Here is a 72,089-nt window from a genome sequence, read left to right on the forward strand (position 1 = left end):
AGACCAAAAAGATAAAGAAGGCTAAGTAAACAATAGCCCAAACAAGAGTAATTAACAGGACCCAAGGCCATTGCTGAGCCATTTTGAATTTTTATTAGTCCCACTTAGCTTGTGAGGCTGAGGGAGCGAAAGAGGAAGTGAGCTTGTCCATTAAATATTGACTATTAATGATACGGCTCACTATAAAAATTACTTTATTTATGTGATAAATAATAAAGCATTAAAGGTGCAAAAAAATCTTTGTGTGATTGGAGGGTTGATAGGAGTTATGGAATCAAGGTGGTGGTTTGAAGACTCAATAATTTCGAAGCATTGTAATAATTTCTCATATATTTTTTTACCTATGGTGCTCTGTTGTGTTCTGCATATGGAAATAGCAGATAGGTAGGTGACCTTAGGGTTGTGCTCAAACATGGTAGGTCCTCTTTTGTCTTTTTGTTGCATTTGTAGCTTAGCCTTCTCTCCATTATTGTAGTTAATATATCTCAATCAATATTTATTCATTTGAGGCGGCTATGGATTCATTCATTTTAGACTCACAACAAAAGTCTTCTGCATAATTTTTTTCCGTAGGGGCAATAGTATATTTTATAGGTATATATATTAAAATGAAAAAATATATATAATATAATACTAATTAATTCACATCCATAAAATTTTTCTTATGGGACACTTCCTCTTAATTTGTCAACGAGCTTGTGGTCCTTGTTTGCACGAGGTTGGGATCATTAGTGTCAGATGATCTAAAAATCACTCCCATATAGGAGAAATTATTTAGTAATCATCCGGACTAATAATGTGCTAATACATAAGCAAGTGCGTCGATTTTATATTAACATTAACTCATTTTTTATTTATGTGTCACCGTGTAATGAACGGGGACCAATGATCCCCTTTTAGACTTCAAAGAAAAGTCCTTTGCATCACATCAAGCTATTCATACTCCGTTTGTTAGCATTTTTTTCTTTTCAAAAAAGTAAGCAATTCACATCCACATAATTTTTCTTATGGGACCAATTCTCACCTTCTCTTTGTTTGTCATTGGCAGGCATGGACATTGATGAGCTAGCAAGACAGGTTTGAGTCCCCGCCAAATAGAAATAAAATGTAGGGTAGTTGAAACGAATTAGGCCCTCTTTTACCTTTGTCAATATGCATAGTGTAGCTTAATTTCTCTCGATTATTGTAGGTAAGATATATGAAAAAAATAATATCTTAATCATTTACTAAATTAGTTTCTAGTTTTCATTATTATTTTTCTTATTATATACACCATTTGAAATATTCATTTTTAATGTATAACACTACAAAAGATACTCAACGCATCTCACCTTTGTTGCACTAAATTTGTTCATTTTGTTTTTTTTAGCAAGAAAGTTACACACTCATTTATAAAACTTTCTATTGAAGAAGTTATATATATATATATATATATATATATATATAAAAGATAAAGAAGGCTAAGTAAACAATAGCCCAAACAAAAGTAATTGAACCCAACAGGACCCAAGGCCATTGCTGAGCGATTTTGAATTTCTATTAGTCACACTTAGCTTGTGAGGATGAGGGAGCGAAAGTGGAAGTGAGCTTGTCCTTGATATCACAAACTGATTAAATATTGACTATTAATGATAAATAACAAAGCATTAAAGGTGCAAAAAAATCTGTGTGATTGGAGGGTTGATAGGAGTTATGGAATCAAGGTGGTGGGTTTGAAGACTCAATTGATTGAGTGGAGAGGTCCAGGGATAGAGGGCCACTGCTGAGCCATTTATCATGCCAGAAAAAATGTGTTGCTGCCGTTGCCAACTCGATGCTTGATGAAAGTTCTTTAGATTCAGAGACACAAGGCACCTCCCTTGCACCTGGTAATGTCGACACCACAGCCCGTATTCTGTCTGAATGTCCCAAAATGTGCCTTTGGATGGAAGCTCTGTTAAAGACTTGTTGGTCGATGCCACGATGTTTTAAAGCCAAAGTATGAGATTCTAACCACTGAGGAGAAGCAAAATGTGCTAGAAAAATATAAAGTGAAAGACAAACAGGTTTTTATTATTTAAAAAACTTGTCCCTAATTATAATGGTACTGACTATTTAGAAAAAAAAAAGGTACTCATTTGCTTCTTCAGTGAATGCTCACATTTTCACGATGGACATTGGTGCTCGTTTGACCTCAATACGTATTATGATGTAAAATATCCTGATATGGTGCAGTAAATTTTTTAAATAAATTGATCTTACTCGTAAAGAGTAGGGTGAGAGCTTTTTAAGGAAAATAAATTGATCTTCATGAATAATTTTCTTCCGTCTCTGTTGAAGGTGATTGATTATTCTTTTTAATAGATACTTGAAAATTAGAAACTGAAGTTAGGAACAGATCTGTGCTCTCTATAAAATTACAAGTTCAATTGTCGTTTGAACAGCATGAAGTAAATATTTTTTCTCTTTATTTTGAAATGTTCTTCAAGTTCCTAATTTATTTTGGTCATTTGGTGTGATTTTGATTGCCAAGACTAGAGTTGCTAGTTGATTCATAGGATGAGAAATGATTCTGGCAGTCTCTGGATATCCCTTGGAAAGGCAACTTATTTTATCATGTTGTATGTTGCCATTTCAAAAGATCTGTTTTATTCATTTTTATTGGATTTGGAAGTTGAGCCACTTAAGGTCTTTTGCTCCCTTGTATTTCGAATTATAGGTCAAAGCTTTGTGTTCCATGGCTGTGGAAACTAATGGGATGATTTTAATATTTTCATATGTTAAACTTTTAAAATTGAGCCCCATGCATTGAGATTACAGTATTACAAATGTAAAGAAACTTTTTCCACTCTTTCAGTTGAAAGGAAAAGAAGAGTTTTTAGAAAGTTTTTCACGTTATATAGTATTGAAAGATTTGTGTTCCTACTTTTGGTTAATGTAATACTTTGACCAAAGGAAATTCAACCCATATTGAAATGGATCGCATGGGTAATTTGGTATTTTTGTCATTTTTTTGGGCACAAAAGACAAATAATTGCTTGGTAAATGCAATGACACCTAAGGTTGCACTCACCTCTTTAAATTGGGCTCCTTAACAACGTTTGGGGTACAAGTGATTCCTACGATTGGCTCCATTTCAGCTTGGTTAAAAAATTAGTTAAAGAAAAATAAAAGATCATTCCAAGAGTTAATAGTTAGAAACCACTCAGTTCTTGTTACATTAAATTAAACTTTATGAATAAATATTTTCGGTTTCTTCATTGTTTTACTTCGGACATGTTTAAATATAAGAGAGAAAAATGCGAATGTGAACAGCCTTTCACTTTATTCATTTTTTATTTTGTTTTTGGAACTCTTTAGGTTTTGATTGATTTATTGAATATCTTTTAGGCTTCGTTTGGTTAGATGGAATCAACTAGAAAAGAAAGGAAAGAGAAATTTTTTAAATATTTTTAGAGTTTGGATAGATGGAAAAGAATCATAATAGAAAATTTAGTTTCCCGCATTAGGCTACTTTCTCCCAAAACTTTTCTCACACAAAACACGGGGAAATAATTAATTTCTTTATTTTCTAACGGAGTTTCTTTTCTACTAGAGGCAAGTTCTTTAACAATTTATATTTTAGTGGACTTCTAGAAGACAACTTCTCTCTAAACATCTTCTCTTACAATACTATTTGGACGATTTTTTTTTTTTTTTTTTTGGGTTCCAAATATATACATTGTATCATATATATTATACACCTCTATTATATATAGATAGAGAATAATATATATATTTTTCTCTTTTTGTGTTCTCTGGTTGAAAGCCCATGAGTCCATGAGCCCAAATTTTTTTATTTTTATTTTTATTTTTTAAGCTTCCTTATTTCTCTTAAATGAATAGATAGTTCTGTTTCTATGGTTCTACCTAAGATGTCTTAAAGTATTGTTTTAATTTAAACAATATAAATAATTATATTATTAAAATTTAATAATTCATCATTTTATTAAAACTTTAAATAAAATAAATATCATCAAACACAAATTTATTTATTTATTTAGTATTTGAAATCATAAGGGTAATTTTGGTATGCATAATCACTTTCTTTTCATTTTCATGCTATCCAAACTAACAAACTAATATTTTCATACAATTTTCCTGAATAAATTTTCATGCTAACCAAATGCTTCATAGAAAATAACTTTTCTTTTCATTCACTTCACTTTTCTTTCATTTTTCATTTCTTTTGTTTTCTTGCTTATTTCTATCTAACCAAAAGGAGCCTTAAAGTAGTTACGGGAAATTAGCACAGCGACTGCATTAAATGTCTTAAGATTTGAAACTGCTTAGTCCTTTAACAGATGCAACATGTATGCTTCTTTTAAAGAATGATGTTTTCCTAAAAAATTGTCTTCTCGATCATTCTTTATATAATTGACCTAACCATTGGCTGCCATTTTTGTAAAAAAATTTCTCAGCTTCCTTGAATGCTGGAGGATGATGCGATTGCCAGGTGCTATGGACTAGAGAAGGGGAGTGTGGTGAAAGTTACTTCCAATGGTGCTATTACTGATTCACTTGTTACTTACTGCTACATAATGTGATCCCATTTTATGTGGTGAAAACATGCTATAGGAATTTTAGAAGCTTGATACCAGTTTTAAAAATATAAAAGAAAGGAATATGGCGCTCTTACTGATTCACTTGTTACTTATCACTGTGTAATGTGACGGCATTTTATGTGGCGAAAACATGCTAGGAAATTTATAAGTTTGATACCTGTATTAAAATAGAAATGAAACGAAGGTTCAAATGATATTTAAAACTTTTACTTGCTGAAAAAAAGAAGGTTGACAATCATACTTCCAGACTGAAAATTTTCTAAATTATTTCAACTGCATAGTGTATGTTATGGCATATTATGGTTTGTCACTAGTTGTTGTCAGTCTGATTGATTTTGCAGGGGATTTAGGTTTCTAGGTGATGGTCATTTCAGATTATCATCAAAACGCTCATTTATCCTGGTGTTTTTACTGGAGCTTTGTTACTTAACTTGCTAAGTAACACGGTACACTTGCTGAGTTAACTCCAATTAGTGTAATTTTGAGTTTTCTCTTAGAAGTATGCATACTTACAAATGAACTACTAAATCAATTTGCTTTTCTGAGGAGATTGCATCTTTAAACAGACAGAAAAGGGGATCCCTAGGCATTCCATTTTTTGCTTTTAGAATAGCTCAACTCGGTAAAAAAGCTAACTTGACTCAAAGAGTTGAGATACTTTCAGAGGTATTAGACTGATAAGAACCCTGATCCCCTATGGCACAGGTTTTTATTCCTTCTACCCAGCTCCCCGAAAACAACTTGCATGTGTTAAGCATACAGCTAGCGTTTTTTCTAAGCCAAGATCAAACTCTATTTTTGATAAATAAGCAATAATCATGCACTTGTTTGCCTTACTAGGTACTCAACCCTCAACCTTCCATTGGAAAGGAAGAGATATTACTTGAAGTTGAACTAAGCAATTGGTATGGAACACTACTTTCAATTTTATTGCCCTCATATATAAGAGTGACTGTAGTTAGAAGTAGAGGGTCAATAGTACAATGTGAGTAGTATTCAAATCCAAGTTAGGAATAATAGTGCAATAATGATGGATTGAGGGTAAGGTGAATTTATTAAGATCTTAATTAATTCATCTGTTTTTGCTTTGCCAAAAAATGAATTGATAAGTAAAAAACCAGTTTGTCAATCAAATCACAACATTTGAAGTATTCAAAGCCTAGTTGGGAACTATAATCTATAGCAGCAGAGCCAACTTCAAAAAGCATGTTTCAGTGCTTATTTAATTTTAGGCCAGTTGCTTGATGAATTTGGATTATATTATCATTCCAAAGTTCCAATGCAGTTCTTGGGCACAAAAACAATAATGTTGCATTTGGAAGCAACATTACTGTTTGGTGCCATTTCAAATCCTATGTAATGACCCAAACCCATGGGTCCAAATCGCTAACCGGGGCTGTTCCCGAACCCGAGGTCAAACAAGAGTGACGTCGTCTCTCCAAATCCTTGGGTGACAAATTTTACCATTCTCACTGCTCCTGATAGCCAAACACATACACACTGGAAGAAGAGATCATGAAGGCAAATAAAATGAACATGGTCAGTCGGCTGATGATCCATGGTCGGTCGGCTGACAAGGCTGGTTCGGTTGGATGACCTACATGGTCGGCCGGCCGAAATGATTGTCAAGATGGTATACTCTCGGGACTGCTACAGTGTCGGTCGGCTGGTGAGGAAGATCGGTCGGTTGAAGCATTGTTTTCACTACTGAACTCTCTGGAATGCCACAAAATGCACTGTCAGCCGGCCGATGGTTCCTTGTCAACCGGTCGATGGTTCCTTGTCAACCGGCCGACAGCCCTGGGAAGCTGCTATATGCAATCCCAGGCTCCAAAAATGCCTTAAATTCATGTGCCAACCTCTGGGAACACCTGATACTCAAAACAAGTCCGAGTTCACAGCAAAGTAATGGACAACAATTCAAGATTTTTAAACATACATAGCTTGTCCCATTCATCATGAAATGTTTACGTAGTCTCAAATTTACATCAATTACACTCAAGTGTCGTAGTCACAATTACATGTCCATAGTTTGCAAAATAAAATACATGTTACAAAAATATGATACTTTACAAAAATAATGGCAAACACCTAAAAGTTGTCAAAAGTAAACTTCTACTCCTTCTTATGCTTGTGGAGGATTGTCATCTACCACTTCCTTCCTGAGCCCTGAAAATATTAAAATAAGGGGTGAGCATAAAGCTCAGTAGAAGTCGCCTAAGGCGTAGTTTTGGATTCCCTTGAGTCATATGACACATAAGAGAGATGAGATAAGGGGTCATGCTTTGGGGTATGTAGAACACTACAATAAACCAAAATTATTTCTAGCATAAAAACACAACTTCTACTAATGATGTACATGTTAATGAAATGTAAATGCACCTCGTTTTCAACTCGGTCTGAATCGGCCTAACCCATAACTTTGGAAAAAAAACTCACAAGCTGACTTTACTGAGGCGAGATTGATGACTATTCCTGGTTCCAATTCTGGCAATGCCTGGCAACCGTTAAATGGTATAGTATCAACTTTTTCACACCCAAAGTTAAGCCGCGCTCCTTCTAGGTCAAACTAGCCCCGGACTCGCCAAATCCGGTTCATTTCAAGGAAAACTTCACATCTCAAGGAACAATGTTAAAAAAAAAAAAAAAAAAAAAAAAAAAAAAAAAATTCCTTCTCAACTCTTTTCAAAACCTCAATTCCCCTGTCATGTCATGCAATGCGCTATGATCACAATAATATAAACATGGTAATCTCTATTTAATGAACATAGCTAAGCATTCCATATGAACATTTCACAACAATCATAGCATGCTCATCCTAGAATTTTTGATACAACAATTATAATTTTAACATGCTTATCATCAAATCCTTCATATAGAAACAACTCATCATTTATATACACATGCATTGTCAAACAACCACCTAACTAATCATGCTTTTAACATTTAATACGCTATTTTCTTTCACAAAACAACAAATTTATAATATAAGGAAGAAAGGGAGCTAAAATTTACTCAATAAGAGTCAAAACTTAAGCATTAAGAGAACCCCTACCTCAGTTAGAGTGCAAATCCACAAGAAGCCCCAATTTCCTTCCTAAACCCTAGAATTTCGAAATTCCTAGGGTGCACCAAATGGAGATTGGTTCCAATCAAATTGAAGATCTCAACGAGCTCTCCAACTTTTCCTAGAATGATATTATCAAAATCCCAACAACGAATTCTAGATCAAGGCTTGAAAGTTTAAAGAAAAGGAAAAAGAAAATGGGAGAAGAGGAGGAGAGAGTGGCGTGAGATTTAGAGAGAGAAGGTGAGACCAAAATAATGGTCTCTTGACCACTTAAAAGAAGAAAATTGGTGGTGGGTCCCACCATAAAAAAAATATCCCACTAAAACAATATATATATGTGTGTGTGTGTGTGTGTGTATACATATTAATTAAATTTCCCATCACCTAATTTAGCTTACAACAATAAAATTATGCACAAATAATCATGCATGATATGCAATGGACCCGTGACACAGCCCTCGTGCACAACAATTTCAGAAATTGAAAAATGATAAAATTCAAGAACATTACATCCTATTTCAAATCCAATGCGCCAATTTAGTGCTCCCAAACATAGCATAAGGGTTCCTGCTTTACCATGATGAAGGATCATGTTGTGATTACAGAGTTGAAACATTATGCTTGTATAGTTGATTGTTTGGGGATAGCGGGGCTCCTCAAAGAGGCAGAAAGGTTTCTTTATTGAAGAAATGATTGTGGAACCATCATATATATGTATGGATATATCATACATGTATGTATATATTTATGATCTTTGGGTTGGGGAGGGGGGAGGCAGTAAGTGGAGAGGAGGGAGAGAATACCAGAGAGGGAAGAAGAGAGAGACATGGATTAGGTAGAGGAGACTGGAGAGTAAAGTGTTACAGTAATAAATAGTGGGCAAGAAAGACAAATTTTTATTATAAAAAGGGCAAAGTACAGTAAACCCCTGGACTATTCGCATTTTGCAATATATATCTCTCGAATTAATTTCTTGCCAAAAAAATTCCCTCCAACCATTAAGGGGTAACACAGTGGATTGGAGTGGATGAAAATACTTTGAGATAAAAATGCTCTTATCCTTATTATATAAAGAAAATTGCAATAAAAATGCTCTTATCCATATTATTTGCCAAGGCCTCCTGTGGTGTAGTTTGGTCATTCACACAATTAAAGAGCGTGTAATTGGATCCTTCACATTTTCTATAAAATGTTTCCACTTTATTTATACAATCAATGTATTCAGCAAATGCTACATAAATTATTCAACTCTTTACCAAATATTTCATATACATGCTATACAATCTGTTTTCAGTTGTCACTAAGATCACTCAGATCTTGATAAGTACTTTGACACAATCTGGTTTCTTCAGCAGGTCAAATGCTTGATCTATTTCATCCAATGAAATTTCATGAGTCAAAAGCTCATCCAGATTGATCTCCTTATTAGCATATTTGTCCACAACACTGGGTAATTCAGACTTGGTTTTTATCCCTCCAAAAGCATAACCATTCACAGTTCTACCCTGCAAGAGTGTCGAAAACAACACCTCCATAGCCGGCTTAGGCCCTACGCCCATTTGTACCAAAGTGCCTCTTCCCGGTTTAACGGCTTCCTAGGCCTCCGCCACCAATGGTGGAGCTCCGGTGCATTCGAAGCAATAGTTTACACTACTTCCTCCAGTTCCCTCCCTGATTAGTTCCGCAATAGATTTATCATATTTATCCGGATTGATAAGATCATTCGTCAAAATATATTAGATAGTCGTTTTTTTTTTTGGAGAATAGGGAAGAAGATGTTAATGTCGTTGATAGGGGGATGGTACCAGTAGTAGTGCTGGTGTACTGAATGCACTTAATTTATCTAATGATAGTGCAGCACAAATAGGAGCCTTTAGAACTTATCTGACGAATCAAATGTGAGCATCATTCGGAGGCAATGCTAGATAAAGTTACTAATTCTTCAATGCTTTGTCTTGGTTAGCTATTTCTATAATTCTCTAATGTTTTGTTTTGGTTATGTGTCACTAAATTTAATGTTTGTACAACTAAAAGTGCATATGACTTTTGAAGTAATTCATGTAACTCTTTTATTATATTTAAATTTAGTCAAGTTTTAATTAAACTTGATATATTGTATTTGTGCAACTTTATTAAGTTAAAAATACTAGCTAAAATAAATGCACCTCCAACACTTATTTAAAAAAATAAATTTCATTAATAGTTAATATCATAAATACAGGATTCAGGTGTTTGTTTCTTAAAATGCCTTTAGGCCCGACAAACTTAGGCTTAAACGGGCAGTTTTCGAAACTGTAGGTTGGGGTTGGCCTGGCCCAGCCCATTATGCTGTGGGCTTAGAACACCAAACTTGATATATATATATTTTTTTAATCTAATTTTATTCTTGTGGGCTTCTAGTAACTATTCTAGGAACTAAATATGATTTTTTTTCTTTTTTTTTGTTCTTTTTCTCCTCTCTAAAGTTCAAGAAAACAAACACCCATACTTCTAAAGACTCAAACACCTGAATCCTGTATGAGGAGGAACTCAAGGAAGGCTTGTACCAGCTGAATTATGAACCCGAATTAACACCCAATCTCCTATTGGGATGAAGGCTTGCACCAGCATAATGAACTGATTGTATTGATTGCATTCAATCAAGGACCTCACTCCTGTGTTACCTGTACTCGTCGTTTCCGGCGAGGGTGTCCGTGTCGACACGATACGACACCGACACGGACTCGGGATATGCGTCCGACCTTGTACGGTCAAGATCGGACACGGCCGTTGAAGAAAACCCTTGTTTCAGTGGTCGGAAATTATGGTCGGAAATTTTTGGTTTCATCGCGTTTTCAGGAAGAGGTTTTGGAGAAGACGAGGGTTCTTCACGCGTTGGTTTTGTATAGAAACCTACCCTATTTGGAGCGTCCCACTCACGCGTAAACTTGACAGCCTGTCATTGTCGAGAAACGTACTAGAGTGTGTGTATATATATATATATGGTAGTGTATATATATATGTATATATATATGATTGTAGCATAAATATCTATATACATATAATCATTTAGTGGGTTACCAGTTGTAACCCACTAACCATGTACATGTTGACCATGTATATGTTGACCGACATAAAAAAAAACAGGTGTAATTTTACATTTTTGACCTTATAATTTATGATGGAAAAATTAGAAAAGATTGGGTAGGATTCAGTTACGGTATTTCTGTTCTTTCTTCCTCTTGTGTATGACTATGTGTATACATATATATGGGTTTTTTTTTTCGGTTTTTTTTTTTTTTTGACAAGAATAACCTAATTTATTACTCTTCTTATATTTGTAAGTTAATACAATTATGTAATTTTGTACTCATGAAAAATCTTTTCCCCAGTTTTATTTTATTTTTTGTTTTTCCCTCTATGTTTTTTTCAGAGTTCATATTGCAGGCCAGCAGTGCAAGAAACACTGTGAGATCACCATCGCCCAGGGAGCATTGTAAGAGGGATTCATTAGATTCGGCCGAACTCAATATTTTAATTCTAACTTCTCACCGGAATCCGTGGATTCCGACTGGAATCATTCTTATTAAACATGGAGTAATAAAATAAACTATGAGAAATTTGAGTTCCATTGATTCCAATTTGAATCCATGATTAATTTAGTTTGATTTTGAAATTATTGAGTTCATAAAATTACAACAATGAAAAAAAAAAATAAAAAAAATAAAAAATAAAAAAACTTTGAAGAGAAAAAAATTATGATTTAATTGACTAAAGGGAAATAGGAATGTAACTTTTTTTTTTTTTAAGAAAAAAGGAAATTATAGGAATTTGAAGAGTAAAAGAAGGGAAAAAAAAAAAGGAAATAAGAAATAATTTTAGTAAATGAAGATTTTAGATATAAAGGACCATAAGTAAAAGATCAAATTATGATTTAATTGACGAAAGGGAAATAGGAATGTAACTTTTTTTTTTAAGAAAAAAGGAAATTATAGGAATTTGAAGAGTAAAAGAAGGGAAAAAACAAAAAAAAAAAAAGAAAAAAAGAAAAAAGAAATAATTTTAGTAAATGAAGATTTTAGATATAAAGGACAATAATTAAAAGATCAAATTATGATTTAATTGACCAAAGGGAAATAGGAATGTAATTTTTTTTTTTTTTTTTTTAAGAAAAAAGGAAATTATAGGAATTTGAAGAGTAAAAGAAGAGGAAAAAAAAAAAAAAAGGAAATAAGAAATAATTTTAGTAAATGAAGATTTTAGATATAAAGGACAATAATTAAAAGAACAAATTATGATTTAATTGACAAAAGGGAAATAGGAATGTGACCCTTTATAGGGATTTGAAGAGTAAAAGAAGGGGCAAAAAAAAAAAAAAAAAAAAGGAAATAAGAAATAATTTTAGTAAATGAAGATTTTAGATATAAAGGACAATAATTAAAAGATCAGACTTATTTGCTTTGACATTTCAAAATGGATGACTAATATAGGAAATCTAAAAATAATATTGTCTAAAATAATAAAAGGTTTTTCCCATAATTAAATCTCATAAATCCATTAAAGAGGGTAAATAAATACTTATGCATTTTTTATATAACTTTCATATAAAAATATTGAAAGTAAACTAATTTCACATTAATTACTAATCATGTTTGAGGTTTATAAATATTCTAAAAAATATTATATACATTATATTTAAATTAATTAACTTTTTATCCCATATTTAAACCTCGTATCTTACACACTCACTTATTGCTAAGAAAATTATATAATTTTCTTATTACTCATTAATCATGTTTAAGGGTATAAATATCCTACAAAAAAATTTAAATTTATATTACTTAAGTTTCTTTCCTATTTAAATCTCACATACCCATTTATTAGTAAGATAATTATATAAATAATTACACATTAAATTATTTATTTTGTTTACAAAAATATTAGAATAAAATTAAGTATTTAACTAAAAAAAAAGCTTATATTTAAGTATTTAACTATATAATTCACATTGAATTATATTTGTCCTAATTAAACACATTGAATTAAGGAAGCTTTGGAAAAAAAATAAAAAAATTAAGGAGGTTATATAATTAAGGATAGTGATAGATGGGCCGATAATTTTGGCAGAATCTACATGGCAATCCAGGTAAGCAACTTTAACAATTAAAAAAAGGAAAGAAAATAAAAGGGGAAACAATATATGCATCCACACATTCATCTTTCCCAGGCTGTCAAATTCTAGGCTAAGTATCTGATAGTTATCAAATCTCTTCCTCTTTGTTTCTTCTCTTCAAACAATATTTCTTACCTTTTGAAATTAAGAAGGCTACACTAATATAGTGATCCTATTACCTATATAACTCTATAATTTAACACATGTAATTAAAAATCTCACACTAATATAGTGATCTATATATAACTATATAATTAAACGCATTGAATTATGGAGGCTATATATACTAGTATAGTGATTCTATATAATTATATAATTTAACACATGTAATTATACGATTTATATCTATATAATCAAACACATTGAATTAAGGAGGCTATACTATTAGTATAGTGATCCTGTATAACTATATAATTAAACACATTGAATTAAGGAGGCTATATATATATATATATATATATATATATATATATATATATATATATATATATATATAATGATCGATCCTATATAACTATGTAATTAAATAAGGCTTAATTTAATTACTAATTAATTATAATTTAAGTTGTTAATTACATGAATGTAGTCACTTTCATAAGAACTAGTAATTCAATACGAACTAGTAGTTCCATAGCAACTAATTACAACCTTGGGTAGTCACATCATCAAATTGGAGGCTGAGAAGATTTTTTTGCATACAATGATACAAGTTATGTACAAGTGTACAACTGACAAGGTTTTATATATTGCAAAAAATAACATATTGGAGGCGGGAGTTTCTTTTGCATTTAATGCATACAAGACAAGGGTTTGAAAAGTTGAAATCCAATGTATATGTGGCTGTGGCCCGTGGGTTTGGTGGAGTGCATGGAGATTGGAGACGATGGAGTGTTAGACTCATTATACTCTACCAAACTCTTATTTCTCGGACACCACATCTCTCTCATTTGCCGAAAGTCAGATAGACATTGAGCTTCAACAATAATCTCATTTGCAAATACAGAAGAAGAACAGGTATATACTCAAATCAAATGGTTGGTTATTTATTCCTCCAAGTATTTTTTGATTTCAACAATAATCTCATCTTCAAATAGGGAACAAAAACACGTTTATACTGAAATCAATTGGCTGGTTTTTATTCCTCAAACTTTGAGCTTCAACAAAAATCTCATCTACAAATAGGGAACAAGAACAGGTATAAACTTAAATCTATTGGCTGGTTTTTATTCCTCAAGTATTTTTTGATTTTAAGTTTCAAAGTAATGGCCGGATTGCCAAGTTGGTGCTGCTAAGTTGTTAACATACATCTTAAGTATTTCGTATTTTCTCATTCTCTTGTTGGTGCTGCTAAGTTGTTGCTCCCTTAATGCATCAGTAATGTACTAACAAATTAAAAATTACATTTAGTGTGTAGAATTATATTTATTGCTTATGTGTACTTTGTTTATTTTTTTTATTACTTTGTATACATTCTTTATTTTCTAGATGTCTGCCAAAGGGAAAGGGAAGGTAAACCTAAGACCATCAAAAGCTCAAAGAACTGAATTTGGTGACAAACCACTATGGAATCATGTGACAGTTCTTAGCCTACCAACACGTGGAGGTGGAAATAGAAATTGGTGTTGCAATTATTGCAACAAAAAGGTAATAGGATCATATTCAAAAGTCAAGGGTCATTTATTGAAGATTCCTAATCAAGGGGTTGAAGCTTTCAAGTCTATAAGTAATGATGTATTTGAAGCACTAAAGAAGGAACACGTGCAATCTGAAAGCAAAAGGGCACAACTGGAATTGAATGTGAGAAAGAAGGAAGAGTATTTATCATTGCCTGAAGGATCAGATTTATTGCAATGCAAAAAAAGAAAGTGATTAGCTCTAGGAGCTCTAGAAAATTCATTTAATGTAGCACAACCAGATGAAGCAGATAAACAGGCTGCCCGCATGTTCTACGCATCTGCCTTATCCTTCAACTTCGTAAGGTGCCCTCACTTCAGAAAATATTCACTCACATTAGCCAATAGCAAGTTATCTGACTATACACCTCCAACATTTGACAGATTACGAACAACATTGCTGGCCCAAGAGAAGGCACATATTAATCGAAAGCTCTAACCGATAAAAGATAGCTGGAAAAAGAAAGGCATGTCCCTTTGTTCAGATAGGTGGTTAGATAGACAAAGGAGGCCACTAATAAATGTAATGGCTACATCAGTAGGTGGTGCTATGCTCTTGAAGGCAGTCGATGCAAGTGGCAACATAAAAGATGTTGAGTATGTAGTAAATTTGTTTATACCAGTGATCAAAGATGTGGGAGAACACAATGTTGTTCAGATCATTACTGATAATGGGAGTAACTTTAAGGCTGCTGGGGGTATAATTGAAAGTACATATCCTCACATCTTTTGGACTCCATGTGTTGTGCATTGCCTAAATTTGACACTAAAAAGCATTTGTGAACCATCTGAAACCTCACCTCAATATACTCATTGTAAATGGATTATTGATTTGGTGAGTAGTGTTCAAAATATAAGAAATTTCATTGTTAACCATGGTATGGTACTCTCAATTTTCAATAATTACTCGGAATTGGGTTTACTAAGGGTAGCGGAAACAAGATTTGCATCAAGCATAATCATGGCAAAACGTTTGAAAGAAGTGAAGGATGCACTTGAGAAGATGGTGATGGATCCAACTTGGAGAAGGCTTCTAAAAGGAGATGGAAAGTCAACAATTAAAATCAAGGCTAGGGAAGTTAAAAAATGCATTGTGAGTGACAGTTGGTGGGATGACTTGGAATATCTCTTGGAATTTACTGAACCTATTGTTGATTTTTTGAGGTTAGCAAACACTGATGCCCCTGTTCTCCATTTGATTTATGATATGTGGGACACAATGATTGAGAAAGTTAAATTCAGAATATTTGTTCATGATAAACAAGATATGCTGACTGGCCAATCAAATTTCTTTGATGTCATTCACAATATATTGGAAACAAGATGGAATAAAAGCAACAATCCACTGCATTGTATGGCTCATTCATTGGTTCCTAAATACTACACTGAAGCTTGGATTAGAGGTGGAAGTGATGGAGTTCCACGGCTCTCACCACATGAAGATCAAGAGGTCTCTTCGAATAGAAGTAAATGTTTCAAACAATTATTTAGCAATCAAGATGATCTTCGGAAAGTTTATATTGAATATGGAGCTTTTTCAAGTGGATCCGGTTACTTCAATGAGTCTCATGTTATTGATGCAAAATTATATGAGGAACCAATTTCATGGTGGGCAAATCATGGTTCTTCAACACCAATGTTACAAGCTTTAGCATTCAAGCTTCTTTCACAGCCTGCATCATCATCTTGTTGTGAAAGAAATTGGAGTACATATTCTCTTATTCAAAGCATTAAAAGAAATAGATTGACTACAAGTAGAGCTGAGGATTTGGTCTTTGTATATTGCAACCTCCGTCTCATGTCAAGAAAGAAGAACGAATACAAAGAAGGGCCGACAAAGTATTGGGACTTATGTAAGTTCACTAACTAACTACTTTTAAATTTTAATATCTTCAATAAACTTCTAAAAATATTCTTCTTCTGCTTAATGTTTTTTTTTACATCAATGTTAATTTATTTTGTTTAATAGGTGGTGATAAGTTTGATATTGATGGTAATACTCTTGGGGAACTTGCTGAACTTTCCATCAATGAGCCAGAGTTAGAGCTTATAACATTTGATGATGCATTTGAAGAAGGGCAAGAGGCTGCCTTAGGGGCTGAAGTTGAACCACTTGAAGAATTCTAACAAGGAATGATGGATTGAAGAAAAAGAAATGAAGCAGTTCAAAGATAAAAGAACCATACCTTGGCTTTTGAGTTTTGATTTTTGCTTTTCTATTTTAATTTTTTGAGTTGTTGAACTTAAATGTTGTCTTGTTTCCAAGTTGCCAACTTGTCTGTTACTCTGTTAGTAACTTAGTACTTGGTTCAGTGCTTGGTAATGCTGTAATAGTATACTTTGAATGTGTCTATGACTTTATGATATAAATTATATAATTGTAGTTTAAACTTTGAACTTTTAAAGTCTTCAATTTACTCTTAACTTAAGTTCTTAACTTCTCAAGTCTTTAACAGGTGAAAGTGAATGATATACTCATTTAGGCATTTAGGCTATTTAGCAACCAGCAAGTATGCTTCTTTATCCTTATGCTTAACAATTTAGCATCTGTTTATTTTTTTTAATAAGTTCACAACATAAGATAAATTTCAATTTAATATTTCAGGTGCAAACTTGCAAAGTGCGGATTGTGCAAGTGTGATCAGTGGTGATATACTGATATGTAATTGAAGGCTAAAGTCACTAAAGTATTATGGTGCAGTGCAACTGTACAAGTGCAAGTGTGGGAATTCAGTATTCACAGAATCACAATAAAGTGATAAACCAATAAGGTACTTATAAGTTATAATTATATAATTTATATCATACTAAATTACTAATATACTGTCATGTATCATGCATTCATGTATGGTTGTATGCCTAACTGCCTATATATATGTCTTTAGACTCTTTAATACTCCAATATACTATTTTCTATGCCGTGTCCAAGTACCCGTGTCCGAGTTTTGGACACTTTTATTCTGTGTCCCCGTGTCCTATAATTTAATAGATAGATGAATCCAACCTCTAGACACGTACCCGAGTCCGGGTAACATAGCCTCACTCTCTATGAACGCACCCAATAAATATAACCCCAAATGAGAGAAAGAAGAAAGGCCAGGAGAAAGAAGTATTCTGAACTGCTTACTTTTCATTGGGGTCTTAAACCCTTATATAAGAGTACAAACCCCAGGTGAGTCCTTCCAAGACTCATTTCTTGCTATAGTTTTTCCAAAATAGAGCTTCCTTCCTCATTTTGCTGAGTTCTTCTGGTTGAACACGGACTGCTGTTGGGCCTGGTGGGCTTCATGTTCTGCCTCTGGCTTTCTTGATCAGTCTGTCTTCCATGTTCCGGCCCAATTACTTCCCCATCTTCGCCTGCTCCATGCGCGGGCAGGTGTCTCGCTCTGATTGGAGTGCTCATGCACATGTGCCATGTTCTGATTGGTAGGAATATTTCCCCCCACATATACCTGAAACAAAATCATCAGGTTATAATAATATCTGGCCGGCACCTTCGAGAATTAATCAATCAAACAAACAAAGAGGGGGACCGGCATTGTTTTTGAGGTTAGGGCTGACAAATTCGATATATTATTAAATTGTTCCATAGCTTTTCCAACTTAGATTTCATCTCCTGAAATGGCCACTAACTCTTGCTCATTTCTCACCTTTCAATAGGGAATATGTATATATTTTCTCTCATCACGGTCCTCAACACTTTATGACAGTCCAAATGCAAGAAAACAAACACAAGTTTAGGCCAACAAAGAAAAGAATAATAATCCGACACTTGTGTTGGCCGGAGTAGATAGAAATTATTAAAAAAATTAGACGTAAAGTCTAATCTAATGTTGTTCATGGTCAATATATTATTGTTTTGATGATAAAATCAACGGAAATGCCGTCCAAGCACTGCGTCCTTTCCTCTATGTAGGAGAAGTTGTCCACCGCATCTTCTCATCTACGCAAGAGAAGTTATTAGACAGTGATGGACAATAAGTAACTTGGTGGTCAAGTTCAATTAAAACTCATTTTCAGTAGGAGAAATTAGGGCTAGTAAGCAAAAAAATAACCACATGTACGGCACATGATGAGGATGAAATGATGTACACCATAAGGCCCTCCGTCCAAATATATATATGTCCCATTTTGGGAATCTAAAGATGATTATTTTCGTATTTTTTTATGTAAAAGATTTAGAGGGATGTGATGTGGGTTTACTTTTTTATAAGTTCAATGCAAGAAGGTAAAATTTATAATTTATAAAAAAATACTCTCACCCTTTCTTAATTGGAATGTTTTAATTGAACAGGACTATTTATCTAATAATTTACACTGTTTTTTGTGGTAGTCGTGACAATCAAATTGATGGGTGAGTCCTAAATTTAAAGACTTTGTCTAATCAATCTACCCAAAACTTTCATTCATTTGATGTTCATGATAAGTCTTCATTTAAACAAATAAGTTAGTAGTACAGTCCAATAGGTGCAACATTTCAACCAACAGTGCATTTGATTAGGTCTAATTGCATCCAAATTGTGATGATATTAACAAACAAATATTTTCGGTTTAAAGTATCTCAAACGGCTAGGCACTTGGACTAACCAGAATACCTACCTGAATAAAGAACAAGTCAATCAACAAGAACGTTTGAAACCTGGCCATTTGACACAATCGACAGCAACATGCTTTGGAAATGGAGAAGCATATAGTTGAGCTACTCTTGTGCCTTCTCAACACCTCCAAACACCTCCATTGACTCTCTCTTTTTCTTGTGGCTAACACCAACCACCATGGTTCTTCTCCCCAACTCGAGATCATTCCATCTTCTTATGTTGTTCTTCCTACTACTGTTGCTAATACTCCACCCCGCAAACTCGGTTTTCTTCAACTTCTCTGGTTTCCATCAAAACGCGCAAGATATATTTTACCAAGGCGATGCGCTCCCGGGCAGCGACGGAGTAATCTCCGTCACCAAGAATCAGCGCGACGTTTCTCTCGCCAGAAGTGTTGGTCGCGCCTCGTATGCACAGCCCGTGCGCCTCTGGGATGCCAGATCGGGCAAAGTAACGGATTTCACCACTCACTTCTCCTTCTCCATCAACGCGCTCAACGCGAGTTTATATGGCGATGGGCTCGCCTTCTTCCTCCTGCCTTTCGATCAGTCTGATATTCCGAGCAATTCGGATGGAGGGTTCCTTGGCCTTTTCAGTAACGCCACTGCTTTCACCCCCTCCGAGAATCAAATCGTGGCAGTTGAGTTCGACAGCCTCAACAATACCTGGGATCCAAGTTCAGACCATGTTGGTATTAATGTCAACTCAATTGTTTCGGAGGCAAATGTTATGTGGAAAAGTAGCATCAAGAACGGATCAAGAGCAAATGCTTGGGTGAGTTACAATTCCACATCCCATAATTTAAGTGTCTTTCTAACTTACGCTGAAAATCCAATTTTTAGTGGCAACTCTAGTGTTTCACATGTAGTCAATTTGAGGGATGTTTTACCGGAGTTTGTCAGAGTCGGATTTTCAGCAGCCACAGGTGACTGGATTGAATTACACACCATTTTTTCTTGGAGTTTCAGTTCAACTTTGGACAGCGGAGTTGACGGAAAGAACGCTATTAACATAGGTCTGGTCGTTGGTCTAGCTGTGGGGATTGGCGCTTTGAGTTGTGGGTTAGGCTTGTTTTGGTTCATCTGGTGGAGAAAGAGAGCTGATAGGACGAAAAGCGAAGTGGCGTTCGATGTTGCCATAGATGATGAATTTGACAAAGGGGCTGGGCCAAAGAGATTCACATTCCGTGAACTCAGTCGCGCAACAAGCAACTTTGCAGAGGAAGGGAAGTTGGGAGAGGGAGGATTTGGAGGGGTTTACAAGGGTCTGTTAAGTGATACCAGTACGGAGGTCGCTGTTAAGCGTTTCTCGAGAGGATCCAAACAAGGGAAAAAAGAGTATGTGTCGGAAGTGAAGATCATAAGCCGATTGAGACACAGGAATTTGGTTCAACTCATTGGTTGGTGTCACGAACAAGGTGAATTCCTTCTAGTCTATGAGTTCATGCCAAATGGTAGCCTCGATTCCCATCTATTTGGCGGGAAAGAAGCTAGCCTAATATGGAACTTGAGGTACAGAATAGCGCTTGGCATAGCGTCCGCGTTGCTCTACCTCCATGAGGAGTGGGAACAGTGTGTGGTACACAGAGACATCAAGTCTAGCAATGTCATGTTAGACTCGAATTACAATGCCAAGCTTGGCGATTTCGGTCTAGCCAGGCTTGTGGACCATGACTTGGGCTCACAAACGACTGTCCTGGCCGGCACTATGGGGTACTTAGCACCGGAATGTGTCACCACAGGCAAGGCAAGTAAGGAATCCGATGTCTACAGTTTCGGTGTTGTGGCTCTTGAAATCACATGTGGAAGAAAGCCAGTCGAAGCAAGAGCAGAGCCAAGTAAGGTGAGGATGGTAGAGTGGGTTTGGGACCTTTACGGCAAAGGGAAACTCCTCGAAGCTTCTGATAAGGCGTTAACTATGGGATTCGACCAGCACCAAATAGAATGCTTAATGATAGTTGGGTTATGGTGTTGTCATCCTGATTACACTCTAAGGCCATCTATAAGGCAAGTGATAAATGTTCTTAATTTTGAAGCACCATTGCCTAACCTTCCATCAAAACTGCCTGTGCCTATGTATTACGCGCCGCCAATGCACATGTGTAAGTTTTCCTATACAACATCTGAAGGTTTTACTGACTCGGGAAGAGATCGGACTCGGTGTTCATGTAGCAGTTGCAGAACTTCTTCAACGTCAGCTGGCTCTACAAAAGCTTTCTTGAAATTGCATGAAGCGAATGTGTAATAGTATGTCTCGGATTGCATGTTTTCATTCTCCAGTTTAAAGGAAGATGGAAAAAAGGCCTCAAGTAGTTATGTGGATTGTATGTTGTTATAAATAGAAAACTTGTAATGGATTCAATATAAAAAAGAGTGAATTTGTATGAAGCCAATTTTTTTTTTTTTCCCAAAGCGTTTACAATTTTCTTCATACTTCTATGAATTACAAGTATTTTAGTTCTCAATGATAGGTGTAGTTTTACATGTACATGTTTGGGAAAACAACAAAAATATGTTTTAGTTCTCAATTTTCTTAATACTTCTACGAATTACAAGTGTTTCATGTGTAGACTTGTTGTTACCACGATATTCTTGTATAATTATTGTTACTAATTGTATTGTGAGTTTTGAATATGTCATTGTTAATTTAGGAATTTAATGAATACCATGTGAGCATGACTAAAATCTCTATGTTGGTTACCTAGTATTTATATTTACTTTGTTTCACTGATTATTTGAAATCACATGATTTAGTTAATGTAACGTTAGTGATTTTATTAAATTATTGTTAATAATTTAATTGTGTAATTAACATTATATCGTTGTTAAATTCACGAATTGGAACTCATTTTAGTATAGCATGAATGAAGTTCTTGCATTGACAACTTCTTGTAGTTTAGTGGAAATTCACATTGTAACCTTGCTATAGATATTGCCATTTAGCTTGAAGACTTTGGACATGACTTGTGTGAATTTATATTGGTTTGTGCATGGAAGGTGGCTTATTACATTTATTGTATATATATACTATATACGTTGTTGCACAATTTGTTGATTTTGAATTCTTGGTGCATCGTTGTTATGACTATGACTAGAGTACGGCTCTAGGGCGAGAGGTAAGAGTTCTCCCCAAATTTAATGCGCACTTAGGGAGGTTACCCATGGGCTAGTAACCCAAAAAAAACCAATTTTGTTGGTTTTAATCCAGCGTGATGTCTAAGTATATCCACCTTTGTTTAATTTCGCATTTCTATTTCAAGTTGATAACATTGATTATAACGTTATAACTTGTTATTTTGTGTTAGCTATTCTAACATTGTTTAAATTAAGTCTTAGTAACCATTTTGTTTTGGCTATGTCCAATGTTGTTTAAATTGCTTCACTTGTAGTGCTTGTGCTTAAAATATTCAAAGGTAACTCTAGGATAATTCCTTAGTACCAATTTGAAAATAGACGTTAGGTGGTATGCACCACATGTAACCATTTGCATTGCGTTATAAGTTGATATAACCTAGGTTTGTAACTTGTTGTGTTTTATGGAATATTGCCATTATGATAGATTGTTTGCCTATTTTGAGTTATTTTTAAATTGCTTCAATGATAGCTTAGGATGATTTCTTAGTTCTTCCATTGAAAATAGACGTTAGGGAGCATGAACCACATGTATTGGTTTATATTACGTTGCAAAAGTTTGTTGAAACTTTAGGGTATACACATATGCATCTTCTTATGAGTAACTTTGGCTGCTCACCCTCATTGTTTGGGATATTTTTCAGGTAAGAAAACTTTATTTTGGGATGCACAATATCCTTAGATTGGCATAGTAGTTGGTTACCCTTTTGTGCAATTTAACATGCATGCAAGTGTTAGCATGCTTTACTTTTTTTGTGAAATTGTAATATAACGCTTGGTTTGACATGTCACTCTTAATTTTGGATATGTAACGTGTGCATAAACACACTCTTTTGGAGATTTTTATATGTATGACCTGAGGCCAAGGACCAAACAATTTTAGTTTACATGTACACTCACTTGGTTCTATGTTTTACTTGAGAACATTTTACGAACTTGAGGTTTGATGTATGATATTTTACAAATGGCATGTATTCAGGCCGTATGCCATTGTAACATGCTTAAATATGCATATTACATTTGCGTGCATGTTCATAATTGCACACAACACCATTCTTGATGAAATGAACACTTAGAGTGGCATTCATTTTCATATTTTTACAAAATCTGATCTTAAAGGTATTTTGGTTACTTTACTTGAAAAATAAGATCTTCTCTTGTCATGGTTACTTGGAAAATATGATTTTTTTTTTTGGGGGGTGGGTTCACTTTACAATTTTTTTTTCCAAAATATGTCATTTAAGCCCTAAAAATTTCATTTTAATCTCACAAATCTGGTGTAAGCCTTTTTGTGTCAAGGTGTTGGCCACGTGCATCAGCTCGCAGCGTGTGCTCGCGGGTGCTATGGTGTCCTCCTTGGCAGCTTCTTAACTGGATTTTGAAACTATCATAACTTATTCGTCCGGACTACAAATCAGACGATTCTTAAGTCTAAATTTGTTGATTTTTCATTGTCTATCCAATGGTGTACTCGGTAGTACCCACTTTTGTTTTTAAAAGACCATTTTACTCTTAGGGTAGTATTTATCCCTTTTTAAAACATCGCTTTCACACTTTGTTTTCTTTAAGTTTTGTGAACTCATGGAACATCACTTTAGCATCCTAGGGATGTGTTATATCTCTAGAGACCTTGGTTTTGTCTTTCGCTTCTACATTCGGGATCCATTATCGGATCAACCTTCGGGTCATCACATGACGCACTGACTTGTTGTAACGACCTAAAACTAAATACCAATTATAAAAAAAATTAAAAAATTCAGCATGACCTATGCCAAAAAGGGGCCTACAACAACCTGCTTAAAAAAAATGCAATGGCCTTTCAAGACTTATCCAACTTGTCCAAACATACAATACAAAAAATATATATATAATACATTCCCCAATACTACAACATCAATAACCTCCTCAAGTTAGGCCCATCATCATCATCCTATTCAACTTAAGCATTTACATAGTCTCAATTTACATTAAAAAAAATAATAATAATCAAGTATCTTAGTTATGTTACATGGCCATGATTTGCAAAAATGAATACTCTTTTTCATAGTTTGAGACTTCACCAAAGATTAACTAGTACACAAAAGGTATTAAAATAGATCTCTAGTCCTTTTCATGCTTGAGAGGGATCGGCATCCACTACATCTTTTCCTGGCCCCAAAAATGTTAAATAATGGGGTGAGCAAAAAGCTCTATAGGTGGTGCCTAAGATGCACCTCTTGTGACTCCGTAAACCCAAATAATGAATAGGACACTAGGGAGAGGGGTCATGCTAAACCGCGGAAAATACAATGTAAATCTGCAAGTTCTAAACAAATGAATGTTATGCATGTCACTTCCCATTTTTAGAAAAACATCAATCACTTTACAAGCTGTTAATATAACCCGTCCTTTGGTGACTCCGCAGCGACACGAGAAAAGGGCTGGCTACTGTCCCTGACCCTTAGTACCCTCGCGGCGTCATTTGGGGCCCAGATAACTCAACCACGCTAGGGCAATCTCTCTAGTTCTCTTTAGGTTACATTAACACACCGGCCCTTTGGTGACTCCACAGCGACCGGGTTTTCTCAAAAACCGTTTCATCAAATTCTCCCCAAAACTCCCCTTTTCATTTGTTCAACATCATTTCCTATCATTCTTGCCACATGATATGTATGTATGTCTCATGTATTCAATGCTAAGGCAATAAGAAATTTCCATAATACTTCCATAATTAAGCAAGCTTTACAATAATTCTTAGAAAATTTCTATGAGCTTCCATGTATCATTTCTAGCAATTTTGTCAACACAATAACATAAAGAAATTACAATAATTCTAAGAAAATTTTCATAAGCTTCCATGTATCATTTCTAGCAATTTTGTCAACATAATGACATAAAGAAATTAATAATGAAGTATGCTTTTTATACAAATCAACAATTACACATATAATCATGAACTTTACACCCACAAAAAAATCATTCTAGAGGTAATTAATTTCAATTAAGCATGTTGGCATCAAATAACAAGAATTGACTCACAAAGGAACAAGAAAATGCAAATTAGAGACCCCTACCTCAATTTTATGCAAAACCCCCAATGTTCACCTCAAACCCTAAGATTTTCGAATTTCCTATAGTGCACCAACCAAGGAATTGTTTCTATCAACTTGTAGGCCTCGCCGTGAGCTTTAATTTGCCGTAAACGACACTTAAAAATATGAAGAATAGAGAGAGAAATAAAGAATGGAAGCTTGAAGTGAAAAAAAAAAAAAACCGAGAGGAAGACAGAGATGGGAGAGAGAGGATGAGAAAACAGAGACCAAATGTGGTCTCATATTCACTTAAACAAGTTGTGGGTCCCACCCACTTTTGAATTTCTTTTCTCTTTTTTTCTTTTGTTTTTAATTCTCACCACACACACACAAATATATACACACCATAATTACATATATATATATATATATATATGTGTGTGTGTGTAAATAAAACACAAACATTACATCTCCCTAACTTTAAAAGATTTCGTTCCCGAAATCAAGACATACCTGAGGAAGAAAACAACACTGGGTACTTGAAGTGAACCTCCTGTTCGAGCTCCTAAGTAGCCTCTTCGACTCCGTGGTGTCTCCAAAGAACTTTCACCAATGGTATCGTCTTGTTCCTCAACACCTTCTGTTGTATGTCAATGATCTGAACTGATCCCTCCTCGTAGGAAACATCCTCATCAATGTCCACATCAACCCAACTCAAAATATGAGATGGATCTGGCTCGTACTTCCGTAGCATCGATACATGAAAGACATTGTGGACTTTGTCCATCTGTGGTGGCAAAGTAATTCTATAGGCAACCTCTTATATACGGTCCAAGATCTCAAAAGGTCTAATGAATCATGACGATAACTTACCACTGTTGATCAAATGCCCTAATTTATTAGTTTTGATGATAACAAATCAGTTAAAGAAGTTTTATACTAATGGTTCAACTGAGTTTAAATGTAAGGAAATGAATGGTTCGTTATAGAAAGAAAGAAAGGAACTTCATGTCATCATTTGGTCACTTAAAGCATCAAGAGGCAGCAAATGTTTTATAAAGTGTTCATGAGCATCTAAAGGCTTCAAGAAGAAGGGTAGCTATGGGAAAGTGTGTCAGTGTAAAAGATGGAATTAATTAAAGCTCTATCTCACTATAAATATGCATACAAAGTGTACTCAACAAAATTCAAAGGGTCAAAAAATGATCTTGTCAATCTACAATAGAAAAGGTCTTAAAACAACAAGATCAAGTAATTTATGTCGACTGGTTTGATGCATATGTTGACTGGTATCTAGGCAGTAACAAATTTCAAATTGAAGCTCATTTACATCAACTGGTTTGATACATATGTCGACCGGTATCTAGGCAGTAGCAAATGTTAAGATGAAACTTATTTTACGTCGACTGATTCAAAGCATATATCAACTGGTTCATGAAGAAAACGTCGACCGTTTTGCAGCATACATCAACCGGTTTGCAGCATACATCAACCGGTTTATACCACATGTCGACCGGTTTGGTCGTAGCTCTGCAGATTCAAATTTCTAACAGCTAAAAATTCATTTAATGCTCCCAACCACCTGCAACATCTCTATTGAACTCGAAATAACAGGGGTTGGTCTGAAGATAAAAAACACTACTTGAGAGAGCATTCAAGAACATCATCCAAGTGCATTCAAATAGCCAAATATTCTGATCTGAGCATTTACTTCTCATTCCTTCTCTCATATCAGTTTAGAGACTTGAGCTTCATTTATTTCATCCACTTACTCTAGTGTGAGATTGATTCTTGTAATATCTTCTAGAGAAAGTGAGAAAGAAACAATATTGTAACTTTCATTTATATCTCTATAATCTTGTAAGGGTTGGTGTGACCCAAAAGGAAAGCCTATGAGAAGGGTGTTCTCCTAGCAAGGAAAAGAAGCAAGGTCTAGCTTCAATTGAAAGTTTGTTCTCCACCATTAATGAGGAGTTCTAGTGATTTTGGAAAGTCTCAAGGGAGGACCTTGAGCCGAGGAGTAGAAGCTTCCGAACCTCGCTAAATTGCCGAGTCACTGTTTGCAATTTCCTATCTCTATCTCTTTTTACTTGTGCTTATATTGCTTGAATATTTTAATTGTATATTGCATAATAATTAGTTGGAAATAAATTTTATAAATTAAAAAATTGGCCATTGACTTTATTCACCCCCCTCTAGAGTCAATTAGTGACTAACAACCACTCTTTCCGAACCTCAACAATCCTTTCTGTGGAGAAACCTATAAAAAAACATGGTCTCCCACCTCAAAAAATAGCGGTTGTCTCCGCCTATCAGCATAGCTCTTTTGTCGACTCTGAGCTGTGAGCAACCTCTGTTTAGTTAATTTCATTTTCTCAGTAGTCTCGAGTACAATGTCAGGTCCTAAGGCAGCTGTCTCGCCTATCTCAGTCTAACAAACTAGAGACCTACAGGGTCGACCATACAACTCCTCAAATGGAGCCATCTCAATGCTCGCCTGATAACTGTTGTTGTAGGCAAACTCAATGAGTGGAGGGTGATCCTCCCAACTGCCTCCCAAATCAAGTACACATGCCCGAAGCATATCCTCCAAAATCTGGATGGTACGCTCCGATTGGCCGTCGGTCTGTGGATGGAATGTCGTACTAAGGTGCAATGCTGAGTCAAACGCTGCTTGAAATCCTTCCCAGAACTTCGAAGTGAACTTGGCATCCCTATTCGAAACAATAGTTACTGGAACTCCATGCAACCTTACAATCTCCTTCACATAAAGAGCACCAAGTGCCTCCGCATCATTTGTTGCCTTAATAGACAAAAAGTGAGTTATCTTGGTTAATCTGTCAATGATGACCCATACGGCCTCGTTGCCTCTCCGTGACCTTGGAAGACTTGTCACAAAATCTATAACAATCTGTTCCCACTTCCACTGCGCTACAGGCAATGGTTGCAATAAACCGTTTAGTCTCTATTGCTCGGCCTTCACTTGCGGATAGGTAAGGTATCTAGCCATAAACTGTGCAACATCTTTCTTTATTCCGTTCCACCAATACTGACGTCTCAAATTGTGATACATTTTAGTACCACCTAGATGAACTGTAAAGCGGGAGCTCCCGTAGAACGCCCTCATGAAAAACTGTGGGAACAACCAATAAACCCTTAAACCGTAAACCTCCATCTGCATGCAAGGTCTAATCCTTCATTATCTCACCACCTGAGATCAAAGTGTGAATGGCATCCAAATCCGGATCCTGTCTGTGCGACTCAATCACTCGTCTGACAAGAGTAGGCTGAGTCACAAGACTAAACAAGAATGCTGACTCACTACAACCATCATCATCAAAACACTGCAATCCCATTTCTGCCAAATTCTCAAGCATCTTCCATTTCCGAATGGCCAAACTAGCCAAAGTTCCACGAGATTTTCGGCTTAAGGCATCTGCTACCACATTTGTCTTGCCCGGATGATACTGCAAGTCAAAATTGTAATCTTCTAAAAATTTAACCCATCTTCTCTATCTGTTGTTTAAGTCCTTTTAGGAGAAAAGTACTTGAGACTCTTATGATCTGAGTACACCTCGAATCTCTCACCATACAAGTAATGTCTCCAACACTTCAAGGCAAATACAACTGCCGTTAACTCTAAATCATGAGTAGGGTAGTTAAGCTCGTGAGTCTTCAACTGTCGAGACCCATAAGCCACTACTCTACCATCCTGCATCAACACGCATCCCAAACCATCACGGAAGCGTCACAATAAATCACATAACCCAAGTCACGCTCAGGTATCACCAACACTGGAGCTGAAGTCAACCTTATCTTTAATTCTTGAAAGGATGACTCATAGGCTTCATTCCATGCAAATTTAATCAAACCTTCGGTAGTAACCCGCTAAACCAAGAAAACTGCGAATTTCAAACACATTCTTGGGTTGCTCCCAATTCAGAGCTGCCTCTATCTTTGATGGATCAACCGATACTCCACCTTCTGAAACAACATGCCCCAAAAACTTCACCTCTTGTAGCCAAAACTCACACTTCTCATATTTGGCATACAATCAATGCTCCCGTAAAATATGCAATACAATACTCAAATGAGTCTCGTGCTCCTCCCAAGATCATGAATACACAAGAATGTCATCCATGAAAACTACCACAAACTGGTCTAAGTAATCATGAAAGATGCGGTTTATCAAGTCCATGAATGCCGCTGGCGCATTAGTCAAGCTAAAAGGCATAACAAGGAACTCATAGTGTCCATACCGTGTACGGAACGCTGTCTTTGGGATATCCTCATCCCTAACTCGTAACTGATAGTAGCCTGACCTCAAGCTAATCTTCGAAAAACAACTGGCTCATCTCAACTGATCAAACAAATCATCGATCCTTGGCAAAGGATACTTGTTCTTGATGGTGGCATGATTCAACTTCTGGTAATTAATGCACAACCTCAAAGAACCATCTTTCTTCTTAGCAAACAAGATCGGTGTGCCCCACGGTGACACACTCGGTCGAATAAAACCTTCCATTCTCAAATCATCAAGCTATCTCTTTAATTCTTCGAATTCAACTAGTGACATACGATCGGTGCCATAGAAATTGGCGCGATACCGGGCATCAAATCAATAGTAAACTCTACTTCTCGGTATGGAGGCAACTCTGTCAAATCCTTCGGAAACACATCCCGGAAAATCACGAACAACCGCAGGATAATCTTCTTCCACAACACCATCTTCTTCGGCTAGAAAGCTAGCCAAGAAGTAATTACCACAACTTCGTCCACGAACTCCATAAAATGATGAAATGTGGGAATCACTTCGATCTCCCACGAAAAAGAAACAGTCTCCCTCAAGAGTGCAAACTGTGACTCTACCTCTGAAACAATCTATCGTGGCATGAAAAGAAGCTAACCAATCCATCCCAAGAAGCTAGTCATTTCCAAGAGGATAAGGTCAAGCACAAAAGTTCGCCCAGCTATCACGATGGAACAGTCCCATACAACTCGGCTCAAAGACACTGAAATCCCAACTGGCATATCAACACACAATGCCCAATCCATGAAACTGATTTTTAACCCCGATGTAAATGCAAATGATGATGATATGAAGGAATGAGATGCACCAGAGTCAAACAAAATACGGGCTCAAGAACCAGACACTAGAAAGATACCTCGGAGAATTGACGGTCCAGGAGATGCATCAGTCGGTGCAAGTACAAAGACACATCCCTGTGGTGCCTATGCCTGAGAACTACCAATCTGAACACCAGACTGCTGCACCGACATAGTAGGAGTATCCCTCCTAGCTGGTCGTGAACCCTGAGAAAATATGGCAGGTTGTGGTTGCGACGATGGTCTGAAACCTGATTAAACTGTAGCCGACTGTGACGGCCTCTGCCGTGACCCTCTGCTACTAGTGGTGCCTGCTCCCTAAATCGAACAGTTTAGAATCAAGTGGCCCTGCTTGCCACACCCATAACAAGCCCTCGGAGCTGAAGAAATTGAAGACGATCTCATGAGACAATTGGACTTGTAATGTTCAGGCTGCTGACACTGAAAGCAAACAACTCCACTTTTGTCCGACTGAGCTGGTATAGGAGTGGTAGGAGCGGATTGTGTAGACTGATGCCCCTGAAACTGAGATAAACCACCCTTGCTCCTCTTCCATGAAAGTCCCTCTAAAGATGACCCTGCATTCCTCTTTTGTTTCCACTAGTCCTTTCTTGCATCTTTATCTTTGGCTTCCGCCTCTAGTATCAATGATATTTCCACTGCCTCAGAATAAACCTTGATGCCTGTGCTGTTAACAATGGCCTTATCTTGTAGTCAAGTCTGGAGACAAACTTTCGAACCTTATCAACTTCATTACTCACCATCTCTGGAGCAAAGCGAGAGAGAGAGGTGAACTTGTTTTCGTACTCCGTCACCGATATATTGCCTTGAATAAGGCCACTAAACTGATCCTTTAACTCCCACCTCTTAGGAGCAAGGAAATACTTCTCATAGAATAGCTCCTTGAACCTATCCCAACTAATCTCTTCAATCTTATACTGATTTGTGACTGACTTCCACCAAAACTTGGCATCCTTTGAAAACTTAATTGTAAGTGGCTAGTATGATTTTCAAGTGATCATCCGTCACATCCATAGAAGTCAATTGAGTTTCAACTTGATCCATATAGTCGTCCGCTTCCATTGGATCAGCACCACCATTGAACATCACTGGCATCAACTTAGAAAACCCTGAAATCAACTTAAGACGTTTTTGCGCTGGCGTCTCTTCCACGTGAACTACCGGTTATGGTACCGGTTGCGGTATCGGCTGCGGATAAGTAGCAATTATAGCCCTCAAGGCTCTCTGTAACAAATGGTTTAATGCAAGTTCCGTCGAACCTTCACCCTCCTCAACAGGTGCTTCCACATTATCCCTCTTTGTAGGAACACTTCTAGGGGCAATCAAATCCCGAAGAAGCATGTCCTCTTCCACTAGCTCCGCCAAATTGGAGCTAGAACTCTCGCCAATATCACCCCTTGTTAGCCTAGGGCCAACTTCCATTGGTTCCTCACGCCGTGACATCGTGTTATAAAACAAGAAAATGGTTCAATAACGATAACACTAAGGTCCAACCGTGAACAACTTAACACAAAAGGATATTGTACAAACACTAAGCATGAAAGACTATGCAATACGCACATTAGCATAAACACATAAACACGTAAGCAAGTAAATAGTTAAGTATGCTCCTTCAAATAATAGAACACATAGAAAACAACCACATAATCGACACAAACAACTTCCCGTGCAACCCTATGTAGGCCTCCACCCGTCGTCCTAATGGTTTTCGAACCATCGCTCTGATACCAAATTTGTAATGACCCAAAACTAAATACCAATTATATAAAAAAAAAATTATTCGGCATGACCTCTGCTAAAAAGGGCCTACAACAACTTGCTTAAAAAAAATGCAATGGCCTTTCTTGGCCTTTCAAGACTTATCCAACCTGTCCCAACACACAATACAAATATATATATATATATATATATATATATATATATATATATATATATATAATACATTCCCCAATACTACAACATCAACAACCTCCTCAAGTTAGGTCCATCATCGTCATCTCATTCAACTTAAGCATTTACATAGTTTCAATTTACATAAAAAAAAATAAATAATAATAATAATAATAATAATAATAATCAAGTATCTTAGTTATGGTACATGGCCATGATTTGCAAAAATGAAGACTCTTTTTCATAGTTTGAGATTTCACCAAAGATTAACTAGTACAATCTCTAGTCCACTTCATGCTTAAGAGGGATCAGCATCCACTACATCTTTTCCAGGCCCTGAAAATGTTAAATAATGGGGTGAGCAAAAAGCTCAGTAGGTGGTGCCTAAGATGCACCTCTTGTGACCCCGTGAACCCAAATAATGAATAGGACACTAGGGAGAGGGGTCATGCTAAACCGAGAAAAATACAATGTAAATCTGCAAGTTCTAAACAAATGAATGTCGTGCCATGAATGCAATGTTATGCATGTCACTCCCCATTTTCAGAAAAACATCAATCACTTTACAAGCTGTTAATATAACCCGTCCTTTGGTGACTCCGCAGCGACACGAGAAAAGGGCTGGCTACTGTCCCTGACCCTTGGTACCCCCACGGCATCATTTGGGGCCCAGATAGCTCAACCACGCTAGGGCAATCTCTCTAGTTCTCTTTAGGTTACGTTAACACACCGGCCCTTTGGTGACTCCACAGCGACTGGGTTTTCTCAAAAACCATTTCATCAAATTCTCCCTAAAACTCCCCTTTTCATTTGTTCAACATCATTTCCCATCATTCTTACCACGTGATATGTATGTATGTCTCATGTATTCAATGCTAAGGCAATAAGAAGTTTCCATAATACTTTCATAATTAAGCAAGCTTTACAATAATTCTTAGAAAATTTCCATGAGCTTCCATGTATCATTTCTAGCAATTTTGTCAACACAATAACATAAAGAAATTACAATAATTCTAAGAAAAATTTCATAAGCTTCCATGTATCATTTCTAGCAATTTTGTCAACACAATAACATAAAGAAATTAATAATGAAGTATGCTTTTTATACAAATCAAGGAATTAATTACACATATAATCATGAACTTTACACCCACAAGAAAATCATTCTAGAGGTAATTAATTTCAATTAAGCATGTTGGCATCAAATAACAAGAATTGACTCACAAAGGAACAAGAAAATGCAAATTAGAGACCCCTACCTCAATTTTATGCGAAACCCCCAATGTTCACCTCAAACCCTAAGATTTTCGAATTTCCTATAGTGCACCAACCAAGGAATTGTTCCTATCAACTTGTAGGCCTCGCCGTGAGCTTTAATTTGCCGCAAACGCCACTTAAAAATTCGAAGAATAGAGAGAGAAATAAAGAGGGGAAGCTTAAAGTGAAAAAAAAAAAAAAACCGAGAGGAAGACAGAGATGGGAGAGAGAGGATGAGAAAACAGAAACCAAATGTGGTCTCATATTCACTTAAACAAGTTGTGGGTCCCACCCACTTTTGAATTTCTTTTCTCTTTTTTTCTTTTGTTTTTAATTCTCACCACACACACAGAAATATATACACGCCATAATTACATATATATATATATATGTAAATAAAACATAGACATTACACTTGTAAAACCAAGGCCATCACAAAAAAAAAAAAAAAAAAAAAAAAAAAAAAAAAAAAAAAAAAATTTAGAAAGATTTTCTCATGTCATGCGGGGCAGGAAAAATTGGACACGAGATGCCGTATCAGTGGTTTTCCGCTAAGAGGCTAGGCGAAGTGAATGCCCTTAATAAATAAGGTGGACTACTAATCCAAAATGCAAACGTTGGGTTTAGAATGGTATTGGTTAAGAGAGATAAACAAATTGAGCATCTTTCATTTCTCTTAGTGAGAACCAGGGCTTAGAAGCTAAAATGGGGTGTGGAACGCTTATTAGCTACTTTTTGTTGCCAGGATTCAAGTGGTTATAAGGTGGAAGCCTTTGCTTTATATTAGGAATAATAGGGTTTTGGAAATTGGATGACTTGCTTTATTCATGTGTGGTAGCTCGAGACAAAGATTTATATTATCTTATCATATGATCATTGATATTTCTATTGATCGGTCTATTAATGAACCTCCTCATCTTTGTAAGGTCTCTAAGCCTTCAGAAACCCTATTCCTTAAAAACATAGTAAGAAAGTGGAACCCCGGCCAGGTCCCGTTGCAGTCCAACCAATTCAAGTCGTTGGTCCAGTGTAGGTTGCCAAGTCAATGTTGGTAAGGCATGACGAAACATCATTAGAATATAAAGAAAACACGAGAGAAACATCAAAAACAGAATCAGAAGCGAGAACTTCTCGGCTGCGAAAGGATAGTACCCGACAAGTGTGGTTGTTTCCTAGGGCAAGGTAAGATATTCACCATGGCTCAGGTTCTGAATGACTTGTTGTCAGGTAAGTAAATGTTCCCTATTGAAAAGCGTAACAATGAGCTAATACCGAGAAAACAAATATGAAAATAATTAAGTGCTCGTTTCCCTTCCTTGGCTGTTTCAGTCAATTCTGTTAGTCAGCACGGGTTACGTCATTTTCTTTAAGAGTTCGTGGCTAGGTTCCGGTTGGAGCCCTCAAGTGCTATCTATACGACTGGACGTAGGGAGACCAATGCACAGTGAATTTCTAACCTCATAGCCTTATCCTTATAAAGCCATGCAGACTAAAGAAAGAATTGGAACAAGTTATGCACACTCTCAAGAAAAATCATCATGTAGAGGAGAAACGAAAGAAACAAGTACCTCCTCATGATAACCTGCCTCTTTCTTCGTTTTGTTAGTGGATTGACTCCTGCCTGACTCTTAGAGCGTGAAACTGGTCAAATCCCAAGAACTGTTTTGGCACCTTTTTGGGTATACCACTATTGCAGGATGTGTTTTCTTTATTTCTCATTGGTAGGCTAGCTATTATTATATACCTATCTACAAAACTATTGTGAGCATGCCCCCGCTCCTTAAATAGGGCTAGTTTTGCCTCTAATCCTGCCAATTATGATGTCAACACCAATAGGGAGGTAATATTGGATTTATCCAACCAGTTCTCATTCTATAAATTGAAATTTAATTCTCTTAAGTAGAGTCGTGTTGAATGAATGATATTTGATTGGAGATCATTGGACCATCAACCCAAAGCAAAATCGGTGAAATATGGATGTCCTTCGACTGGACTGAGGAGTGGTAGATGATGCGGTAGAAGAAAACTATCTGAATGCCAGTGAAGTCAATAATCTGAAGTAGTAGGTGAGGGCCAAGGAGCTCTACGCGAGTCGGGTTGTCACTTTTGTTCCGCTCCAAGGTTGAAAGCTAGGGGAGACTAACCTAGTAGTCCGCTAGTCAACTTCTTTCATTCAGACTATTACTTTGAAATGACGGTACAGTTTGAATCACGTATCCATTCTTTATTCGCATAGGGGAGATAAGTGAACAGAACGAGACTTTACTCCGCTCTACGTTTTTGACTCGATATGCTTAAGATTTTATTTCAATCATTTAATATCACCCCCGTTACCTAAAAAGGGGGCCCTTTCTAATAACGCTCTATTTGAATAACCCTTCTATATGTAGAACGTCGAAAGTTTCTTGGATAAGCTTCTAATGGAACTACGGTTGGAGGACCCTTTTTAGCATTTTCATTGTTTAGTGGATAAACTCCTCCTAATAATGGATTCTTTAAGGTCAGATGATACATATCATACTATTCTATCGGAAACAACTTTTATCAAATTGAGAACTGCTGTTAAAAACCAAACTTTGTCCTTCTTGTCAATGTACCGTTGGTTTACGCCGAAAACTCACAAGCCCTAGGAAATGAGACCTATTACGAAGGCCCATCTTTGGGATATAATAGTCCATAAAGCCATCTCCCTTCTTTTGAATGTTCTTTTTGAAAACATTTTTCTAACGTCCTCCCACGGGTTTCAAAAAGGAAGAGGGCTTCTCACCTTCTTTCTTCAGATGGACGAATGTGACCTATCAATATACTGATAAAATCAGACGTCATCAAGTGCTTTGATTATATCGAACATAACTACTAATATCCATCCTACAGGAGTATTTAGGCGATGAAAATCAACTTTTCCTTAATCTAATCACTCAATTTCTAACAACCAAGATGTTGGATGCCAAAGGAAAGGATTATTCAAATAAAACGATTGGTATTCCCTAGGGAAGTTCCCTCTCCCCCGTGCTGATGAATCTCTTCTTGCATAAGCTTGATCTAAAGATAGAGAATTATATAGACAAAACGAATGACATCTATTATGCAAGATATGCGGAGGATTTAATCGTAGTTATCAAAGAATGTGGAAATTTGGATCAAAACTATCCCACTTTTAAGGAAACTTTGTCCTAATCAGTTTTGGACTTCTCAGTTGGTTTAGAAGTTTACCAAAAGTCCTATGCACAAAATTTCCTTTATTTTCGATCAGAAGGAATAGGACTTTGAAAACTCTATATAAACCCTGGTACACATCTAGGTTTATTCATGGCTTTAGTGTTAGAATTTCATTATTCATAAAAGTCTTAGGAAAATTATTCTTGCAGAAAATCCAAGAGATTTCTCTGTCATCTTTCTAGAATATATACACATAAACACATAGTAAATTTAGAGTTATGGTGTTCAAAATCCTGATCGTGATCATATAGTTTCATCTACGATGATCAGAGAATAGCAGATCTACTTTTACATCGAATTCAAATATTGAAGAACAGAAATAAAAGCGATCACACTTTAAAAGGGTTGGAGCATTTGAGGAGTATTATCTGATCTACCTGCTACTCTTCTACAGATATTAAGTATAAGCCTGAGATCAAGTTGCTGTTGGACAGGGAGTCGCAAAGCCAGAGGATTGTCAGCAATTGGTGTTTGCTAGAACGATAGGGTGTGAGCTAGAGTCAAAATTCAGTGTACTTTGTTTCAAACATAGTGAATCGGTTTACTTTGGACTGCACAGTCCACTAGGTTTCCCCGCGCAAACAGTTAACGTAATTTATCAACTGGGGTTTCCTCGCTAAAAATTCTAGTATCATCTCTAACTTTTTACTTTGCTTTATTTTATCTGTATGTGATTAATTGTTTAATTAGTAAAATAATTAAAGTTGGAAAAGACACAGATATGTTTTAAAAAATACAAAACTTTCTAAATATTCCGCTGTGTACAACTCACAAAAAATGCTTTTCTTAATGGTGATTTACATGATGAAATTTATATGCAGCCTCATCTAGGTTATCATCAACCTCTTAATAAGGTGTGTTGATTTAGACATGCTATGTATGGCCTCAAACAAGCACCTCAAGCTTGGTTTACCATATTCAGTCAGACTATCTCCTGTCTTGGATACTCGGCTAGCTATTTTGACTCAATTGTATTCATCCGATGCACAGATTGGGGTATATATCATTCTTTTATTACTTTATGTTGATGACATGATCATCATTGGAAATGATTTGTTAGGAATTCAGGAGCTTAAATAGTTTCTTAGTCGTCAGTTCGAGATAAAAGATTTTAGGCCGCTCAGTTATTTTCTTGGTTTTGAGATTAGTACAACTACATATGGCTACTACCTCACTCAGACAAAATTCATATAAAATCTTCTTTCGAAATCAGGGTTAACTAACAACAAGATTGCTCATACACCACATGGCTTAATCCACATGATGGCGAATCTTTTCGGGATGGTACATTATATCAACAATTGATTGGTAGTCTAGTTTATCTCACTGTCACCCGTGCAGACATCTCTCATGTTGTCCATATAGTTAGTCAGTTCATAGCTGTCCCGAGATCTACTCATTTTGCTGCAATTCTTTGTATCCTTTGCTATCTCAAAGAAACTATGTTTCATGGGCTCTATTTTTCTTCTCAATCATCACTTGTTCTTCGTGCCTATTCAGATGCCGACTGGGTAGGAGATCCTATAGATCATTATTCCACCACAAGTTATTATTTACTTCTTGGTGATTCACTTATCTCTTGGCGCAGCAAAAAACAAACTGTGGTTGCTTGATCTAGTATAAAATGTGACAGCCCTGGTTTTTTAAGCCAATGCGTCCTAAGGTTTTCGAACCTAAGAGCTCTGATACCACCTGAAGCAGACCTACCATAAGGCTACTTACAGAAGACAAAACGTTGGATCAAAATCCCTATCGTGGACAACTAAATCATCAAAACACAATACTACTACGTAGCGCACCTATCTTAATCCCACTAACCACGATCACAAAACCCCATAGGAAAATAAGTAAATAACAACGAAAAAAAAATATCTGCAAAATTTGAGAAATAAGAAAGGAAGGAAAATGACCAGGTCATTACACAAAAGTTGAGTGCAGGTCACTTGCTGATACTACTTTCTAAGCTTTTGTGGTTGTGTTGGCTCTTTCAGGATATGGGAGTTTCTTCATCTAATGCCACTCCTATTTATTGTGATAATAGGAGTGTAATCCAAATTGCACACAATGATTTTTTCATTAGCACACTAAACATATTGAGATCGATTGCCATTTTGTTGGTCACTACCTTCTTCAGAAGACCCTACAATTACGGTCCATGCATTACTTTGTATAATCAGTTAGCAGATGTCTTCACCAAATCGCTTTTGCCAGGCCATTCAAGATCTTCTTTCCAAACTTATGATGGTTTCATATAACTCACCTTGATTTTGAAGGGGATGTTAGATGATATTAGGAACCTAGGGTTAGGGTTTACCTATGTACAACAGTCACCTTACCTACCCATAGCTTTTCATGTATATGTTTACTTGGGCAACACTCACACACATACCCTCAGCTATATATACCCCCTTATACGCTTGTATTATGTATATCATATCAATGCAATACAATATATGTTTCACATATTCTTTCTCTTTTTTATTTCTAACAGCTTGGAAATGGCAACTTCAAGGTGTTGATGCCATTGGAAATAGCAAATTGCAGCTGAAATTATGGTAATTGATAAATTGAACAAGCATTGAAATTAGAAATCAAAATCCGCTTTAGTGAGTATAACTTTTAGTATTAGAAATTAGTACATTCTCCAAGATTACATTATTTCGACCAATCACACGTAATTGCATAATAATAAAAAAAAAGTTATGAAAAAGTTGACACAATTACACATGATTACATGTGATTGAGTGGGATTCAGGACCATGTAAAATTTTTTGGCTCACTTTATTCATTTATCCATACTTTGCAAATATGCACCTAAATTAATCCCACAAGCAAAAAAAAGCTTTTATTTTTCATTTTTTTAATTTTTATTTAATTTTATTATTTTCATCTTTAGATTTAAATTGTATTTTCCATCAATATTGATGAACCAAGTAGGATTAACCTTCATTCTTCACTTCATTTTTTGACCAAATCAATCAAGTTCTTGGGTTCTTATAATGGATTGATATCATGTTGAATTTTTCCATTCACATAATTAGACGATATTATTGTAATTAGGTTTCTATTTTAGAGTTATATTGTATTAGGTAATTTTTAATTAGAGGAAAATTTATTTCGAAGTTTAATGTGTATATAATATTGTAATTATTATAATATAATATATAATACTCTCCCATTACAAAATTTTTGTCCATCTTTAAATTTTGGAATGTCTCAAAATACAGTCTCATCTAAAAAGTGGATGTACTAATTTTTTTAACATTCTCAAATTTTGTTTTTCGATATTGACTTGATTAAAGGAGACACTAATTACTAACAAGGATAAATTTCAAAATTCACTCTTATCAATACAATAAAAAATTATAAAAATTTAATTGAATTCACGGAATACTTTAGAATAGAGGGAGTATTAGATAATGAGGCTGATCACGGATCGGATCGGTCCGGTTTGGGGGTAAAGTTCAATCAAATCCGGTCCCCACGGATTGGTGAAATTTGAAACCGAACCGATCTGTGGGGACCTTCAATTCAAACCAAACTGATCTGTAAAATAACGGATCGGATCAGTTCGGTTTCTACGAATTAGGCTTTTGAAACAGCCCAATCTGATTACACTTTATGACCCATTAAAATCTCAAATTAGTAATTAAAAACCTGTAACTAACTTTTTAACATATATCACCACAAATTTAAATTACTTAATAACAAAATAGAGTTGTAAATCATCTAAAAGTGAAAATAATATTACAGTACCAATTATAAATTATCCAAATAGAATAAAACAAAACACTTAAATAGTAGCACAGTAGCTCATTAGCATAGGAAAAAAAATTAAATGATGAATAAAAAAAATAGAAATACTGTAAGTATATATATATATATATATATATATATATAATTAAGGTAACGGATAGGATTAATTTTTTTAGGGTCTAATCCGTTAATTGAACTGCGAATAGCGAATTGCTATTTTTCTGAACCATCACTGATGAGCGCTGAAAAGTGCGCTATTAAACCCCTTAAGCTTGAGTGTTCTAGGACCTTTATTTATCTTATTTTCCCGTTTTAGTACTTATTTGTGTTTTTGTCTATTACAGGTCAATAATGTTAAAATGGGCTAAAAATGGTTTCTTAAGGCCTTTTTGGAGTCAAATTAAGTCTTAGTGAGGATCCGGAGCAAAATGAAGCTGATTTGGAGCAAAATGAGGCTAATGCTGAAAAACTGCGAAGTTGGATTGATCCAACTTTTTCTGAGATCGATCGAAAATAAAAGTTGGATCGATCGAACTTTTCTCTGATCGATCGAAGAAAAAGTATAATCGATCGAACTTTTGCTGGCAGCAAGTTGTCTTATTCCCGCGCGCGCCCAAAACTTCCACCTACCACATAGTTTGGGATTAGATATTTTTAGAAATATATTCCTGACTTAGTGACTAAGAAAAGGACCTTCTATATAAAGAGAAATGACCCATTTTGTTAAAAAACTTTTTATCATTTTTATTTTTTACATTGTAATTTTATTTCTCTCTCTAGTAAAGTTAGAGATTAGGGTTAGAAGAAAAGAGGGAAGTGGAGGCACATCTCAAGACCCATCTCTAGATCCACTCTTTCTCCATCTCTAGAGCTTTAAAGAAGAAGAAGAAGAAGAGGAAGAAGAAGATGGAGCCATGTTGGAGCTTACCCTTGAGGGTTTCATGACCACATCTACCTCCTCCATGATTAGCTAGATCTACACTTAGGGCTTGGATGAATCCTAAGTCTTGTGTAATCTAAACCCTTGTATTTCTATTTTTGGGGATTTATATATATTGTTGTGATTAGTATTCTAACCTTGTGAATTTAATGAATCTTGGTATATTTCTATGGTTTAATTCTTCTTATTATTTCTCTAGTTTATTTACAGGTCTATGTGTGATTAAATTAGGAATTATTTCTTACATGATTCATATAAATTAATTCTTTCTATTGATTCTCTATTTAATTACATGTTGTCTTATGTGTGATTATTTGGGAATTAATCTCTACACTAGTTCTCTATGTTGGTTGCATGTCTATGTGTAATTAATTAAAGATTTAGTGATGGCTAGACATGATTTTTATTAGATGGGTTTGTCAATTAATTTAATGGATTATTCTTATACTTGATGGGTTGTTCTACAATTTAATTCATGCTTGTAGGTAGGTAGACAATCTATACTTGATTGATATTCCATGGCTTATTATTACAAATTCCATGATTCTCTAGATTGATGTGTGCTACAATTATGACTAGTTTGATGGGTCATGCTTAGATTTGATAGGTTGTTCTATACTTAGTTTATTTGTTGGTTAGGTAGACAATTCATACATGAATTTGATGGTCCATGCTTAATATTGCAATTGGTAGTCGCATTTTGTTCACAACAATGTATTCCATATTAATGGAAAACAAGTGGCTAATTACATGAGCTTAGTGGTGATTCCAACACCCTAAGATCTCTCTTCATATCTCTTAAATCCCTATCTCTAACTAGTTTACTTTATTTGTATTTTAATTAATTACATCTTAGTTTAATCAACAAATCTCTCTCTTTGCAATCTTTTGATATGCTAGAGTCGAAACTAAATTCCAACATGTATAATCCCTTGGGACGATCTCTACTCACTCTTGTTACATTAGTAGTAGTACTAGTAGTAGTTTTTATAAATTTAAATTTGACCTAAAAAGCTTTTTTTGAACCGCACATTCACTATATTATTTTGACTTATACAAGCGGCCTCGTCAATCACCAAATCATGAGATCTGAAAACCGAACCAAACCACATAGATCGGATTGGTTCGAACCGAATTGACGAATTATTTGCTCACCCCTAATAGTTACAATTCCGATTTAGTTAAAAGACTTGAAATCGGAACTTGAAATTTTTTTAATTAAAATTAATACTGAACCATTGAGCAATGACCATCCTACTCCCACATAAATAACAAATAATATATAAAATGATTAAACACAACTAAGCAAAATATATGGAGCCCATAAATCCCGGCGTGGGACCCACACACTAGTCGCTCGGGCAACAAAATCCAAAATTGTCAAAATGGCCAAAAAAAAAAAAAAAATGCGAATCTATGCGTCCCGAACTCAAAAGAACACTCTAAATCAACATAAAACCCTTGTGACACGCAAAACCATGCATTGCACGCAACTCGAGACTATGAAACAAATAAACGCACAAAAATGTGAAAAATGTCCTAAAAAATGGGAAAAGTGGAAGGCCACCTTATTCATAATAAAAAGTAGGGGATAATTTCCCTTACCTCCCCCTAAGGTCATGTGTAATTACAGGCGGTACTTTTTACATTTCAAAAATTACATTGACATCCTTCCAATGTGATCGCTGGTAAGTTGTGAATTTGTGTGAATATACTAATATACCTTCTATATTGTATTACTAATGATAATATGGTAGTAAATTACTCTTTTATCCTTACAGAATAGGGATAACATAATAGGATAGCAGCGCAAATATGCCAGATGCAGCATACGAGAGCACGATGGAGGGGTCTGACAGTATTGTGAGCTTCTTTTCAGGTGAGGGGAAGATGACAGAGCCAACGACGGAGACAAATCCATGCCAGATCAGGTCCCAGCAAGTAAGGTGGTGCTTCTGCTCGGTTTCTCTCTCTTTTCGGAGATCGATGAGCTCGGTGGAGTCATCGGAGCGACTGGAGAGGCGGTTCTTGAGGCGATGGAGAGTTCGGGGAGAGTGATGCTCTCTGTGTGGGTTTGGTTCGACAGATTGTTCTGATTGAATCAATCAGTGCGACGATTTGCAGTGATGCATATAGATCAAATCATCTAGAGATGGACCAGTATATATATTTGTATATATGTATATAGATCGTGTGTGTATATATATACATATACGGAGCATATTATATAGAGACATAGACGTGTCTGTAACTGTAAGAGGTGCCTTATACAAAATTAAAAAGAGAAAAATAAATTGTGATGGGGATGCGATGATTTTCTGAATCACCTTTGCAAGCCGACGGCGGAGAAAACAACAACGATGATGGATGACATTTTTTTCTGAATCCCCAATCTTTGAGTTCTGAATTCGAATCCATGCTTGCGAGGTTTGTGTGTTGTACTGGTTTTGGTGATTCTAATTCAAGTGATTCAATCATGTTATAACCTTGATATTACATATTGTCAGTCATTTTGCAATTTGGTTCAATTGACAGTGAGGTGAGAACTAAGTATTGACTTTTCATGGACAACTATATCGTTGATGGAGTAGCATAGTGGTTGTTCAGATGTGAAGGTCTGCTATTGCATTTTATGGATAATGACTGTTGTCGATATTGTAATTGTAATCAATTAAATGTATATGTAATCAATTATGATGGAGATTGTACATTGAATAAATCTGGTAAAGAGGTTATAGAGAGGGTAGATTGAGAGAAAATGCTCTACAGTAAAAGGATATAGGAGGAATTGAATTTGGACGTTTTAATACTCTTCTTCTTAGTCATTTTTTTTTCTTAAATTTATTTTTATTTTTATTATATTGAAATTTAAATGAAAAAGTAAGGGTGCAAATGTCTTTTCAACTATAGTAAGGGTAAAGGTGGTTTTTCACTCGATGATGTCATTGAAAATTGCTGTTGACCGGCGTTGACTGTACCGAAAGGGGCAAAGTGTTACAACGGAGCTAATTTGAGGGAGGTTATTGTAATTTTTGAAACATTAGGGGTACTTCCTGCAATTAGACCTAACCTCAAGGGAGGTAAGTAAAATTAATCCTAAAAAGTGGAACCACCAATTTGAAAAAAAAAATTTGCCCGCCCACTCTCCCTTAAAACTCTAGTTTATCATAACCGATTAGGTTTTCAGAACTCAAAATCGCAAAAATATCGCAATTAGGGTTCTTGGTCCTTAGTTCGTCCCTAAAATTCCTAGATTTCTTCTCATAAGAGATTTTCAGACGCATAATGAAAGCGATAGATTAGGGTTCGTGGCGCTACTACTGTATTCGACCGATCAGAATCTTACAATTTATCAACTGTTGTACGTTTTGCTGAGACAAGGTAATCCAATCTTCTATGAGTTTCGTCTAAAATTTTGCATCATAGTTATGATTTTCTCTCTAAAGTTTTGGAAATTTTTCTTATTCAAACATTTTTGATATTATTAGGGTTCGTGGTGCTATTGCTGTATTCGTTTGTCATTTGTCGTACATTTTTCTGAAACAAGGTAAGAAAAATGCGATCAATCAATTCTTAACGTAGTTAATTCAAGATTCACTTGTAAAATCCTAGATATGTCCAAAATGATTCTGATAATAGCTCTTTGCAATTAAGAGGAATCAACACATTAAATGTGCAGCTTCAGTCTCTTCCTCAAGTACAGCATCAGTGCATTCCAAGCGTAATTTGATCTCAAACCTTTGTATTTAACATGACCTGATTGTACTTTGAGGACTTGTGGCTTCTTGACATGGGGTCCAAAGGCCATTTATCCATTCACAAACAAAAGAAGCAAAAGGCATCCACCATTCACATGGAAGACAAATTTAACATGCCAGTTAGCCAAGTTCTCATTTGAAATAGGGAATAGGTTTTGTGGGTTACTAATTTGGTTCTTCAAAATTGCATTTCTAGATTTGATTTTCTTTTTGGCTATGATGATGAATCTCTGAACTCAACTGCATCGACTTCGATTGTCACTATAACTAACCGAATGATGGAGTAACTCTAAACCTTACCTGTTTCAATCTCACTAACCTAAGTTAATTTTTTTAAACAATTATTTCTTGAAAATTGTAACATTTTTGATAGTAACTTTTGTCTGATACTTTTAAATACAGATGGGTAATGTTTGGAGCATGTTGTGGCTTGCCCCCTCTTGGATTTGGAGGATTTCCCGGGAAATTATTAGTTCTGCATGTGCGATTTTCTGGTTCGCTGTGAGCTACATTCAATTGCTGATTGATTGTGCCAGGAAAGACAACAAATTGATTTGGATTAATGAGATTTGTGTCCCGGACGACAAGTTTGATAATGTATATAAATTGGAATGGCAATCTTTCGGAGCGGAGGTTTTGATCGCCCATGATAGGGTGCCCAAGGATGCAAAATCAGTTGATGCAGGTCCGGTGCAGCAGCAAGACCCAAAGAATGATACAACTGTTCCTTCTGCAAACAAAGAGATTCTAAATGCATCAAAGAAACCAGTTCCCTCTGACGGGAGTAAATTTGGATGCAGCACGGCTGATTCTTCCCTGAAAAAGGGCGAAGGAAACCCTAAGAAAGGGATTTTTGAATCCCTGCCAGAAGAATCATTCCACCATACCACATATGTGCCTCAGCTACTCTCCTTCCCCCTTCATTTAAAGTAGAAGCCAGTGCTGAAGTCCTTGGACTAAAGATTGTATCAACACTTGAATCCTGCCCGATTAACAATGAAGAAAGAGAACTACTTCAACAGGAAGCAGCGGCCAGAATTGTAAGGGCGGAAGAGAGAAAGACTAATCTAGGCCTTAAATGGCTGCTTAGAGAGGATGAAGCTGAGAAAGATCAGTGAAGGTATGTGATACAGCTTGTTTAATTTACTGTAGTATTAAATAAGATAATAATTATTACTCATTTAATTTGCTTTATGTTGTCAAACCATTTGATAAGCTTAAAATTAGTTTAAAGAATTGTTAAATTTGAGATGAATCCTTATGCTTGAAAAACTGAATTGAACAGTATGACTTTAGTGTTGAAATTGCTATATTTTGGATAGTTATTTTAATTTAATTTCTGGGATATGAAGGTTCACTTGTTAATGAATTTAAATGTTTTTATTTGGTTTAATTTGGTTGAATTGTGAAATTATTATGAATTTTGAAGTTGCTGATAGCTTGCTGTGAAAAACTGACTTAATCGATATATATTATTGTTTTTTGATAAGTAAGATTGTGTTAAAAAAAAAAAAAGCGTCCAAAAGGGAACACATCCGTCACATGCTACACAAGGCCAAATAGGGCTCTCTAAACTCTCAAAGAGTCCAGAAAATCAAATATCTCCTCCACGGATTTAGAATTTCTCCCTTAAAACCCAACAAAAAGTAGTGCTAATGATGGAGAACTTCAGCGCACTAATAAGATTTTTCTTTCCATCAAAGGATCTCCTATTTCTTTCGAACCATAAACACCACCAAATGCACAAAGGCGTAAACCCAGCATTGTCCCATTACCCACACCTCCCTACATTCCCCATCCACCCCACTCTTCCCTCTCCCACCATCAGTTGAAACATCCCTTTCCCCCTCAGGACCCACCCCAGCCAAAGGGACAGAAAGGCTATCATCCGAAAGCTCACTCCCCTCCCATGGAACAATCCCCATTTCCCCATCTCTTGAAAAATCAGAAAGCCTGTTCCAGTCATCCAAGACAGAAGTGGATACAATATTGCCTGCCAATGGGGTACCAAAACCATCTTCAGAGACATCATCCCGCTCTCCACCAGAACAACAATTGAACCCATTCAAGGCCTTGTGCAATTGAAGCTCCTTAACAAGCATCGCTACAGATGCATCACTAAAACGGAAATAGATATCAAATCTCAGCCCTCCACTCTGTTGGTCATATTATTGTCAGCAAAATACAGCGTCCCAGACATTCCATTCAGGTCAGAACCCTCCTCACTCTTTTCATCAAAGCAGACCTCCATCTGCACCCCAGTTTACTCAAATTCCAGTTTGACAAACTTGATGGGGAAATCTTAATTTTTATCATTGGATGTGCAGGAGAGAGATTTTGTAGTTGAAAGATTTGATGGTTTCTTGTTTTCTCATATCGTGGCCTTCCACCGATCTCCCTTCCGTCCAACGCCTTCTAAATGTTGGGCAATCTTAAGAAGTATAGTATCTTTTACCACGATTATCGTAAGATAACCTATCTAGGAATCTCGTTAATTCAAAATCACTATCCTCAATGTTGAGATGATCATACCCAAGTAGTGGGCAGTCGATGTTCTGGGTAGAGGTGAAAGAGAATTGGTGGCTGCTATAGAATTTTTATGAAGAAGACGGATTTATGTGGAAAGGTGTGACAGAAGTAACAAAGCCGAGTTTGTAAAGATGGGAGTGCTTGGAAAAAGAAAATAGTTATGTCGAAGGATCATGGGCATTATAATTTGATTTCAAAAACCAACAGAAAACCATATGTCCCGTGAAAGATCCACCGTCTTGCATCCCCTATAACTTTAGTTAACTTTGAAAACCTTGTTGGTATGCCTGATGGAGCTATTTTTATTTTATTTTTTAAAATTAATGGATCGCTTAATCAATCTGATTCAATCAAATATATTTCTATATAAAAATACACACGAACATACATGAACTTATTTCTCATATTCACCATAAGTTCTTTGGTGATAGAAAATTGATGCTGCAGATATAGAAAAAAATATAGGAGGTTTTTTATTTTCATTTCATAACTTTCTTGCAAGTTGCAGCTCTCTATCCCTCGGATCCTTATCAATACTTATACTTTGTAATTGGAGTCATGAAAAGTTTATGCTAGACAAAGACTGGGGGGTGGGTTGGGGGAGAAGAGGTGGGGTGTTTGGTGCAAGTGGAAATTAATGTGTTGATTCATTCTGTCACTATAGGGTTTCTTTATTTTTCCTAGACTTTGAATAATCTGTACCATTCATGTATTTCATCACTCTATCTGGATGGTATTTATTAACTTGCCGGATTGGAGTTCATTTTTTTTACATATCAGCGGACTTGATCTATATACAGTGACATGTCAGTTTTTTTTATTAGATCAGTACTTTTTCTCTTTAAGAGTAAGTCTATCATGTGGCACCACCTCAACCAAGCTGACCTCATCATCCTCTTGATCTAATGGTTTAGGGGTTAGGTTTGCTGTGAAAGCGCCCTCATTATAGCATTTTCATTGTTAAGATTCAACTAATGGTAACTGCACTCCTATCCGCTCTATACTGGGGTGATGTCCATGGTGTGATGGATTTGGGGAGAGTTTGCATTTTTGTTTTCATTATATATGGGCGAGCAATTTGGCAAACATGTTTGGTAGCTTCTCGTGGATTGCACCATGTCCCAACTTCAATGACCCATTCTCTTGAAGGAGAGTTTGCTTATCAAACCATCAGTTTTATCTCTCTTGATGACCTATGTTCCTTATGCTCCATATTATATTGGCACCATCATGACTCTAGCATTTTACCACCCCCTCCTCAACTAGTAATGGTAAAAAGGGGCTTGTGACCATTAATGCTTTGTCATGTCTTGCCAGAATAGAAGATGGAGTTATTCTGGCAGGAGTTGATGGGCATAAAGAGGTTGGTTTTTGGGAAGGTTTTTCTGCTCCGAAGTCTGACTACTATAGAAGTAGTTCTTTTTTGGACCTGATCACTTTTTTCACAGGTGTTATGGATATTTTATACAGTAAATTTGGTAAATGATGGTGAACAATTATGTACCTATACAATTTGGGTAAGTGGGTTGGAAATGGATAGCATAATTCTCCTGTCCGCTTGGCTCCAAAGAGTATATTGTCACTAGGGAAGCATCCAAAGAGTAAATTGTTAGTACGGTAGCATTCTGTTGTAGTAGGAGTGTAATCACATTGACTATTGATTGCGGAGTTAAGAGCTAAGGCGGTATCAATGCAAGATTAGAGAAAGTGAATAGTAATTTGTTTTTCTTGCACAGTGAATGTGACAACCATGACAATAAAAAGATATTGATATAGTTTAATTTGCAAGTGTAGGCAGACCTTAGAAGTACAGCTATGGACAAAAGACATGGATTTGATTCAAGAAATTTCAAAAAATAGGACACAAACATGGCGAAGAAACTGATAAATTATATTATATAGGACAAAAGCATTTTAGTGGAACCAAAAATTGATGAAAGGAAGGGAGAAGGTCTTGAGATGGTGATAGATTTAATGACTCAAATGGAAAGATTTATTTCAAATGGTGAAGAAAAGTAGAAATTAACACAAGTAAAAGGGTAAAAAGAGAACTTCAAATGGTATCAGAATTCTCTACATATAATATTCATACAGTCATATAGACTAGCAAACCTTCATGCGTAAGCTTGTAATATTGACCAAAAGGAGTGTAGGTGTCATCACAATATTCGTGTATATAGATATAGTCTCCTTACTTGTTTCTACTAGAATACAAAGTAGATTTAAGAAAAGGAAGAGAAAATAAAACGGCCAGAAGAAGAAAGAAAGAAAAAGGGAAGGAAGAGAGAGAGAGAGAGAAGGAAGAAAAAATTGGAGTAAAAGTTGAGAGGTAGGTTTTTAACCTTCTCAATTTGAAAATTCTTGGTTTATTTGTTAATTTTTTTGAAATTCTACATAATAAATGTTTCTTGTCATGTGAAATGGGAATTTATATTGTCAAAGCATTTTGATAAGCATGAAATTAGTTGAGAGAATTGCTAAATTTGAAGTAAATTATTGATCTTTAATTCTTAATTGGTTCTGGTTTCATGTAAATTGAATTAGAATTCTATTTTTGGTGAATTTATAAAGAAAACATGTTTTTGCTGAAAATTGATATGAAATTTGTGGAACAGTACCTTTACTGAATTTTATTTCGTGGCTACTACTGGTTTTTGAGGATGAAAGTCAATACAAAAGTACCTCTTTATAAGAATTGCATACACTATCCGAGCTCACCCTTTTCTTCTATGTTTTTCAGGTCGCCATATCTTGGAGAATTTGGAGGTTTCGTGTGATTGGATCCATTGAGTCATTGACTACTACATATACAATGCTTCTCTTGTGTTTCCACTGACTACATATACAATGCTTCTCTTGTGTTTCCACTGACTACATATACTATGCTTCTACTTTTAGGTTATCGCTGTGCATATACTATGAGACTGTTTTGGTTACTGCTATGCATTGAGTGTTTCTAGATCATATACCGCGAAACTGTTTTTGTGAATATGTACGTATACTGCGAGACTGTTTTTGTGAATATGTACACACACTATAGTCTATAGACTTGCAGTTGCAGATGATAGACTGAGTAGGCTTCTGAAATTCCTCCTTACTTTCAATACTTAGTATGTGGTGATAGCTTTATTAGAATTATACATTAAAATATCTAAATTCCCCAACCGTCGCCTTTGCAGTTCTATCTCTATATTGTAGTTCTTTTGAAGTGTCTAAAATTTTTATTGATTTGTTCTTTTTGCATCATATTTTGCTTTATATTTAAATTTCTGCCTATAATAAAAAATCCATTTTATAGCATCATATTTTGCTTTATATTTAAATTTCTGCCTATAATAAAAAATCCATTTTATAGCATCATATTTTGCTTTATATTTAAATTTCTGCCTATAATAAAAAAAATCCATTTTATATGAGAGTAGGTCAAGGGCAGAAAATATCCCTAGAGTATGCATGCAGTGCGTATGACATGATTGCAAAAAAAAAAATTTTAAGGTTCAATTTGTGTAAGGAGAGTTTGACTAAAATGCCCTTACTAGACATTTTATAAATTATATTAAAAAATACCAAAGAAGTCACAACCTATGTTTTGTGACATTTTGTTGGGCCATTGATCAGAATTTGTCGCCTGAAGTCATGGAGTTTGAAGGTCACCCAAATGCGGCATGAATGTTGGTTGGAGACTCTGTTGGTGTGTATATATATATATATATATATATATATATATATATATATATATATACACACACACACACACACATACTCTTTGTTGGTATACATACATACATAAAGGAAGTTAAGGCCATGTTTGGTATGGTTGAATGAAATGAAGTGGGAATGGAATGAATCAGAGAATGGAATGGGATCAGAATTTGTCACCTGAAGTCATGGAGTTTGAAGCTCACCAAATGCGGTATGAATCTTGGTCAGAGACTCTTTGTTGGTATATATATTGTGGGATGGAGGTTCGCTCTCTTGCCTTCTGTCTCTCTAAAAATGCTGTCAAATCTCACTTCCGTCGCGGACTCGCGGTCCACGAAACCACACAAATCAATCCAAATTCTTTAACAAAATTGCACAAACCCTAGGGTTTGAAATCAATGTATCGTTGGGGTGAAGGGAAGGATCTCCTAAATCAACCCAAAATCGATGTGTCCGGAGGAAACTTGATCTCTCTCCTAAATCAATCCAAAATCGACGGAAACCTGATCTCTCTCTCTCCTAAATCAATCCAAAATTGACGTGTCCAGAGGAAACCTGATCTTTAACACCGGTGATGGCACAGTAATCTTGCCCGGCGGTGAGTTTTAGAATGAAGAGAGGGAAGAACGTAGCCACATTTTGACGTCAAATGTTTTTTTTATTCAATTTATTTATTTATATTTTTTTAAGTGGCAATGAAATGAATTAGTGAGAATTACCATTCTTGAAGAATGGGTAGGAATCATCATTCCAACTTTAGAATTAGTTACCTGGCCTAAGGTAAGGAAGTGGGTGAGCTTAGCGAAAAGGATGAGAGAGAAATGACCGGATTGGGAGGAGAGCGTTAGAAAGAGAGAACGCTTGGGCCAACAAGGTTGGAGGAGGTGGCAACGTGGTGGTTCGCGAGCTTCAAGTCGGTTCTCATGATCTGAATGTTAACATGGTTGAGAGCCAAACAATGCTTGGATTCATGAAAAATAGAGAGACCCAAACGAGAATATCGGCTCCATGGACGTGAGCTTCAGTTCGAGAGAAGAACTTTATCCATGACTACTGGCTATAAGGGCAGAGTTAGGATTTTATTTCAAAGAGGGCACAATGCATTTGTTAAATTTTTTTTATATTTTATTTTAATAAATATGACAATATAATTTTTTAAAATCAATAAGGCAACTAAGAAAAAAGTAGTTATAAAATAATATGCTAAATAAATACAGTAAAAAAAATATAATTACAAATATAAGAATTAAAATATTAATTAATAATATTTTAATTAAATACAATTACAAATGTCATCGATAAAAGGAAATAAAATTTTAAAAATATAAAAATACATAATTATACATAAGTGAAAAAAGAAATTTTTTGAAAAAGAAAACAAAAATTAGAAAAGAAAAAATATATTGTATATTTGAAAAAGGGATATGTGTAATTTTTTTAAAAAAAAAAAAAAAATTAAAAGAATTTAAAATTTTGAAGGGAACACTATTCAAAATTATCATGTAAGTATATATATATATATATATATATATATATATATATATAATATGTACCTATGTATATGTATTGGAGGTGAGGCGTGCCCCTCTGGGCCTTACCCTGCCGGCTAGTGCACCTAAGTTCAAACTCCATGTACGCTGGCAAGAAAAACTGAGCATCAGCGATCCTACTGATCGACCCAACCGGAGTTGAGCTATCAAAAGACTCCAAACCAAGAGCAGAGCTTGATAATCCAAGTGCGGGAAAACTATAGCAACCCAAGTGGCGACAGGTCAGAGCATCAGCGACCCAGAACCAAGAGTTGGACCCTGAGCTTTATCAGGTTACCAACACCAACCCAGAGACCCAAAATGGAAAAGCTTCAATGAGCAACCGGCCGGAAAAGCTTCAGTGATCAACAGGATAAGTTTCGGAGACAGAACCCATTTCCGGTGAGCTTTAGAGTGTTGGGATTTATATGCCCTGGCATAGCAAATTCCTATCTGGATTGTATTGACATATGTTCCTGACATATCTGAAATATTTATGATTTATATAATTGGTGAATTCAATGTATTATGTTTCAATTCACTATGAAATTGATAGTGTCCAGTTAATTACAAGAAATATTTATATATATGTATGTGATGACAATCAATGCATGATATATAAATAGTAATTATAAATTGTTCATAGTCGGTAATTATGGATGGACTCATAATTAATTAAGACTTGAACTGGATCCGCGTTAGGTTGAGATATATTGCGAGAGCCGTCGTATGCAATTACTCCCTATAACCGTCATGGCATTTGACTCTTAAGCATGAGAAAAGTATAGACTCTTTTATTAATTAATAATTACTTTGATTTGTTCGGCGGATTCTTCGGGATCCTTAGACCGACACTTTGGGTAGTTATGTAATTAATAGTTAGAGGGTTATATTTTCAATATTTGCATCATTGCTACTTGTATTTATTTTGTATTGATTATGGTTGATCACAAAGTAAATTCGAAGGCCTTCGTGTGTTTTTAGACAAAATGATTTATTATATATTTATTTATTTAAATTATTATTTTTGTCAAACAAATGTTTTATTGTGATCGAGCCAGAAATAATCAAAGGTACCAAAATAAATATATTAATTAAGTAGTCGGATTGATGGCTATATTTATCCGATAACTAATTATGCATAGAGGGGTCAAAGTGCAATATTGACTTAGAGGTTATTTATTATTTAATTGGAGTTCAATTAATTTCTTTTAGTGGAGTAGAAATTAATTTATGAATTAATTGAATTGGGTCCATGGACCGGGCCAATTATTAATTCATTGTAGCCAATAAAATAATAGGCCCAATGGATTCTCACTCATAGCCCAACTTGATATTGGAATCATATTAGATTTGAGACATATGAATTAGAGATGGAGAAGGATTTGTTGTTTCCTTTTCTTTATTTTTATGTTGCCTATAAATATACATGGTCTATGTATATTTGAGGTGATGATTTTGATGAGAAGGAAAAAGGAATAAATTTTCTCTCTCTAGAAAATTAGGGTTTATGTTCTCATCTAATGGAGGCTCCCACAAGCCTAGTTTTCCAAGGTCATTCATGGAGGCATATGAGTGATTCCTAAAGGCAAAAGAATTACCAAGAAGATGGAGATCCATGGAAAAGGTGTCTAGCAAAAGGGATCTACAATAAGTGAGAACATTCACTTTAGAGGAGAGATCTAAGGTTTACTCAAACCTTGATGTAAGTATTCAATCTTTTAATTGAATGATACATCATGTTTTATTTTTGCATAAAACTTGTCTCTATGTGATGAATCAAGATCTATGAATTTAAATCCCTCGAAAAGTTTTTAAAACTAGCACGTTTCCCAACAGTGGTATCAGAGCATGGTTTGATTCATTACTAGAGATCATGATTTTATGAAAATCATCATTCATGGATCCAAAATTATATTCATATATATTTTTATTGATGTATGTTGATATATATTGATACATAATGATGTATGAATAATTGTGAATGAATGATGATATATGGTTGGGCCATGGATGAAGCTTATAGGTTATTGGAATGTAATTTTATCTTTAGATGAATGTAATTAAGGCTTTGATTTAGCCGTTTGAAATTTCAATGATGTAATTTAATTTTTTCCATTGTATTTTAAATTGTAAATTTATTTAAAGCCATGTAATCTTCATCAAAGGATGTTATGAAGCTTCAAGAAAGTCCAAGAGGGTTAAATTAGGCTTTAGGAATTTTCTAGAATTTTTCCAGAATTTTTCAGATTTTTTCTGGAATTTTTTGGGCTTAATTTAATTTTCTAGAATTTTTAAAATTATTTTTCTGGATTTTCGGCGTTTTCCCGGTGACCGGAAAGTCACTGACGGCGAGATCAACACTGGAAAGGAGGATGGATGTTCCAGCGCTTCGCAGTATACCATCATATGGTGCAACTGTAACCTCAGCCAAAGCATTGTTAACCCAGGCGCGTGTGGACCACGCGCCTGCTAATACCAGCGTCACATGGCGCGTGGCAGCGCGTGCCACGTGCAGCCAATCTCTTCTCACGCTTGCAGGCGCGTGGAAGAGCTTTTGGGACGCGTGGGCGCGCGTGCATGGCGCGTGGGGCTGCTGGGAACAAATTTTTTAATGGTTCCAAGCAGTGTTTTGCTTCTCCTAGCGCGTATCAACCTCCTGCGGGTGTTTGCAAGCTGATGGAAGATCCTCGCGCAATACTTAGAGTAATTAAATGTTAAAAGCTGAATCCATTGGCCATTTAATTTGCTTTATCTGTCATTTATTGTTGTATGTGATGCATGAAATAATTAATTGCTAATTATTATTGTTCATGCATTGGATCCATGATATTTATTTAAATGGCTTGATTTATATTAGTTAAATTATGAAAATTAATTGGATTTGATTACTAATTAATTAGAGGGCACTTATTGGGAAACGAAAAATTATTTTTATAAATTATTTTTGAAGTGTGCCTCAAGTTAAATATTAGTGAATCGTTTAAAGTCCAAATATTTTCTAAATTTAATTGGATTAAAATCAAGACGTTTTGTATGCATTATATCATGTAAATGAATAAAATGAAAACCCTAATTATGAATGATTAAAAATTGAGTGGGAGCGGGGATTTTTATACATTGCCCCATGGCCTTTGTTATTAACACCATTATAATTAGATCTTCAAAAATAAGGCCCCACGCATGATTTGAAGAGTCTTAATATTACAAGAATGGTTGTCTCATGAAAATACAAATATTAAATGTTCATTGTAATTAGATCTTTAAAAATAAGGCCCTACGCATGATTTAAAGAGTCTAGATTATAATGACAACATATTTAATGTTTAATTTTTCGTTAGAGTTTTAATAACGTTATACACTCAATCTAAAATCAATAGTGTTAGCTTCCCAACGAAGTGGTCTATACTAGGTGATTTTAGAAAGGCTAAATTAAATCGGGAATCATTTCATATGATAGACAAGGCATTGTCTTAAGAGATATGGAAATGATGGGATTTGCCCGCCAATAGCAATAATGAACTTCACCAACCGAATAAGTTATTGGCGTATTGGTTATTCGATTTTTCATGCAGTGGTTAAGGGACCCACATATTATTATTTTAATGGAAGTGCTCACCTAATAGTAAATGAATCTCAACAATAGTAATAATGAACTCCTCTAACGGGATAAGTTATTGACATATTGATTGGTTGATTTATTATGCTACAGAGTTGAGGGACCCGCATTAATTAAAAGGGATTGTTCATCAATAATGATAATGATCTCTTGTTCGATTGAGATTTATTATATTATGTGGTTAACAAACTCATTTTAATTTTAAATATGCATGACAGAATTAATAATTCACCTTGCATGTTGTATGAATGCATTTATATTCAGATTAATTATGTCTAATCCAGTTTATCTACTTGCTTACATATTCTATGATATTGGACCTTATTTATAATGACTGGAAAATGAACTTAGATATTTTATTCATAACGTAAGGGTACAAAATGTGTTTATTACTCCTATACCTATCTCTTTTACTTTGAGATACCAAATTTGACATTAATGCTTTTAATAAATTAGATAAGGCAAATGATATGACTTGGTGCAATATTCTAGAGTTTAGCTCGAATATACTCCAAAGCTAACATTTGTATTATTTTATTTTCTTCAAGCATCATATTAAATGTCAATGAGATATTTTAGTGAGATTAGATAGAGCATATGCCTAAGTACTGTGTCAAATTTAAATACCATCAAGATAGCCTGATGAACTCCAGTTTGAAATCAAATTTTGGAAAATGATTGTTTATTATTTAAAAATTAGCTGGAGATCAATAAGGCTGACTAGGGTGGTAAGTTTCAAGTTGACATGATTATTGCCTTGTTACCAAACTCATTCGACTCTGTTAGAGTGAACTAAATAAGGAATCAGTTTGAGTTCACACTCGCTGATATTCTTATAGAATTGGTAACAGAAGAAGGGATAATCAAGAGTATGGGCGTTCCTATCAATCTAACCTAGTCTATACCATCTACTTCTAGGCCCAAGTGGATGGGCAAAGCAAAGAAGAAGGATGATAATAGGACTAGGCTAGCACAAAACATAGGTATCTAAAAGGTTAAAGGGAATAAGGCAGTGTATGTTGAGGGCGAATGAAACTGTTTCTTTTGCCGTTAACTAAGACACTAAAGGACAAACTGTCTAAGCAATGACGTGGCATAGGAAAATATATATTTAATCATTGAGCCATGTTATGTGGTTGTATCTATTGAATCCTGATGGATAGATTCTGGAGCCACTAAACATGTTTGCAATTTATTGTAAGGATTTCAGGAATCCAGAAGCCTTGATGATATGGGTATATATTTATCTTTTGACCTGATGCCAAGGTTGTAACTAAGTCAGTGGGAGTATTACATCTGAAATTAGAGAGTATGAGGATATTAGTATTAGAGAACTATCTTTATGCACAGAAGTGAAACGCAATCTCATTCTTATTTCACTTTTGGCTTATAAAAAACTAGATCGTTATTTTGTAAAACTGGTTTTATAAAATTGAATAGATATGTGATTGCTTCTGGTGTTTTGAAAGATGGTTAATATACTATAATCACAAGCTCTTAAAATTTGCAGGATGTAGAAACTAATGTTGCATCTTCTAGATTGAATGTTAAGAGAAAATTTGTTATTCCTGACTCATTGTATTTTTGGTGTCTATTTTTGGGTTATAATCAATCAAAATGAGATTTAAAGATTGGTTAAAGAAGGTTTATTACCTAGTGAGGCAGAGGAGTCTAAACCAAACTTGTGAATCTTGTTTTGAAGGATAGATAACTCTAAGGGCTTAATCAGCCAAATGAAATAGACATAAAGAACAATTGGAATCGGTACACACGTACACGTGTAGTCTTATGAACATCCAATCAAGATTACTCACGTTTTGGATAAATTTACCTGTTGCGACACAAGTCTTATACTTTTGGTATATTCCGAGAGGGTCAAGACTGATGTGGAGCTCAGATTAGGTAAACTTATCAAGACACTTCGATCTGATCGAGTATTTGAGTATTTCTTGGGATAGTGCAAAGACTATATGGTCAATGAGGGTGTTGTGTACCAGTTTTCCGCAATTGACGCTAAATTAATTTAGGTGTCAAATAGGAATAACAGAATTCCACTTAACATGGTTAGATCTATGATCAGTAATGCCACATTATCTCTTTCATTTAAGAGTTTAGCGTTAATGACATCGATGCGCATTATGAACTGCATTCCATCTTAGTCTGTCTCAAGGATACCGTTGAGCTGTGTTTTTGACTAAATATTAGTTTGAATCATATGCACGTATGGGGTAGTCTTGCACACGTGCGTTTGATATGGACAAGTAAGTTGGAATCAGATCATAGGCATGCTAGATTTGATAGCTACTCTAAATGTCACTAGGATGGATTATTTTATGATCTCAAAGATAAAAGTTGATTGTTTTCACTCACTGTTTATCTATAGGAGAATCATATTATGAATCACATACCTAGTAGCATAATGTTAGAGAATTTGGTATGAGTACCAGATGTACCACATGTGAACACACTTATTATAGAGATTGAGAATAATATATGAATTCCCTATTGATGCGTTAGCATCATCTACTACACAGATTCTTGCATCGGTACATTGATGTAGTGGGAGGATTATCATCCAATTCGACAGAATCATGTTTTTAGGTGAGACCATTATGGACATCCCTGTTAAACATGAGTTGGACCCAGTAAGCTACACGGAAGCGTGAACCGATGTGGATACAGATCGTTTTGGTGAGTTACTATGAAATCAGAGTTGGAATCTATGTATTCTAATAAATTCTGGGATCTTGTAGAACTTTCTAGTAGGGTGATTCCTATGGAAGGCAAGTTAATCTACAAAAAGATACCAGAAGATTTCTTAGTGAATAAATCATGAGTGTACAAGGGAATGTCATTATTTTTCTTAATTCTATATATTGATGACATCCTACTCATTTATAATGACGTGGAAGTTTTGTCATCAATTATAAGGTAGTTGTTCAATTACTTTTAAATGAAGGATTTTCAAGATGTAAGCTATATTCCTAGGATCAAGCTTTTGCAAGATCAGGTTAAAAGGAAAATAGGCTTATCTTAATAATCCTACATTGATAAAGTTTTGACCAGGTTTGGTATGCATAACTCAAAGAATGAGTTCTTGCTTTATTGATATGGATCGCTCTCTCTAGTAAGTAGTTTTTCAAGACTGGCAGAGGAGATTGAGCAAATGAGACTGGAACAATATGTTTCGGCATATGAGAGTCTCATATATGCCATGGTCTATACCAAACAGGACATCCGCTACATGGTAGGGATAGTCAGTAGAGATCAGTCCAATACTGGACTTGACAACTGGTCTATTGTGAAAAATATCATTAAGTACCTAAGGAGAATCAATGATATCATACTCATTTATGGATGTGATGATATGGTCCTAGTCAGGTATGCTAGTTCTGATTTTCAATCAGAAGTAGATACTATGAGGTTCATGACTTAGTGTATGTTCACTTAATGGAAGGGAAATCAGTTGGTAGATTGTCAAGCAGATTTCAACTGTTGACTCAAACCTGCAGGTGGAACATATTGCAGCCTTAAAGGTGGCAATATAAGCCTATTGGTTTGATCTCACTGATTTAGAGGTTGTGGAGCATACTAGCCTGCCTATCGAGCTATATTGTGACAATAGTGCAGAAGTAGTCCAAACCAATGACCCAAGGTTCCATAGAGGAACAAGTACACTGAGAGGAAGTATCATGTTCGACATGATATTGTCCGGCAAGAAAATGCACTTGTAGTTAAAACATTGCATTGGAATACAACTTTGTTGATCCATTATCAAAGGTGTCATTGATCAATAATTTTGATCATCATCTGGATAACATTGGAGTTAGGTGCAATTTGAATTGGCTATGAGGGCAAGTGGGAGCTGTTGGGATTTATATGCCCTGGCATAGCAAATTCCTATCTGGATTGTATTGACATATGTTCCTGACATATCTGAAATATTTATGATTTATATAATTGGTGAATTCAATGTATTATGTTTCAATTCACTATGAAATTGATAGTGTCCAGTTAATTACAAGAAATATTTATATATATGTATGTGATGACAATCAATGCATGATATATAAATAGTAATTATAAATTGTTCATAGTCGGTAATTATGGATGGACTCATAATTAATTAAGACTTGAACTGGATCCGCGTTAGGTTGAGATATATTGCGAGAGCCGTCGTATGCAATTACTCCCTATCACCGTCATGGCATTTGACTCTTAAGCATGAGAAAAGTATAGACTCTTTTATTAATTAATAATTACTTTGATTTGTTCGGCGGATTCTTCGGGATCCTTAGACCGACACTTTGGGTAGTTATGTAATTAATAGTTAGAGGGTTATATTTTCAATATTTACATCATTGCTACTTGTATTTATTTTGTATTGATTATGGTTGATCACAAAGTAAATTCGAAGGCCTTCGTGTGTTTTTAGACAAAATGATTTATTATATATTTATTTATTTAAATTATTATTTTTGTCAAACAAATGTTTTATTATGATCGAGCCAGAAATAATCAAAGGTACCAAAATAAATATATTAATTAAGTAGTCGGATTGATGGCTATATTTATCCGATAACTAATTATGCATAGAGGGGTCAAAGTGCAATATTGACTTAGAGGTTATTTATTATTTAATTGGAGTTCAATTAATTTCTTTTAGTGGAGTAGAAATTAATTTATGAATTAATTGAATTGGGTCCATGGACCGGGCCAATTATTAATTCATTGTAGCCAATAAAATAATAGGCCCAATGGATTCTCACTCATAGCCCAACTTGATATTGGAATCATATTAGATTTGAGACATATGAATTAGAGATGGAGAAGGATTTGTTGTTTCCTTTTCTTTATTTTTATGTTGCCTATAAATATACATGGTCTATGTATATTTGAGGTGATGATTTTGATGAGAAGGAAAAAGGAATAAATTTTCTCTCTCTAGAAAATTAGGGTTTATGTTCTCATCTAATGGAGGCTCCCACAAGCCTAGTTTTCCAAGGTCATTCATGGAGGCATATGAGTGATTCCTAAAGGCAAAAGAATTACCAAGAAGATGGAGATCCATGGAAAAGGTGTCTAGCAAAAGGGATCTGCAATAAGTGAGAACATTCACTTTAGAGGAGAGATCTAAGGTTTACTCAAACCTTGATGTAAGTATTCAATCTTTTAATTGAATGATACATCATGTTTTATTTTTGCATAAAACTTGTCTCTATGTGATGAATCAAGATCTATGAATTTAAATCCCTCGAAAAGTTTTTAAAACTAGCACGTTTCCCAACAGTGGTATCAGAGCATGGTTTGATTCATTACTAGAGATCATGATTTTATGAAAATCATCATTCATGGATCCAAAATTATATTCATATATATTTTTATTGATGTATGTTGATATATATTGATACATAATGATGTATGAATAATTGTGAATGAATGATGATATATGGTTGGGCCATGGATGAAGCTTATAGGTTATTGGAATGTAATTTTATCTTTAGATGAATGTAATTAAGGCTTTGATTTAGCCGTTTGAAATTTCAATGATGTAATTTAATTTTTTCCATTGTATTTTAAATTGTAAATTTATTTAAAGCCATGTAATCTTCATCAAAGGATGTTATGAAGCTTCAAGAAGGTCCAAGAGGGTTAAATTAGGCTTCAGGAATTTTCTAGAATTTTTCCAGAATTTTTCAGATTTTTTCTGGAATTTTTTGGGCTTAATTTAATTTTCTAGAATTTTTAAAATTATTTTTCTGGATTTTCGGCGTTTTCCCGGTGACCGGAAAGTCACTGACGGCGAGATCAACACTGGAAATGAGGATGGATGTTCCAGCGCTTCGCAGTATACCATCATATGGTGCAACTGTAACCTCAGCCAAAGCATTGTTAACCCAGGCGCGTGTGGACCACGCGCCTGCTAATACCAGCGTCACATGGCGCGTGGCAGCGCGTGCCACGTGCAGCCAATCTCTTCTCACGCTTGCAGGCGCGTGGAAGAGCTTTTGGGACGCGTGGGCGCGCGTGCATGGCGCGTGGGGCTGCTGGGAACAAATTTTTTAATGGTTCCAAGCAGTGTTTTGCTTCTCCTAGCGCGTATCAACCTCCTGCGGGTGTTTGCAAGCTGATGGAAGATCCTCGCGCAATACTTAGAGTAATTAAATGTTAAAAGCTGAATCCATTGGCCATTTAATTTGCTTTATCTGTCATTTATTGTTGTATGTGATGCATGAAATAATTAATTGCTAATTATTATTGTTCATGCATTGGATCCATGATATTTATTTAAATGGCTTGATTTATATTAGTTAAATTATGAAAATTAATTGGATTTGATTACTAATTAATTAGAGGGCACTTATTGGGAAACGAAAAATTATTTTTATAAATTATTTTTGAAGTGTGCCTCAAGTTAAATATTAGTGAATCGTTTAAAGTCCAAATATTTTCTAAATTTAATTGGATTAAAATCAAGACGTTTTGTATGCATTATATCATGTAAATGAATAAAATGAAAACCCTAATTATGAATGATTAAAAATTGAGTGGGAGCGGGGATTTTTATACATTGCCCCATGGCCTTTGTTATTAACACCATTATAATTAGATCTTCAAAAATAAGGCCCCACGCATGATTTGAAGAGTCTTAATATTACAAGAATGGTTGTCTCATGAAAATACAAATATTAAATGTTCATTGTAATTAGATCTTTAAAAATAAGGCCCTACGCATGATTTAAAGAGTCTAGATTATAATGACAACATATTTAATGTTTAATTTTTCGTTAGAGTTTTAATAACGTTATACACTCAATCTAAAATCAATAGTGTTAGCTTCCCAACGAAGTGGTCTATACTAGGTGATTTTAGAAAGGCTAAATTAAATCGGGAATCATTTCATATGATAGACAAGGCATTGTCTTAAGAGATATGGAAATGATGGGATTTGCCCGCCAATAGCAATAATGAACTTCGCCAACCGAATAAGTTATTGGCGTATTGGTTATTCGATTTTTCATGCAGTGGTTAAGGGACCCACATATTATTATTTTAATGGAAGTGCTCACCTAATAGTAAATGAATCTCAACAATAGTAATAATGAACTCCTCTAACGGGATAAGTTATTGACATATTGATTGGTTGATTTATTATGCTACAGAGTTGAGGGACCCGCATTAATTAAAAGGGATTGTTCATCAATAATGATAATGATCTCTTGTTCGATTGAGATTTATTATATTATGTGGTTAACAAACTCATTTTAATTTTAAATATGCATGACAGAATTAATAATTCACCTTGCATGTTGTATGAATGCATTTATATTCAGATTAATTATGTCTAATCCAGTTTATCTACTTGCTTACATATTCTATGATATTGGACCTTATTTATAATGACTGGAAAATGAACTTAGATATTTTATTCATAACGTAAGGGTACAAAATATGTTTATTACTCCTATACCTATCTCTTTTACTTTGAGATACCAAATTTGACATTAATGCTTTTAATAAATTAGATAAGGCAAATGATATGACTTGGTGCAATATTCTAGAGTTTAGCTCGAATATACTCCAAAGCTAACATTTGTATTATTTTATTTTCTTCAAGCATCATATTAAATGTCAATGAGATATTTTGGTGAGATTAGATAGAGCATATGCCTAAGTACTGTGTCAAATTTAAATACCATCAAGATAGCCTGATGAACTCCAGTTTGAAATCAAATTTTGGAAAATGATTGTTTATTATTTAAAAATTAGCTGGAGATCAATAAGGCTGACTAGGGTGGTAAGTTTCAAGTTGACATGATTATTGCCTTGTTACCAAACTCATTCGACTCTGTTAGAGTGAACTAAATAAGGAATCAGTTTGAGTTCACACTCGCTGATATTCTTATAGAATTGGTAACAGAAGAAGGGATAATCAAGAGTATGGGCGTTCCTATCAATCTAACCTAGTCTATACCATCTACTTCTAGGCCCAAGTGGATGGGCAAAGCAAAGAAGAAGGATGATAATAGGACTAGGCTAGCACAAAACATAGGTATCTAAAAGGTTAAAGGGAATAAGGCAGTGTATGTTGAGGGCGAATGAAACTGTTTCTTTTGCCGTTAACTAAGACACTAAAGGACAAACTGTCTAAGCAATGACGTGGCATAGGAAAATATATATTTAATCATTGAGCCATGTTATGTGGTTGTATCTATTGAATCCTGATGGATAGATTCTGGAGCCACTAAACATGTTTGCAATTTATTGTAAGGATTTCAGGAATCCAGAAGCCTTGATGATATGGGTATATATTTATCTTTTGACCTGATGCCAAGGTTGTAACTAAGTCAGTGGGAGTATTACATCTGAAATTAGAGAGTATGAGGATATTAGTATTAGAGAACTATCTTTATGCACAGAAGTGAAACGCAATCTCATTCTTATTTCACTTTTGGCTTATAAAAAACTAGATCGTTATTTTGTAAAACTGGTTTTATAAAATTGAATAGATATGTGATTGCTTCTGGTGTTTTGAAAGATGGTTAATATACTATAATCACAAGCTCTTAAAATTTGCAGGATGTAGAAACTAATGTTGCATCTTCTAGATTGAATGTTAAGAGAAAATTTGTTATTCCTGACTCATTGTATTTTTGGTGTCTATTTTTGGGTTGTAATCAATCAAAATGAGATTTAAAGATTGGTTAAAGAAGGTTTATTATCTAGTGAGGCAGAGGAGTCTAAACCAAACTTGTGAATCTTGTTTTGAAGGATAGATAACTCTAAGGGCTTAATCAGCCAAATGAAATAGACATAAAGAACAATTGGAATCGGTACACACGTACACGTGTAGTCTTATGAACATCCAATCAAGATTACTCACGTTTTGGATAAATTTACCTGTTGCGACACAAGTCTTATACTTTTGGTATATTCCGAGAGGGTCAAGACTGATGTGGAGCTCAGATTAGGTAAACTTATCAAGACACTTCGATCTGATCGAGTATTTGAGTATTTCTTGGGATAGTGCAAAGACTATATGGTCAATGAGGGTGTTGTGTACCAGTTTTCCGCAATTGACGCTAAATTAATTTAGGTGTCAAATAGGAATAACAGAATTCCACTTAACATGGTTAGATCTATGATCAGTAATGCCACATTATCTCTTTCATTTAAGAGTTTAGCGTTAATGACATCGATGCGCATTATGAACTGCATTCCATCTTAGTCTGTCTCAAGGATACCGTTGAGCTGTGTTTTTGACTAAATATTAGTTTGAATCATATGCACGTATGGGGTAGTCTTGCACACGTGCGTTTGATATGGACAAGTAAGTTGGAATCAGATCATAGGCATGCTAGATTTGATAGCTACTCTAAATGTCACTAGGATGGATTATTTTATGATCTCAAAGATAAAAGTTGATTGTTTTCACTCACTGTTTATCTATAGGAGAATCATATTATGAATCACATACCTAGTAGCATAATGTTAGAGAATTTGGTATGAGTACCAGATGTACCACATGTGAACACACTTATTATAGAGATTGAGAATAATATATGAATTCCCTATTGATGCGTTAGCATCATCTACTACACAGATTCTTGCATCGGTACATTGATGTAGTGGGAGGATTATCATCCAATTCGACAGAATCATGTTTTTAGGTGAGACCATTATGGACATCCCTGTTAAACATGAGTTGGACCCAGTAAGCTACACGGAAGCGTGAACCGATGTGGATACAGATCGTTTTGGTGAGTTACTATGAAATCAGAGTTGGAATCTATGTATTCTAATAAATTCTGGGATCTTGTAGAACTTTCTAGTAGGGTGATTCCTATGGAAGGCAAGTTAATCTACAAAAAGATACCAGAAGATTTCTTAGTGAATAAATCATGAGTGTACAAGGGAATGTCATTATTTTTCTTAATTCTATATATTGATGACATCCTACTCATTTATAATGACGTGGAAGTTTTGTCATCAATTATAAGGTAGTTGTTCAATTACTTTTAAATGAAGGATTTTCAAGATGTAAGCTATATTCCTAGGATCAAGCTTTTGCAAGATCAGGTTAAAAGGAAAATAGGCTTATCTTAATAATCCTACATTGATAAAGTTTTGACCAGGTTTGGTATGCATAACTCAAAGAATGAGTTCTTGCTTTATTGATATGTATCGCTCTCTCTAGTAAGTAGTTTTTCAAGACTGGCAGAGGAGATTGAGCAAATGAGACTGGAACAATATGTTTCGGCATATGAGAGTCTCATATATGCCATGGTCTATACCAAACAGGACATCCGCTACATGGTAGGGATAGTCAGTAGAGATCAGTCCAATACTGGACTTGACAACTGGTCTATTGTGAAAAATATCATTAAGTACCTAAGGAGAATCAATGATATCATACTCATTTATGGATGTGATGATATGGTCCTAGTCAGGTATGCTAGTTCTGATTTTCAATCAGAAGTAGATACTATGAGGTTCATGACTTAGTGTATGTTCACTTAATGGAAGGGAAATCAGTTGGTAAATTGTCAAGCAGATTTCAACTGTTGACTCAAACCTGCAGGTGGAACATATTGCAGCCTTAAAGGTGGCAATATAAGCCTATTGGTTTGATCTCACTGATTTAGAGGTTGTGGAGCATACTAGCCTGCCTATCGAGCTATATTGTGACAATAGTGCAGAAGTAGTCCAAACCAATGACCCAAGGTTCCATAGAGGAACAAGTACACTGAGAGGAAGTATCATGTTCGACATGATATTGTCCGGCAAGAAAATGCACTTGTAGTTAAAACATTGCATTGGAATACAACTTTGTTGATCCATTATCAAAGGTGTCATTGATCAATAATTTTGATCATCATCTGGATAACATTGGAGTTAAGTGCAATTTGAATTGGCTATGAGGGCAAGTGGGAGCTGTTGGGATTTATATGCCCTGGCATAGCAAATTCCTATCTGGATTGTATTGACATATGTTCCTGACATATCTGAAATATTTATGATTTATATAATTGGTGAATTCAATGTATTATGTTTCAATTCACTATGAAATTGATAGTGTCCAGTTAATTACAAGAAATATTTATATATATGTATGTGATGACAATCAATGCATGATATATAAATAGTAATTATAAATTGTTCATAGTCGGTAATTATGGATGGACTCATAATTAATTAAGACTTGAACTGGATCCGCGTTAGGTTGAGATATATTGCGAGAGCCGTCGTATGCAATTACTCCCTATCACCGTCATGGCATTTGACTCTTAAGCATGAGAAAAGTATAGACTCTTTTATTAATTAATAATTACTTTGATTTGTTCGGCGGATTCTTCGGGATCCTTAGACCGACACTTTGGGTAGTTATGTAATTAATAGTTAGAGGGTTATATTTTCAATATTTACATCATTGCTACTTGTATTTATTTTGTATTGATTATGGTTGATCACAAAGTAAATTCGAAGGCCTTCGTGTGTTTTTAGACAAAATGATTTATTATATATTTATTTATTTAAATTATTATTTTTGTCAAACAAATGTTTTATTGTGATCGAGCCAGAAATAATCAAAGGTACCAAAATAAATATATTAATTAAGTAGTCGGATTGATGGCTATATTTATCCGATAACTAATTATGCATAGAGGGGTCAAAGTGCAATATTGACTTAGAGGTTATTTATTATTTAATTGGAGTTCAATTAATTTCTTTTAGTGGAGTAGAAATTAATTTATGAATTAATTGAATTGGGTCCATGGACCGGGCCAATTATTAATTCATTGTAGCCAATAAAATAATAGGCCCAATGGATTCTCACTCATAGCCCAACTTGATATTGGAATCATATTAGATTTGAGACATATGAATTAGAGATGGAGAAGGATTTGTTATTTCCTTTTCTTTATTTTTATGTTGCCTATAAATATACATGGTCTATGTATATTTGAGGTGATGATTTTGATGAGAAGGAAAAAGGAATAAATTTTCTCTCTCTAGAAAATTAGGGTTTATGTTCTCATCTAATGGAGGCTCCCACAAGCCTAGTTTTCCAAGGTCATTCATGGAGGCATATGAGTGATTCCTAAAGGCAAAAGAATTACCAAGAAGATGGAGATCCATGGAAAAGGTGTCTAGCAAAAGGGATCTGCAATAAGTGAGAACATTCACTTTAGAGGAGAGATCTAAGGTTTACTCAAACCTTGATGTAAGTATTCAATCTTTTAATTGAATGATACATCATGTTTTATTTTTGCATAAAACTTGTCTCTATGTGATGAATCAAGATCTATGAATTTAAATCCCTCGAAAAGTTTTTAAAACTAGCACGTTTCCCAACATAGAGACCAAGCCGTGCTTCATCGCTTCACCAAAACCGGAGGCGATGACCCGGATGATTTTTTCGAAAAGAGGGGAAAAATCAATTAAACTCAAAAGACATTAGATGTTAGGGGTCATGTATAATATAGGATACTTGTAATGGGGTTTCAATTTGGTTACACAGTTGCAGGAACTTATGGTTCTCTAAACTGGCACTCCTTTTAGGCCTCTTCGAAGCTTGCGGACAAAAAATTGTAGCTTATTCTTTTCTTTTCGTAACAGGACAAAAACAATGCATAGATTGTCAACTTGACATTTGATTATTTTGAGTTATCTCTCATCACTTTGAGCGCTGTGGAAAAATAAAAAAGAAGAAATAACTGGCATCGCATCTTTGGTGACCATAACATATAATTCTTAATATTTAGTTAAGAGTAAATTAATTACACTTCAATAGCTTTAGAAATATTTTAGGATTAACCAAAATATATATATATATATGTATATTTTAGGATTTTTTCTTTTTCTTTTTAACCTATATCAAGGCAAAGTAGTCCTCCACAATCTCAAAGTGGTGTCTTCTAAAGTACGCTTACGTGTGTATTATGCTAACACCAATCTCAATTATAAAGTCGGCAAGTTCACGTTTAAGGCAAAGTATTTTCGCCGACTGCTTATCCGACTAAGTCGCTAGTGGCGTCTCCCGCTCCCGTCGTGGTACCACCGACCTCGGCGTCAACGACCTCACTAGTTGTGGTGAGGGCAGTAGGAGAGAAGAATGACAAAATAAGAGGAGAAAAGGGCAAATTAGAGTTTTAAATTTACTTTGTGTCCATTTTGATCAAAAATTGGTAAGATAGATTTATTTGTACTTTTTTTTAATTTTACGAATTGAGATGAACATTTTAAAAAAGAGTGGGACTATTTGTGCACAAAACTTATACTAGGAGGAAATTTTATGCACTTAACTCATATATTTATATATATATAACTCAAAGTCCAATTTTGAGAGTTGATTCAATACTTCAAACGTAGCCAAGAGCATCCAATGGTCCAAACAGTTCCATTGACTTTCTTACATAGAGAGAGAACCCATAAAAAGGGTCCCAAACCGAAAAAGCTTCAAACTGTCTTCACCGGCGAGCTTCATTCCAAGTTTCCAACCATTGATTCCGGTTAACTTCGAGCAGCAAGGTTGCGTTAATGTTGAAAAGCTCTGAGTAAACAACGACCAAGTGCAGGGGCGGAGCTAGAGTGGGGTCAGCAGGGGCCATGGCCCCCCCAAAATTTTTGAAATTTTTTTTTTTAATTATTTTTTTCATAAATGAATTTTTTTTTTTTTATGATCTCTTAACTGTTAATTAATTTGTAAATTTTGCTTCTAGATCTATTAAAATTTTTAATTGGCCTCCCAATATTTTTAACAAATATATTGAGCACCCAATTTGTTTGAAAGTTCTATTAATAGCCCTTAAATATTAATTAATTTATAAATTTTGTCCTTAAAATTAATTAAAAATTTCAATTGGCCCCCCAATCTTTTTCAAAAACACATATATTGACCCAAAATAAAGAGTTTGAAAATAAATTTAATTTGTGTCTCCTTAAAATTTAAATATTTTTCAACTTGTATTCTTTTAACTATACTTTTAAAAGCTCAAGCATTATGAAACAAAAAATTAAGCTCATTATTATTATAGTCATTTTTTTTTTTTTGGTAAATAATTATTATAGTTGTTGTCTCAACACATTGTTATTTTATTTATATATACACGTACAATAACTATAATATTAATTCAAGAGAGAAAAAAAAAGGAATAAAATAATTAATGTTCTTGGTAAAAATGCATGAAGTATTTTTTATCAAATATTTTTGTAAAATGGTATTTACAAGAAAAATATCAAAAATTGTATAACAATCTTTATTGGCAAGTCCTAGGAATATCTAGAAATAATATAAACTAAAGTATTGTGAGACTCTAAATAACAATAATAATATGATCTATATGCTTTTAGTTATTACTTTCTAAATAACAAATTTTATAACTATTTGTATCTTGTTTAATAACTCAATAATAATCTTATTGATTTTTTTTTTGGTTAAAAATTGAGTTAAAATTCATTATGTTGTTGAATTGTGGAATCTACTTAATTTTCTTCTTCCAAAAATTAGATTTTTAAAAAATCAAAACAATTGATAAAGGAAATTTGATTTTCTAACTATGCTTATTTCTTTACATTTCTTCTCCATTATTTTCTTCTAACATCAAATTTTATTTTTTTTGTCCAAGTTGTATTTTTTTCATTTTTTAATTTTCTCAAGATATATATACTATGACCAGTATTTAAAAATAAATTATATTACAATTGATTTATAAGTTTTCTGAAATTTTTTTGTTACATAGTTCAAATCCGCCCCCCAACCTTAAATTCTTGGCTCTGCCCTTGAGTTCAATGATCAAAACCAACTGAAGTGACAAAACAAACGAGAAGCTTTTAAACAACGATGACCAAAATGTTGTAATAGCTCCGGCGAAAAACAATTTTGGCGAACTTCTCAAGCATGCACAACCGACGTGAAGAAAATGGGTATTTGCTCCATCACTGTGAAGACCAAAACCTTTGTGACTGTGGCTTCGGATTTGCTGGGGCTATTAGGTCTCTTCACCGTCATTTAACTTTTGGCCCTTTTTTGTCATTTCACCAAAAAAAAAAAAAAAAAAAAAAAAAAAAAAAAAACCGTATATAATGTACAGTAAGGGTGGTTTGAACCTATGTCACATAAAGCGGAAGCAGAAGCGAGAGTGAGAGCGAGAGCATGAGAGTAGTAAAATTAAGTTATAAGTAGTGAGAATTTGAGTGGGAGCGTGCGTGGAGCCTGAGAGTGAGAGTACGAGCGACACCTGTTGAGAAGGATTGTGTGACTTAGATTTGAACATATTGTGTAAGATAGATAAGGGTATGGTTGTGTGTTGGTGTGCCATTGTCAGGATATGGTTAGCTTTATATATTATGATATTATGTACCATGATACAAGTTTAAGGTCTTGTGATCAGTCGTTAGGATGGGGCGTATATTGCTAGTGAGATGGGTAGTTGGATCTAGGGATGTGATTGCCCTAGTAGAAGGAGGACTCGTGACCATCTTTCTGTGCGCTTTGCATGAGATACTCCCTATCCAGTTGAGTTTGCCTTAGTCTAGTGAGA

At 34.9% G+C, this 72,089-nt stretch overlaps 2 protein-coding genes across 2 annotated transcripts; both read left to right on the forward strand.

The window, feature by feature from the left end:
- Positions 1–15,004: 15,004 nt before the first annotated feature.
- LOC132296346 (uncharacterized) lies at positions 15,005–16,605 on the forward strand. Its single transcript, XM_059794557.1, has 2 exons — positions 15,005–16,331; positions 16,448–16,605. Exons 1-2 carry the CDS (start codon positions 15,005–15,007, stop codon positions 16,603–16,605), a joined length of 1,485 nt encoding a protein of 494 aa, XP_059650540.1.
- A 2,648-nt stretch (positions 16,606–19,253) lies between these two features.
- On the forward strand, positions 19,254–21,320 carry LOC132296347 (L-type lectin-domain containing receptor kinase IX.1-like). The gene has a single exon (XM_059794558.1). The coding sequence runs from the start codon at positions 19,254–19,256 to the stop codon at positions 21,318–21,320; it is 2,067 nt and encodes a 688-aa protein (XP_059650541.1).
- The last annotated feature ends 50,769 nt before the right edge of the window (positions 21,321–72,089 follow it).

The sequence above is a fragment of the Cornus florida genome, unplaced genomic scaffold (genome assembly GCF_030987335.1).
Source record: "Cornus florida cultivar Cherokee Brave unplaced genomic scaffold, ASM3098733v1 CherokeeBrave_3.0.0_Hap2_Chr02, whole genome shotgun sequence".
In the NCBI taxonomy this organism is placed as follows: domain Eukaryota; kingdom Viridiplantae; phylum Streptophyta; class Magnoliopsida; order Cornales; family Cornaceae; genus Cornus; species Cornus florida.

What these genes read in the sequence shown, in the direction of transcription:
- LOC132296347 (XM_059794558.1), top strand. Translation starts at nt 19,254, where the DNA reads ATGGTTCTTCTCCCCAACTCGAGATCATTCCATCTTCTTATGTTGTTC.
- LOC132296346 (XM_059794557.1), top strand. Translation starts at nt 15,005, where the DNA reads ATGGCTACATCAGTAGGTGGTGCTATGCTCTTGAAGGCAGTCGATGCA. An exon ending in GACAAAGTATTGGGACTTAT is followed by an intron (nt 16,332 to 16,447) that starts GTAAGTTCACTA and finishes TTTGTTTAATAG; the next exon opens with GTGGTGATAAGTTTGATATT.